The following is a 72089-nucleotide window of genomic DNA, read 5'->3' as shown; positions in this document are numbered from 1 at the left end:
ATTAGCCAAAGCAGTGTAAAACTTAGCCCTTCTTAAATGGGGAGCCCAGCACCCTCTACCTAACTTTGGTTCCATAGGACCCTTTTGCTCTTCTCTCCACAAATGGTGACACTTGCTTGGCTCATGAGTCGTTCTCTTCAGTTACTTGAGTCCTCCCATCTCCTGGGCCCTGCATCGCTCTTGCACACAGACATGCTGCTGAATTCACTCTACCCATAGGCCCCTGGGAGCCGGCTGACAGTGGTGACTCAGGGTGGCACTGCCTATTTCCCCAGAGCATCTTCTTAGAAAGGGATGGCCCTGCCCTACCCGGGTAGCTTTCTGCACCACTCTCTGCCCAGCTTCTAACACCTGTCTCTGGGTTGCTTCCTGGCGTTTTCAGTGGGGCTTCTGGCAATTGCAGCTCGCCTGAGCTTGCAGCGTAGCAGGAGTAAGGGTGTTTGTGGGGGGCACCAGAGGACCATGGCATCCCTGGCCTGTGTCCCTCTCCAGGGAACCTCAGAATGATGGCACAAAGGGACTTAGGCACAGAGCTGTGTCTTTCTAGTGAGACAGTCACAGCATCTGCCTCATCCAGTGTCCCTCCCGCGGCCCCACTGGGAGGTGGCAGTGGTTGGCTGAGCTCAGGGGTGGAAACTGAAAGAACTAGGGTGGCACTGAGCCAGGACTGTGCATCCATAGGTTGGTCAGTCACCTACGATGCGGCAAAGAACTCTGACCTGTCGGGGTGGTGTTAGCTAAACTGATCAGATTTGGACTAGATTAGAGAAAGCAGAAGGACTGAGCAGCTGGGAGCAAAAGGAGACCAGAGTTGCCCTCAGAGAGATCCCAGGGCTGAAGCTGCTGCTATGCACGTGACACCTGGGCAGCTCGGGACCTGGAGTCCTAGTGGGTCACAACTGTGCTTCCCTCCATCCCTGCCTCTGCCCTGCCCTGTGGCTGCCACCTTGGCCACTGTCTGGCCAAATATATCTGTGTTCAGTGTTTATCTGGAAGTTTTATGCTTTTGCATTGAGAGCTGACTTTTGTATATAAGATTTAGGTAGAGGTTTTATTTTTAACAATTTATTTATCAATGCTGCTGCCTGGGCTTTCTCCAGTTGTGGTGAGCAGGGGCTACTCTTTGTTGCTGTGTGAGAGCTTCTCATTGTGGTGGTTTCTCTTGTTGCAGAGCACAGGTTCTAGGTGCACAGCTTCAGCAGTTGCAGCGTGTGGGCTCAGTAGTTATAGTCACGGGCTTAGCTGTTCTGAGACATGCTGGATCTTCCCAGACCAGGGCTGGAACCCATGTCTTCAGCATTGGCAGGTAGATTCTTAACCACTGGACCACCAGGGAAGTCCAGAGATTTTATTTTTTGGCTTATGGATTTTCTGTGTTGCATCATAAATTATCACAAATTTAGAGGCTAAAAGGCTTAAAACAAAACACATTTATTATCTCACAGTTTCTGTGGGTCAGGAGTCTGAGCACAGCTTAGTTGGGTCATTGTAGGGGCTCGTTGGGCTATGTTTTCATCTGGAGGCTTGACTGGAAAGAGTATGCTTCCAAGCTCATCCAAATTGTTGGGGGAATTCCTCTTGCTGGTGACTTTCAGCTCCTACAGGCCACCTAGTTCCTAGAAGTCTCTCTCTTGCAGTTCCTTGCTTTGCGGGCTTTCCAAACACAGCTGCCTACTCCAACAAGTCATCAGGGAGAGTCTCTGGAGCAAGTGGCCAGCAAGATGGAGCCTCATACAACATGAGGTAGCCATGGGAATGACATCCCATCACTTTGCCGTATTCCATTGGTTAGAAGCAAGTCACAGGTCCCACCTACCCTCAAGAGGATGGGTTTACACAAAGGTGTGAACACGAGAAGGCAGGAGTCGTGACGGGCCACCTAAGAGTCCATCTGTCACACTGTCATATCATTTAATGAAAAGATGATCCTTTCTTCATTGAATCCCTTTTGCACTTTTGTCAAAAATCAGTTGATCATATTTGTGTGAGTCTATTTCCGGACACTCTTCTATCCCATTGATCTACATGTCTGTCCTTTGGCCAGAAACATAATGTCCTGAGACGGTAGATTTCTACTAAATCCGGAAATCAGGTAGTGAGATTCTTCCAACTTTGTTGTTCTTTTCCAAGATTGTTTTTGGATATTCTAGGTTCTTTTGCTTTTCAACATGTTTTAAAATCAGTTTGCATGTTTTTACTAAAAAAATCCTGCTGGAAGTTTGATTGGAGCTGCTCTGAAGTGATTTAAAGTAGTGATAAATCTATAAAAGTGATTTTAAAATGTGACAAGAGTTGAAAACGGATTTGTGTTTACATTGAAGAAACTCCAGATTTCTAGATTTTCTTGAAAAACAAAAACAGGAAGATGGGGCCACACCAGGCCTGTAACAATTGTCGCATGGCAATGGTCGCTGCTGCTTTGTCCCATGCTCTGCTCCAGCAGTGCTGCTGCCCACCTGGCCCCTTCGGCTCTGGGGTCTGTGGTTCCTGCATTAGGCTCTGGCTTTGGGGAAAGATGCCCTCTTCGGTACTCTGCATCTGGTTAATATCTTGCAGTCGTTCAGAACTCAGCTCTAAAGTCAGGGTTTCTGGGTGACTCTTCTGGACCTGAACAGGGGCAGGACTCCAGGCTGGTAATCTGGGAGCTCCCTGTGCTTTCTCAGTCCTTGGTCCAGGGGTGAGGGGCTTGTCGGTGTGATTCACGCGGTTCAAGGTCTCTCTCTCACAGAGCTCCCTGAGGGCAGGGACCATGTCTTCTGGTCACTGCTGTATCTTCAGTGCCCGCCATGGTGTCTACACGGGGGAGAGCTCAGTGAACGTCCAGTTTAAGGACAGATGAGCCCTTCTCCTGGGCTGTAGCCAATGAAACTTTAAGCTGGTCCTCATGTCCCTGCTTCCTCTGCACCCCCACCCTCTTGGTCTCACTTGATGACGTTGTGTCTGTGAAAATGGCCCACCAGGATCCTCGTGTCTCCGGCCTGCAAACTGTTAACTTCTAACAGACAAACTGCACTCCCAGCCTGCAGCCTCCTGGCCTGACCAAAAGGTTTTAGCTGCTTTTCCTTCTTTACCTGTTTTAATTAATTTTTAAATTAAGGCAATATTTATGTACATTAAAACATAAAAATATAATTTAGTCAGTGTTTTGACAGTAGTTTTGACCCATATACCCAGCACTCAAAACAAGATATAAAGCAGTTCCAGGGGACTTTCCTGGTGGTCCAGTGGCTTCGACTCTGAGCTCCCAACACAGGAGGCCCAGGTTCCATCCCTGGCCAGATCTGCACGCCACAACTCAGATCTGCAGCCAAATAAATATTAATATTAAAAAATAAAAGAGTTCCATTGCCCCAGAAAGTTCCCTCAGGGCTTCCCTTCACTACTACTTTCTCATTGCTATTCCCATAGAGTAGTTTCACCTGTTCTAGAACTTTCTATATGTAATTAATGCAGCATGTACGCTTCATCTGGCTTTTCTCCCTCAGTGTAACGACTGTGGGATTCATACATCCTGTTGCATCACCTGTACAGCCAGAATGGTACTGTCTGAATATCTGCTGAGTAATAGTCCATCATCTGGATGTTCCACAATTGGTTTGTCATGTCACTTCTTGGATGCTTGAACTGCTTCCTGTTTGGGTGATTAGGAATAAAGCTGCTATAGATGTTCTTGTACAAGTCTTTTTGTGGACATATGTGTTCATTCTCTTCAGTAAATACCTAGGAGTGGAATATGCTGGGCCATAGATATTCATCTAACTTTTAAGAAACTTCTGCTTGCTTTCTAAGGAAGTCTCAGTTTATTCTTCCTGCTCTTGGCCTCCTGTTCTCTGGATGAGAAAAACAGATTCCAAGAATCAGCAAAGATCAGAGCTGGACGAGTTTTCAGAGGCCCACTCTTCACCCTGAAGTGGGGGAGGGGTGGAGTCTGTCCAAGGAAGCCTGGTGAGACCTGGAAGAGCCAGAACTGGACTGGTGCCTGCATGCTAAGTCGCTTCAGTCGTGTCCAACTCTGTGAAGCTATGTGTGAAGCTCTGTGTAGCCCTCCAGGCTCCTCTGTCCATGGGATTCTCCAGGCAAGAATACTAGCATGGGTTGCCATGCCCTCCAGAGGATCTTCTGGACCCAGGGGTTGAACCCAGGTCTCCTTAATCTCCTGCATTGGTATGTGGGTTCTTTACCACTAGCACCACCAGGGACTGGTGGCTCCTGAAAAATTTGCTCCTATTTTCAGCCAGGTTGAGCGCATCTGTTCTTGGAACCAGGTTTCTTGAGAGAAATATATGAAAAGAATTGCAAGCTCAAGCCCCGGCCTACTACTCACATAACACTCACCCCGAAGGAGTAATGGGAGATGCCAGCCAGGTAAGTGACCCACGCTACAGCACCAGTAGGACAGACGCCACACCGCCTCGTGCACAGGTGTCCACTCCCTGCAGCACATGTAGGACCTGCTGAATACACAGGACTAGCTGCCAGACGCTGATGTGCTGAGGGACAGGGGCCTTGCTGGGGGACTTCCTGGAAGAGTGGGCATGGAGCTGATGCCTGGAGAACTATCCCTCCCAAAGCTTGCAGCAATTTTACTTCCATGGGTCCGTCTCACAGAAGGCCAGTCCAGCAGCAGGGTGGGGGCTCACTTGTTTTACATCTGGGGATATTGATACTCCAAGAGGGAAAGGGACAAGCCCGAGGGAGTTCACAGAAGAGCTGGAACCAGAATTGGTGGTGGTGGTGGTGGGGGCGTTCCTTGACCTGAGAGGAGACGGGCTTGGGGGTGGCAGGGGACTTCCGCCTTCACAGTCACCCAGAGAGCAGCCTGCATGGACCTGGAAGTGTGAATTTCCGCTCTGGACAGCTGGTTGCAATTACCAAGGGCAAGACAACAGGCAGGCGAGGGGCGCCCTGCCTTTAGAGAAGGGTGAGGGAAGGCAGGGTGCTGAAAAAATGCCCTGGAATGCAAGCCAGCTGGACGGCTCTTCCTTGAATGTTCCAGCTTTCTAAAAAATGAAACTTTGCTACTTTTCTCTGGTCCACACCAATTGTGCATGTGATTCTGAAGACCTCATACAATTGTTAAAAACAAGAAAAGAGTGCTCTTTTTCTTGGAAAGCAATGGACAAGTGTTTTTCAGTAGATTCACTTGCCAGAGGGGACTCCTGGGTACTCCTGAGCACAGCTGGCTGGAAAAGCCCCCGAGTTCTTGGGGCCCCAACCAGCTCCAGGGCACGAGAGTGCACAGGAATCCTGGAAGCCGCCTTGCTGCTCTTTCTCTCGCCTTCTTTTTAAGGGTCCTGGTCCACCCTGTACAGAAGGAAGAGGGTGATGCCTTCTTAAAGCCCATTGGAAGTCAAGGTCGTGGTTACCTTGGTGAGGTGGGGAGGGCGCTGGGGGCTCCTGGGAGCTCACGTGTTCTGTTTTTTGTCTGGATGCTGGTGGTATGGTATGATGGGTTTGGGAACACTCAGAGAACTGCCTATTTATGACTTGTGTGCTTATCTATATGTCAACCACACTTCAAACAGTTAAAAAAAGAAAAAAGAAAAAACAAGGCCTGAGTTAAATCAATAAATGTTAGCTTCATTTAAAAGAATAAAGTTTCGACATGAAAAAAAAAATCAGATTTCAAATATTTTATTAACAAAAGCTTATCCGAAATCACTTGGTTTGCAAATTTTGCAATGAAACTGCTTTATGAATTAGAGTGATCTCTTTCTTGAGCTTTTTCTCTCATGAATTATACTGAATTTAGCAAAACATGCTGCTTGGCACATAATAAAAACCCAATAACTTAATAAACAAATGAATTTGGCTAAAACAAAGAAGTTTAAAAAAAGGACAAAGGAATTAAGTCTGTTTGAGTAATATAAGGCAGACAACAGGCATTATCTTGTGAAATGGGGATGACCAAAACTGAGGCATGCAGGAGTTAGGGAGGTTATACACTGTTGTGATTAGGAACGAATCTTCACCCCTAGAAAAGCCAACTTGCCCTTTTCCCAGAGAGGAGCCAAAGTGCCTTTCTTATACCAGGGAAGGCCCTGCAACTCTGTGGTCACAGGCGACTGGACAGAACACCCCTCGATCCCGGCTCTTCAGGGAAGCGACAAACGGAGGGCCCGAGGTGTTGCTGCCGGCCGTCTTGGGGGAAGATCTAGGCGTGACCATCTGGTGAAAGGCCACCACGTGCTGCTCTCAGGTGGGGCTCCCAGGGTGTCTCCTGGGAGCCCAGCGGGGATGCCTTGGGTGGAGCCCATCCCCAGTCACCTCCTCTACCCACCGCAGGAGCAGGGCTGGCTTAGCCAGAAACTTAGGCCAACTTTCTGTTCTGAGAGCCAGGAAGGGCTAGAGCAAGGGCTGTCTGCAAGGTGTGGGAACAGGCTTGGGAAAGGTTTTTCCAAAGAGAGGACCAGGTACCCCAGCTGGCCCCCAATTCAGAGAAATAAGAAGGCAGAACACATCCCTTAGGATGAATCCAGCCCTCTTCCCTGATGTCTCCAGCCTCCCCTATGGCCTTCCTCTCCAGCTGCTGATCCTCTGCCCTGAGTGCTCTCCATCCCCAGCCCCACCCCCTCCACCAGGCTGACCCCCATCCACCACACTCACACCTCTGTCTCTGGTCTCCTCCTATCATTGCCCATCCCAGCAGAAAAGTACTCAGAAGGGACTAGAGACTGACATCAGTGAGTGGATGTATGGACACCCTGCTGTGGCTTCCGGAGTCATTCACTGGACAGTTACTCACAGGCGTATGGACACAAGGGTTCGAGTCTCGGCCCTGCAGGTCTCGTCTCAGAACAGCCCTGCCTCCGTTTTCACATCTGTAGGATAGGGGAATCATTCTTGCCTGCCCCACTGGGCAGCTGTAGAGACCCACCCAAGCAGGAAGATGGTGAATAGCTGTGGGTGGGATTGTGAAGGACACCTTGAAAGATTAGACAAATGGGGTCTGGGTTCAGTCTGGATGGGGCCGTAGGGAAGGGATAGGGTCGAGGTTCATGTCGTCAAGTCACTTCCTGTTGGGAGGGCTCTCAACCCCAGGCCTCAGACTTTCCTGGGAGTCACCTTGATAGTGATGGCGGATATGGAGGCCCCAAAGGTGGGTGAAGCTGGGACAGTAATTCTGACAGTAATTCTCAGGTGGCAGCAGCAGATGGCTTCGAGCTGGATGCTGAGACTTCTGAGGCAGGAAGCCCTCTAATGCCACCCGCGCTGTGGCGGACGAGGGCCTCTTCCCACCAGCTGGCTTGTGCCATCAGCCGGTCACCTTCCACTGTCCTCACACAGCACGACTTCCATCTGCTGGTGATGCTCAGGCTGATGCTCAATGCTCATGTTCAGGGCCTGGGCCAAGAAAGCTGGAACTGTCAGACGACTAGAAACACTCTGAAGGAAGACACCGCCTCTCCCAGTGGGGCAGCAGATGAGATCTGGACAAGGGCTTGCCTCACCTAATGGCTGGGGGCTGCCGGAGCCCAAGCCCACTGACCTCTGCCTGTTGAAATAGGAGGTCTTCATGTGGCAGACTCCTCCTGTCTTCAAGGCACGCACTGACCCCGCTGGGCTCTCAGGCCCTGTCAGCATGTGTGGAGCAGTGACAGGGGTCTACAGGGTGGGTAATGGGTGGCAGGAAGGCCCTTGCTTGGTAGAACAGAGGCCAATGTGCTAGGAGGTCACCAGGAGCTCCACTCTGTCTTTGTTCAAAACCGTCCCCAGGTTTAAGTAGAGCCAGGAAGTGAGGACACACAGCTGGGCTGGTGGTGGGAGAAATGACCAAGCCAGCTGCAGCCACGTCACAGGAGAGAGGGCCCCATGCCTCTGCTCCCTCTGCTCTCCTCCTGCTCTGAGTCTTGCCTCTGCGGGGCCAAGGATTTGTAAAATACCGGAAGTTGGATGAGACATCGAGGACAAGCCCTTACTAGAGCCGCACGTGGGACGGAAGGTGGGTGTCAGGAAAGGAAAGGACTGTCAGGGGCCAGGGCCTTGTCTTGGGATTTCATCCCAGTGGGACCAACTCTTCACGGGATGTTGGTTCTCAGTCGGGCTCGCTGGGATGCCTGGGCTTCCGTTCACTTGTTGTGAGCCAGTGTCCACAGCTTCTCCCGGCCAGTCCGGGGTGAGGCCTGGGCGCCAGTGTATTTACAGCCCTTCCTCCAGGTGGCTCTGATGCACATCAGGATTGAAAACCACCCATTATGAGGGTGGCGGCCTCACTTTCATTCAGAGATGAGGGGACTGGCCTCATCTGAGAGGGTAACTTCCTCTGATTACACAGCAAGAAGGGCCAAGGCAGGGCCCACACACCATCACTGCTAGGGCTGGGGGAGCACGGGGCACTTTGGAAAGGGCCCTTCTGGCCTTCTCGCCTCCCCCAGCACCGTCCAAGGCATGGAGCGGCTGCTCGGGACAGCTGGGGGACGGGGTAGAGGGGCCGGCAAGTAGAGCACAGAGGATTTGGTGCTGGGCCTCCAGCCCTACCCCCACCACTTACCACTGGGCCTCAGGTTCCTTAGCTTTAAAGTGGGAGTAAGCGCCAGGGCCCTGACACCTCAGTGGGAAGGGGCTGCAAGGCGGGGGTGGGACCTGCTGTTGCCGTCGAGGGACCCTCCGGTCTGGGAGGTTGTGAGCCAGTGTCCACAGCTTCTCCCGGCCAGCTGCAGGAGGCCCTCTCCTTCCTGCGGCCTTTTTTGGTGTCTGAAACCCTAGACTGATCCCGGAGCCAGACAGGCGGGCAGACAAGCACATTCTTTTCAGGGGAGGCCCCCTCCTCCTCTCTCTGAGAGCCGCGAGGGGAGAGGGCAGGGCCTGCCCAGGCTTGACCCCAGACTGGGTTTCAGGCTGTGAGGCCAACTCGGGCTCCCTGAGGACCTGTGGAGGGAGTGGGAAGGAAAGCCCCAAAGGCCACCGTCTGCGGCGTGGAGTCTTATGGGAGGAGGTGGCAGGGGGTTGATTCCAGAAGCCCCAAGGCGCAGGCGCTGCAGCTCCAGGGCGCTGATGACCAGTTTCTGGGCAAACCCCTGCCTGCCCAGGCTCCGTTTCCCCGATGACTGTCATCAGCCCTGGAACCACATATGACAGGAGACTGGAACCCGAGCTGCAAAAAGGCTGCTTTCAGTTTCAAAAGCCATTAAAGTCCATTCGACTGCTCTGAGTCCCCGTAAAAGAGTAGAAAGGAGGGCATGACGCACACAGAGGTGTACTCCAGACGGCGCTTCTACAGTGCTGGTCAAGTTAAAACAAACAAACAAGAAACAACAATGTGCTCCCAGCACCTCCCACAGGAACCGGGCTGGATGTGGGCCCCACTCCTCAGGAACGGGGGAGGCAGCTTCCTTCCACAGCCTCCCTCTGGCCAGCAGGCTGACCACCTTGACCCAGGTCACAAGCCCTCCATTCTGGTCACTGGATGGAGGGAGGCAGTCCATCTCGGGTGCCATTCTGGCTGCCAAGTCACCTTGGCGGAGTCTGCCTCTTGGGGAGGTGAAATGGCCTGTAGGAATTCAAGTCCTGCATCCTGGACACACACACACACAAACACACATGCTTTGAGACACACACACGAGCCTGAAATAGCCTTCAGGAATTCAAGTCTTGCATCCTGGACACACACACACGCTTTGAGACAGACACACGAGTCTGAAATGGCCTGCAGGATTCAAGTCCTGCATCCTGGACACACACACACACGCCTCCAAGATGGAGACTTCAAGGAGCGGTGGGAGGGGCGGATGAGTCAAGATACAGCCTGGAGGGGCTGCGTCAGCCAGGGGATCAGCGCTCCCTCACTCTGTGGCCAAGCAGTGGCTCTGCTGGCATGCCCCCTGGGTCCCTCCCTGCCATGAGCCCCCCAGGCACTCAAGGGCACCGAGCGTGTCAGAGGACTGACGTCCTGCCCAGCGGACAGCAGGACCTCTGTGGCCCTGAGGAGGGTCTAGACCACACTCAGGATGAATTGGCAGGAACAGAGAACATTCAGCATCCGGAAGACAAGGTCTCCGCCTCTGGGATGGCCTACAGGGTGTGAACAGTCTCGTTAAGTGTCTGCTGGGCTGCGGGGCAGAGCCGGTCGTGACCATCACTGAGGGGGTTCTGTCAGGCGCTGCTCTAGGCCCGCTTCTTCCTCGTTGCAGCCCCAGACTAGGAGGGCTGGCCCCATCATGGCTGTCTTACCAGTGACAACATGGCAGAACGTGGAAGGTCTAACTCCCAAGCAGCCGGCCTGGCCTCTGTCCAGGTAGGGGACAGAGTAAGAAAATCCACATGAAGGTGTTTGTGAGACACAACCGCAAGAGGATGAAGATGCCATGGACCAACCAGCCTGTTTGAGGGTGGGGGTGGTCTCCTGAGGTTCCTTGAAACCTGACTAGGGGGACACTCCTGCAGCACTGACACACTGGTCTTGCTGTGTGTGTGGTCAGTCGCTCAGTTGTGTCTGACTCTTTGTGACCCCCATGGACGGTTGCCCGCCAGGTTCCTATGTCCATGCAATTTCCCAGGCAAGAATGTTGGAGTGGGTGGCCATTTCCTCCTCCAGGGTATCTTCCCAACACACGATCAAACCCGGGTCTCCTGCTTGGTAAGTGGATTCCTTACCACTGAGCCACCTGGGGAGCACTGCTCTTTGGGATCTCCCTAAAGATGTGATGAGCCTCCCTTATTTAATCTGCCAAGTGTATGGACAGTGATAAGTATTTCACTTAAAGAGTCTTTGATTTCAAGGGATGTAAACCCAACATAAAGGAAAAGTGAAGCGTGTCAGGGTAACAGGCATCTGGGGAAGAATGTGAGTGCCATCAGGTTTCCATGACAACAGGAATCACACTGTCATGCTTCTGCTTCTCTCCACCCCGCCTCCCACCCAGGGCAGAAAACAGCCTCCATGAGATCTGAGCATGACACGTCTTAGCCCCCACCACCAGAGGGGGCAATCACAAGGCATACTCTGACTGGCCTAGATGGGCCACCTTGCGGGCAGCAGGTCAGAGCACACTGCTTGGCTCAGCCGGGGGCAGGTGCCCATTCCTGGACCTGGTGGTGTTAGAGACTCGACAAGAAGGAAAAATGGAGAGCAGTGGGTTCCAGGGAGCAGCTGCCGAGAATCTGATGCTTGAAGGCCGTGCTGGCTGCTAGATGCCGCCGTCAAGAAGGCACCATCCTCCAGGTCAATTGAGCAGACTTTATTGAGCACCTATTAAGTGCAAGGCACTGTGCTAGGTGCTGAGGGAAATACAGAGAGTGAACACAGAAAGCCCTGCCCACGAGGAGCTCACAGTCTAGAAAAAGAGGTAAGACAGGGTACACAATCAGCCGCAGTGACACCAACCAGAGAGGCGAGTGCCGAAAGCAAGACACAAGTGCTGCAGGGTCATGGAACACCAAGAGGCTGCTTCTGGTCAGCAGCTTTAGGCAAGGGCAGAGAGGACACAGGGCTGGGCCTTTGAGGGGGAAGCCATCTGGGAGAAAGGGCATTTTTAGCAGAGAAGAGATTCACTCGGAGTGGGAGCCCACAGGTGAATGAGGAAATTGTGCGGCTGCAGTGAGTGGGCCATCATGTACGACTGGGAGGTAGACTGCCAAGGACACTAAGCTCAGGAGGGTCTAAACTTGATACTCTGGTCAAGAGAGCCAATGGTCACCGACCAAGAAGAGGGGTGTGCAGAAGCGTATCTTCAGAGGATGAATCTAGCAGCTTGCAGTCTCAGGGGGGTAGTTAGAGGGGGAGAGCTGTGATGTGGGCTGACAGGTCAGAGGCTGATGCCCACAGGGAGGCCATGAGCACAAGATGCAGCGGGGGGGCGCAATGGCCAAAAAAGGGACAATGGAGGATGAGGGGACCTTGTGGCAGGGTGGGTGGGAAAAGACAAGAGAACAGATGCAGGCAGAAGGCCTGGGGGGCAGTGGGTCTGGGGATGTCTCAGGGCTTCTAGGTAGAGCTAAAGATGCACTCATAAGGGGCAGGGCTGGAGCTGAGAGTCACTTCAGCAAAAAAGGGGCGGTTCGAGTCAAGGAAGTGTGCTGATCTCTAAGGGTGAGCAATTCTCAAAATGTGGGCCATGGACCACCTGTGTGGGAACCATCCAGGGAATTTGCTGAAATGGCAGATTTCCACACTTTACACCAGAGCTACTGAATAAACCTCTCTGGGGGTAGTGCCCAGTCATCTGCATTTTTATTAAGAACTGCCCTCCCTATCATGCGTCCCACAGCTGGTCTGAAGTTTGGAAACCACCTGTTGAGCTGGTCTTTCTGCTGAACTGGCCTTTAGGTAAAAGAAGGAAAAGGAATGAAGACTGTTTAGGAGTGAGGGAAATCTCAGCAGGGAAAGTAAGGGTCAACAGTCGCAAAGAGTCGGACATGACTGAGCGACTGAACTGAATTACTCCTTGGAAGGAAACTTATGACCAACCTAGATAGCATATTAAAAAGCAGAGACGTTACTTTGCCAACAAAGGTCAGTCTAGTCAAGGCTATGGTTTTTCCAGTGGTCATGTATGGATGTGAGAGTTGGACTGTGAAGAAAGCTGAGCGCCGAAAAATTGATGCTTTTGAACTGTGGTGTTGGAGAAGACTCTTTAGAGTCCCTTGGACTGCAAGGAGGTCCAACCAGTCCATCCTAAAGGAGATCAGTCCTGGGTGTTCACTGGAGGGACTGATGTTGAAGTTGAAACTCCAACTTTGGCCACCTCATGCGAAGAGTTGACTCATTGGAAAAGACCCTGATGCTGGGAGGGACTGGGGGCAGGAGAAGGGGATGACAGAGGATGAGATGGCTGGAAGGCATCACCGACTCGACGGACATGAGTTTGAATGAACTCCAGGAGTTGGTGATGGACAGGGAAGCCTAGCGTGCTGCAATTCATGGGGTCGCAAAGAGTTGGACATGACTGAGCGAATGAACTGAACTGAATTGAAAGGTCAACAATGTCATGCTATAGTTACTGAATGTGGACATGGAAATTCAGGACTGGGAAAACGTTTCCTAATTTGGAAACTGACTGGTCTCCAATGACTTCCCTCGATTAATCCCACGTGATGGGGTGGAGGCCAAGTTTGCAGACACAGAAGTGAAAAGTGGGAGGGGGAAGGAAGGAGCAATGAACAGAGATCCTTAGGGAAATCAGGTTGTTTTACTCTCAGGATCTGAAATATGCAGGGAAAAATGAGAGAGGTAGATAAGAAATGGAGTGAGCAGCTGGGAGATGAGAGGAGATGGGCTGAGGGGCCCAGGATAAAGGGGCAGGTGGGGACGTAGAAGGGTGCTGGGGAGGTAGAGGTGGGGGGGAATTCCTTAAGGAAGGCCACGTCTCAGGGGTGTATGGGAGGCAGGCTGGGCCTGAGGTGGGAGTGATGCCAAGGCCCAACTCCAGGGGGCCCAGGGCCATTTCCCATGGTGGGGGGAAGGGCATGAGACTCAGTGGGGGTGGAGGTTCAGAGCATCACGGATTCTATTTGCGGATCGTATTCCACAAATGCCACAATAAGCCTAAGCGATAAAGGAAGATTATCCCTCCTCTCACTGACACCAAAAGCTACAACAGGTCAACGGAGTCCCTGGTGGCAGTCACGCCCTGCTAAGCCTGCCAGAACAACGCTGACCCTTCATCCAGGACGGCTGAGCCTTCTGTTTTTCTAGCCACTGGACTATAGGGTCTCAAACACTGACTACTTGACAGAAAGACCAAACCAGTCTTTCTTCTCCCAGGTGGCAGTCTGGGGCATGGGGAAGAATGTAAGCCCAGAGATCATTCAGCATCACTGCCTACTTATTCTTTAACTCCAGACAACTTCTCTGAGTCTACCGAACGAGGGTGGCGCCCTCTGCCCTGCCACCTGCTTCAGAGGAATGCCATGGAATACAGGATGCTGAGTCACCTGGAGGAGTTACAACACTGCTGCAGACACTCCCCAAGGTGGCTCAGAAAACCTACCAGGGGAGGTAGACTGAGAGTATGAACACTGAGCCTGGTATTAAGAGGAGTCTGAGAACAGGTAATGACTTCTTAAAATAATGGTTTGAGAATTGAGCTTTAAAATATTAAATTTAACTACACTTGATAAGATTTCAGAAAGAACTGTGGATTCTGTTTCATGTTATAATTTACCAAGGTAAGTAAGTAATGCTTTTCTGAAACTCCTCCCACTTACCTTTTGCACTCTTCCTTCCTGTACCCAAGAAAGAGGAAAGGGGCTGGTGGAGCTCTCAGAGACAATACCAAGATCACAGAGGCTTATATAATTCAAAGGTCAGGTCACTTCTAGAGCCTAGAAAACTCCTGACCTCTAGGCCTAGCCAGCTCTACCTAGCATCAGTGGGGCCTCAGCCCCACTTCCAGGAAGACCAGTGGCTAAGTCCTGACAGTCAAGGCGTGCCCCTCGGGTCCTTCTCTGAACAGGAGCAGTGCTGGATTGGCAAGGCCACTTGACCTGGAAGGTAAAGTCACTGTGAGAGGGACCCAGCCCTCACACCTCTGCTGTTGTTTTTAAAAACCATCATTTGTGAAGCTGAGGCACAGGGGCTGTGACTGAAGTTGCCTTCTGGCCTCCACCTGCACAGCTGGATGACTTGGGTATCCTACCCCCAGCTGACAACCAGCTCCACACCAGAATGCATCTTAAAGGCATCCAAGAGAAAACATGACTGAAGTCTGAATTTGGCCACCCGAGGACTCTGGACTCACCCCTGGAGGGAGCACTGTGGGGAGCCAGCCAGGTCTGCTCATGGCCAACTAAGTCCCTTCACCATGAAGAACGAATCTGCATTGAGTCCTCTGGAACTGTTTCTGGGGGCCACAAGAGATGTGATCTACAAGGCAGATGTGAAACTGATCGTGAGCAGCCTGGGGAAAGCACAAGTATAAAATACAAAGCCCTTTGAAGGTCCAGAGAACAAGAATGATGTTAACAGTTAATTATCCAGAAAAAGAATTTTCACTGACAAAGAATTTAGGCAACACTGAAAACACAATACTAAGATATCAATTCTGAGAAAGACCCATAGGAAGGGCAGCTTAGGAGAACACTAAAGCGATTAATACAGGAAAAATAAATATGGGGCTCTGGGCCCCCACAGAAGCTACTAATGCTATTTATTGGCTTGGGTCATTCTTGAGAATAGAAAACCAGTTTTTTGGCAAAGCTGCACAAACTTCACATGGGGCGTCTCCCAAGGTTGTGGACACCAAACTACTGTAATAATGACGCTATTCACCAAACTTCCTCACATCCCACTAGTATCTTCAGAGCTAAGATGTGACTTCTAGAGTCAGTCAGGGACCGAGTGTGAGTGTCCCAGCCATGCATGAGGGATCCAGTCCACAGCTGTGGACTTGGGCCCATCCAGACAGAGGGCACTTGGAGCCTCAGTCCCCTCTTCTGCAGGGTGGGAAGGGAGGAAGGGCTGGACTACGTGGACTCTCAAGTTTCTCCCAGCCGGATACTCCGTGCGCCTAACTCTGCCCTGGTCATTAACAACGGCTAGGCACAAGGTGCCATCTAGTGGCACCACTTGTCCACTCTCACAAATGGCTCCAATGAAAGACCCCAGAGGAGCAAAATTAACTCCTACGGACTCTAATTCCAGGGGTGAGGGTAGAGGAGACTAGGAGGGTGAGCACACTTCATGTCAGTGGACGTGACATAGTCATCTCAAGAAAATATACTTTAAGAGTTCTTGCTTTCCCTAAGAAAGCAACTTTTTTTTTTTTAAGAAAGGCTAACCATATCCATTTGTCAATATTTTCAGCATTAAGGAAAATAGTTTAAAAAACATAAAAATGTAAGTGCACTCAAGAGTAACTGCTATTAAACAGTTCTGAACAGGCAGAAAATGTAGACTTTCCTTTTACAGAAAATGTTAAATCTGTAATAGCAGCATAATGTATATATATAAAAAAGCTGGTTTTGAAAACCCAGATTTTTTTTATACACAAAACATCTGTGTTTTTTTTTCTCCTATACACTACAACAGCATTTCCACTGGGAAATCGGTTTCTTCACATTATGTCACTTCCTGCTGCCACATGCAGATACTAGCTTGAGTGTATGTGTCTTCAGCCCAGAGCCCCAGCTCCCAACAGCCTTCAGTCCAATACCATGGCGGAGAGCGCGTTCAGGTCTTTCATGTATGGATGAGCTGCCAAGATCTGGTCGATTTTCAGTTTTTGCTCCGAGTCAGGGAAGATCTTCAGAAGGGCTTCCCTCAGCTCGTTGGTTTCTGCAGGAGATCTCTGTGCTGGCATGGGCAGATTCTGCTGGATGTTGGGAAGGTTAGGCAAAAGTGGGAAGCGGGGTTGCTGAGGAAGCCAGTGGCTGGGTGGGGTGCCCTGAATCCGGGTCGGAGGCTGGTGGCTGGTGCTGGCTGCCTGGGCGCCAGGGACTCTGAAGCTGGGGTCAAACATGCCCACATTTGGCAAGGCGTTGAGTAGGGGCTGCATATCTCTGTGAATGGAAGCAAGCCCTGGTGAGCTAGGTTAGGAGACAAACAAGAAATCTGTCTAAAAATATCTGCCACTGACTCCAAAACTCAAGGAGCTGCTCTCTGGCCTCTGAAGCCAAGAGAAGACTGCAGCCACGGCATGGAGGGCAACCACCCAGAGACAGGCCGGTGGGGATGCGCTAACACCAGTTCCAGCCCAGTCGTGACCGGGAATGCTGGCTCTTCATGAGCCACTCCACTTCCTGGCCTGCTGCTGTGAGGACTGACCCCACCCCGCTGCTTGGCTCTGAACCAGGGTGTACCAGGAAGCTGTCAAAAGATCTGGACACAGGACCATACCCTCTTGCAGATTCAGATTCTCTGTGGGGCCAGGCTGATGGGGATCTTTGGGCAGAGAGGCTGCCTGCCCAGCCCCTCAAGTCTGAGTGAGATGTTGGTGTCTACAACTTGAACACACATGAGTGTGTCTAGGGCATCTCTACCATTAAAAAGCCCCCACTTGCTCTGCTTGCAGCAAAGAAATGAGGCTGACTGAACACTTTTCCCAATTTCAAAAGCTCAGTCCCTCCGTGGGGGCAGGGTGTATGTGTGTGCAATGACTAACTTCGTATTCAATGGCTCTTACGTGAGCAGGCAGGACTGACCCTGATGCCAGGCTGCTGAGGCTGGAGAAGGAGATAGAACTCTCCTTCTGTTAAGTTTGACCCACAGACCCTGATGCTTGCACACAGGCCTCAGGTCTTAAAGCCTAGCAGAGAATTTCCAAGTTAAGACTTTGGAAGAAAAATAAGATGTATGGCCATTCAGCAGGAGCTTTAATGGCTACCATTCTCTTGGTGGAGGCAGGTGGAGAAGCAGGACCTTTGGGAACGGAGCCCTCATCTGTGTAATCAAACACAAAGGCTCGAAAGAGAAATGATTCACAAGACCTGGGAGTGGAGATCATGCTGGTCTTGTGTGCTGAAGACAGTTCTGTGCGAGCCACCTGCCCGTTCCAATCCAAACCCAGAATCCCCCAAAGGCCCTGTCATAAACGGAGAGGATCAGCTCTAAACTCTCACTGTCTTGAAATGCTGGGGGAGCTGTCTCTCATTCTTTTCAGCTTACACCCCTTTCAGCTGAGAAATACACAGAAATGTAGCTTATTTCACTTTTTAAAAAGAGAAAAGGCCTATCACCGGGGAATACAATCTGCCACTTAGGTGCACAGGACTAACAATGTCCATTCTTGAGAGCTCTGAAGATGGAAACGCGTCTTTAAACACAAACAAACCCCAATCTACAAGAAAGAGAACCTAAGCTATAAAATTCATTTCCGACAAATATAGAATACTTGTCTACTCGGTGAGGTAGACAGTAACAGTTTCCCAGGTAGTGATTCCTGAATAGTAAGTAAATTCATATAAGCATAAAATATTCAAAGTAAATGACTTGGCGAAATGAACTTAAAAAGACACACACACACAGAGCCTGGTCAGCACGCACTAGTGCGCGGCCACCAGCACCACCTGCCCTGTCTTCTCTGACCACAGAAAGTCTGGCCCCCCACCTTCTCTTCCGGGACTAACACCAAATGAGCCACCGATGAAGATTCGGTCTCTGGGAGACATGCCACCTACATTTCACCAGCACTAACTCTAAGGCTGTTTTTGGAAATGAAATGCCATTCATAACATTCAGGGGGAGAGTGCACTTGCACTTGAAGCACAGACAACTGGAACAAGTCTGTAAACACAAGACAGCCCGGGAAAGGAAATAAATACCTAAGGAAGACTTCCTTCCGAAGAAATTCTTCTAATCGAGGTCCACTTCTTCCCAGAGGGTCATCAGGAACCATAAATATGTCCCCCACAAAGGTATACTGGAGCAATCTACAACAGGGAGAATAATTATAGTGTGGGAGAAAAAAGGAAATTAAAAGACTGCTTAACCGAACCCACCTGCAATGCAAGAGACCCCAGTTCAATTCCTGGGTCGGGAAGATCCACCAGAGAAGGGATAGGCTACCCATCCCTTCTTGGGGTATTCTTCTATCAGTATTCCCTTCTATCAGTATTCTTGGGCTTCCCTTGTGGCTCAGCTGGTGAAGCATCTGCCTGCAACAACGCAAACCTGGCTTTGATCCCTGGGTTGGGAAGATCCCCTGGAGGAGGGAAAGGCTACCCACTCCAGTATTCGGGCCTGGAGCATTCCATGGACTGTATATGTATAGTCCATGGGGTCACAAAGAGCTGGACGTGACTGAGAGACTTTCACTTAACAGCTAAAGCAAAGAAAACCAAACACACCCCAGTGAAACCACTTTCTCTTTTGTATACAAATACAATGGAGTAAGAAACTTTTACCTACTGGCTCTCATATTTCTTATCAAGACTTTCATATTTTTATCTGGGCTTGGGAAGCAGCTTCCTCCTTTCTTAATATAACGTTCAATATAACTTTGAAAAACAAGATGGAAAGACTGTCACCGTGGGATACAATGGGTGCTCAACAAAGGTTTAATTTTTGAATAAATGAGCTCATAAGCAAACCTACTGATGTTCTTTTAAAAAAGGGAATTAGTATATGAAGAAATACTGAAGGTCAGTTGAATATGATTTATCAAGTCTAGAAAAATGTTTTTAAAAATCCAAATGCCTGATTTGCTGCCTAGATCTTGGTTTCTGCCTGGCTTTATGACTTCTGAAGGCAATGGGTTGGTGTGTGAGTGAGTCTTCACTTAAACCTTCTATGCACACAGAGATGAGTGTCCGATAAACACTGACAATGAGCTCAGGGCACAAATCCAACAGAAACATGTGCTAGAAGATTAATGGCTTGTTAACTGTGCCCAGAAGGTCAAAGACCAATTCTCACTTCAGCTATCAACAACAGTTTCTTAACAGCATATGGGTCAAACGCATATAGTAACTAACTTTCACCTGGATATCATTTTCTAAAACCCTCTAATGTTCAAAAAACATAAATATCAGACAAGAGGCAACCATGAAACCCCCTAGACAGGTAAGTATGTAGTTACACTAGTTATATGCCAGTTATACCAGGTATACACAACCTCAAGATATGTTTTTAGGTTTCCAGCACTTACGACTCATCCTTGGCACTACCGTGAGACTACTGGTTTTTGGTAAGTCCTTGTCAGATGATGCTTGTTTACAGAAAGTCCTGGAAGCCTGTGTTCACTGATCTTAATGCAGCTGAACACACTCAGGGTGTCATCACAAACAGAAAACTTACTTTGTTATTTTGGATATTCAATGTGCTTTCAATACAGATGACTAAACTTTGATGGTAAAATGCTCAAGAAAAGTAGCCAATATTAAAAAGTAGAAGTATTCTTTCCTTTCCTCAAAGTGAAAACCCAGTCAGCATACTGATTTTGGTACTATCCTCTTGCTGCAATCACAGCTGTTATCAAACCTAGCCTTCATATTTCACTGTTCAGTAAAGCCCGGGGGAGGCCCAACGACTTGCTCAAGTGTCCCTCGGCATCAGGCCACGGTCAAGCTAGGTGGTCATTTCTGCTCCATCACACAGTTAACTGGGCCACAAAGATACTCCTCTTGCTAGGGGACACTGGTCTACAGAAGGCGCCTGTGGGCACCAGAGTGCCTTCACACATCGCCTGCTGGTGCTGCTGTGCTCAGTCCTCCCACTCACTGACAGGGGCCAGCGACCCTGCGGATTGGAAGCACAGTCTTATGGTACCTGTGGTCTCCTAAACTGCTTCCGAGGTGGATAAAACACAAACAGTAAACAACAAAAAACATCTCAGACCAAAGACAAAGAAAAATGTATTACCTTTTTGTAATTATTTCTCTCCAGGAGACTGACTCAGTAACAAATTCTCTGAAGTTATCATTTGTTACAATTATGCCACCAGTTTTGTCTGCTAAGTGCAGTAGAAACCTATGGTAATAGAAGAGTGGTTAGAACAGGCAAGCAGGCATCCCTCACTCAGAGTAGCTTTACTATAAAAAACAAAAGGATTTCCTCCTCACAGGAAAATCAAAGAATTTAACCAAGGCTGGGATGCAGAAAAGTTAAGCCCCTGTCAACTGAACATAAACTTGAAATACTAAACACCTGAAATTACTAGAATGATTAGAAATGAAGGTCTGGTTTTCATAAAATCTTTTTAAAAAATAATCTTAACCATAATTTACACATTTTTCTAGACAAGTTGTATTATCAATAGAGTGGGTAACATGATAATGCGTAAGGACTAGAGAAGGAATGAATCAGAATTGATGCCTGTGAAATCACTATTCAGTTTTCAGTTGCTAAGCTACGGTACTTTGGTTCTAAGATTAGCCTTGCCACAGTCAGCCTTGCATTTTTTTTTTTTTAGCCTAAATTCACATTTTCTGCTCTGACTTAAGAAGAGATGTCCAGAACTGGCATTAGGTTTAGTCCAAGTTATAGATACACTCAAATGCAAATTATGAGAAGATATATGGTGATCATATGGGCCTCCCTGGTGGCTCAGAGGTTAAAGCGTCTGCCTGCAATGCCTGGGTTTGATCTCTGGGTCGGGAAGATCCCCTGGAGAAGGAAATGGCAACCCACTCCAGTATTCCTGCCTGGACAAGTCCATGGATGGAGGAGCTTGGTGGGCTACAGTTCACAGGGTCGCAAAGAGTCGGACACGACTGAGTGACTTCACTTTCACTTTTCACTTTCATATGGTGACCAAAAAGTGTAACAAGTAAACATTACAGAGAATTCTATTTCATCATTCGAGATTATTCATGTTCAAACCCTCTTAATGAGAGATTTCTGAGGATAATATGAGTTTCATCCCCTAGTCAGGATGACCACATTTGTCTGAGGCAATGCAAACAAAGATAATGAAACAATAAAATAAGTGAAATCACTGGAATTAAAGGCACAAAACAACTGCTTTTATTATCAGTAGGGGGTACTTAAAAGGAGATCAAAAAACAAGCCTCATTAGTTTCAGAAATCTTAGGAAAACTTGATAAGTAAATATGATTTAGCATGAGTATCTTAAATTATTTCTAATTGGCATGAACAGTAAGTAGTAATGTTTGTCTCCAAGTATTAATGAAAATAGGCAGTAAAGCTTCTGGGCATGTACTGTGAATCGGGACACATGTTTACATCTGCTAAAAACCCAGAGAGCCATATAAATTAAGTGAAAACCTAGTTTACATACTTGCGTATACATTCAAATCCTGTAGGTGTGAGAAGGAAGCTGCTGTGTTAACAGCATCTGAAGGCTCTTCATAAGCCTGGCAGTCCAAACCGCCTTTTCATGTGAGCTCTCCAGGGTCCCTACCCAGTATCTCTGGAGCAAGGGTAATCCCTCCATCCCAATCCTTTCTCACCTACGCCCCTACCCCCAGGTGCTTCCTCCTGCATTCTTTCGTGCCATCTTGGATTCTCCCCAGATCTGGTCTCTCATACCAGCCTGGTGAAGGGCAAGAGGTTGTCAGTGGAGGCCCTTTGGACCTTCTGCTGAATGTCTGCTATCACTCCAAGTTATCTTCCCCTGCCAAGCTCCTCTTTTCATCTCTCACCCATCTGACCATCATTCACTACCTTGGGTTACAAGCTAAGCACTGTCTTCCACGTGAGGGAGCACTATGGTAGAACAATGAGGCAAAACCACCAGGGTGCTGTAAGTGCCAGAGGTCAGAGTGAAAGAGGGTGAGGGCAGGATAGCAGAGAACAGGAGGCCAGCACTTCAGTTCCTAGACACTCGTCTCAGCACCTGCTCCCTGAGCAATGTACCAACCTAAGAAAGGCAGCTTATTCCTTTAACACGAGGGTCAGCTGAGACCACCGTCTATTATATGGAAGAAATGCTGAGGGCTCAGGCATCACAGTGACAGACCGTCACCAGCCAGACAGAACCAGGAGGAGACAGAGGAAGTGTGAAAAGCACTCTTGAGGCTGCCACACCAAGACAAGACAAACATTACTTCTAGGAAGTATTTAAAAAGACTACAACTCAATATGGGCTTTTACTTATAGATTCTCAGCCATGTTTTATTAAAAAAGTTTTTTAACTCAATAGCTTCCTTGGTAATGTCCCTGAATGTATAACCTTAAAGACTATGAATGTTAAAATTCTCAAACTCGGGTCAAGCATGTCCTTTTAAGATGTGGATTCAGGTGCCAGATGAACTGTCTGGTGGAGCAGGTGGCTGGCTCCTCACCACCCCACACCCACTTTAGAAAGGAAAACAGCCTTTCATACCTGTCATCATGAGAAGCGATTCTTTCTCCAAAGACCATCCGTGCAGGAGTTAAAGATAATATTCCAAGCTCCTGGAGCTGGGTTAAGAAGTGCTGTTCTGTTTATGGAATAAGTTGAATACACATTCAGAAAAAGGCTATCTACCCAGATGTTTGAATAAATGAAAGCACCCCCAAATGTTTCACTTGAAGAGTTGTGGGTAACTTTTTTTCTATTGACTCACAAAGATTGCATTTCATGAACTTACTGGGAAGGGGGAAAAAATCAAGGAAGACATATTCCAAAACAAATGTAAAAATTGACTTTAGCTATTTTTTAAACTTAAAAATGTTCAACTTATTTGTTTCTTAAGAATAAACCATAAACCTATACATAAAGGATCTTACTATTAAGAACTTTTTCTCAGCTATATTACAAGCAATAGAGGACAAAGAGAGTGAGGGCCAAAATCCCTGAGAGAGGGCAGGGGATGGAATAGAAGAGGGATGCCAGAAAGGCAGACAGACTGTTCTGTCCTGATCCCGAAAAGGACTTCTTGGTCCCTATTCCAAGAGTCTGTCAAATCTCCCTCTGATTGCTACCCTAGCTAATCTCTTCTCTGTTATCGGTACAAATATTTACTGATTTTCATGGGAGTGGGTCATGACAGAGAATAAAAGAGGGCCAAAACCACAAATGAGTAATAGGCAAAATAGCAGCTACAGGCTCAGGGTCTGAGAGTCCCGCTACTGCATCCCTGCAATGGCACTCACCACTGCCTTAGGCTGAAATGTCCACACACAGTGCTTTATGGCTCTAGAAACGCACAGCACGTAAGACTTACAAGACTCTTTCAGGGAGCCTACTGCAAAAATGACTGAAATGAGTAGTTCTGCCTTATTCTCAAGTGCCCTTTGCTAGGACAAATACACTTCCCCTGAGGGAGGGAAGCTGGGATATCTGGGAAATGTACTTTTACCATTTCTACCTCAACGGCGACTAAGTTTTATAACTTCCTGGTGAATGTGCCGCGTGGGTCCTGTTCTCACTCTTCCTCCTCCCAGTCTACCTTTTATTTCCAGGTAGTCTGATGCATCGGAGAAGGCAATGGCACCCCACTCCTGTACTCTTGCCTGGAAAATCCCATGGATGGAGGAGCCTGGTAGGCTGCAGTCCATGGGGTCGCTAAGAGTCGGACACGACTGAACGACTTCTTTCACTTTTCACTTCCATGCACTGGAGAAGGAAATGGCAACCCACTCCAGTATTCTTGCCTGGAGAATCCCAGGGATGGGGGAGCCTGGTGGGCTGCCGCCTATGGGGTCGCACAGAGTCAGACACGACTGAAGCGACTTAGCAGCCGCAGCAGCAGTCCGATGCATCAAGCTGCTTGGCACAGCCCTTTCACCAATCTTCCTATTAAGACCCAAGAAAAGAAAAACCTTAACTTTCTCTGGATATTTCAGGATCCATAATTTAAAATCTTCTGAGTGGGGCCTGCAGGTCAGCCATGCAGTACTACACAGTGAACATAAATGACTTATATTAAGCTATTAAACAAACTGTTAAAAAGACATCTTATGTGAAGGTTCCAAACTTAGCAAACGATCATTTTCAGAAATACTATTTAAAGAGGAAGAAACCTAGCATAGTAGAAAGACATAATCAACTTTTTAGAAAGTCAAAGAAAATTTTTGTGATATATAATGAAGACTAACAGAACTTTTTATAAACATCTATTAAACTTTCCATCCTTCCCCCAAGTATGTCTTATGCTATAACACTCTCTTCAACTGATTTTTTTTTTAAACTGGGTCCAACAAATTTAGTTTTGTTTTTAAAGCTTTAAAGCTGCTGCCTATGGCACATGGCACTATTCTAAGTAGTGTGTGTTGCAATTAAGAGCCAACTGATTACCTAATTATTAGTAACCTGGAAAAATCAGTTTGTCTCACCTGTGACATTAGGATCACGCCTTGTTCTCCACTGTGGAACAAATACAGTGATGTTTCTGTTGCCGAGCTTCCAAAAATATTCAACCGCAATTGCAATTCCACGACAAGAAAAGAACTTTTTCAGACCATGGCTATATGAAAATAAGTAAAATTTATTTCAGTTGAAAGCATGTTTCAAGCATGTTAAGTTTTACCAGAATAAAGTGAAAAAGTAAAATCCACAAACAACAAAAACAATTAGGACAATATTTCCTTTAATGGTTTGCTGCTTTGCAAAGCCAAGAGAAACCATGATAGGAGAGGTGACTCAATAGTTTCATGATTTCTGTTTTATTCAGTTGCTTTGAGTGTGCTTCTGTGGTAGAGGGCAGTTTGAGCTTTGGGGCTATACATGTTTACGAAACCTTTTATGTTTGGTTTTAGATAAAGAGCCCATTCTCGAGAATCCTAGTCCACTGGCCTCCAAAAATCTCTGATGAATGTTAGAAGGAATTTGTGGCCGCAGCAGAAGCAGCTATGATCAGAATGATCCCATGACATGTTCTCACCACCACAGCTTCCAGGGGTTTCAAATGCATCTGCCTCCATCCAGGAGGGCTGCATCCCCTCTCTGGACAACTGGGAAACCAACTCAGTTTACAGCTTCCAGGAAACAAGCTGATGGCAAGGCTCACATGCAACTACCTGGGGGCCCTGGCATTTGAGTCTCGTGAAGGAAGCAGAAAGCAAGGGGAAAGTAATTAAACAAGGGACGGTACTGAACACGAGTGAGCACCAGACACTGCCGCACCACAGAACTGTCAACTCTAAGAGAGGGGCTGGAGCTAAGTTCCACGTTTCCCAGAACAGGTGGTGGCTAGATAGGGCCCTTACTTTGTAACTCATGGTACGGAGGATTAAAAACTGTTTCCCCACCCCAAAACCAATTTCAAAAGAAATGGAGAACAATATTTAAAAATTATTCTCCAGCAGTTAAGGAAAAGCAGAGGTTTTAACCCTTTCAACTATCACCAGTGGTACTGTCCCCAACTAAATCTACATTTTCATGGAGCAAGAATGGGCTGGACCTGTAACAAGCATCTAACATCCAGAAGAGTGGCTCAGAAATGCCTCCTTTTAGAGGCTAAAACCCACTTTTTTTTTTTTTAACCCACTCTTCTCAGTGAATCATAAATCAGAGATTGCACAGACATCAGCTCTACACCAGGAAATGTACACAAGCAAACAAACCCATTCTTGATGAAATAACTTAGCAGTGGCTTGTTTATCTAAAAGCATTTAAATGAGGCAGGAATGTAGCAATATGGCATTTGTTACTGGAAAATCAGCTTGAGGGGGTAGTTTTTGTACAGAGGGTCTTAGTCTTGAGAGACATGCACTAAAATAGCTTATTAAGTGCCTTCTTAGCTAATTCATCAGACACAAATGTATATGAACTCTTTTTCCTCTTTTCCTTAAATGTTTCTGTTGACAGCAACAGCAGAAACTAAGTGGAAATAAAGTCTCAGTTCATTCCTTTGGGTCCTGGTGGTTCAGATGGTAAAGAATCTACCTGCAATGCAGGAGACCTGGGTTCAATCCCTGGGTCAGGAAGATCCCTGGAGAAGGGATGGCTACCACTCCAGTATTCTTGCATGGAGAATTTCATGGACAGAGGAGTCTGGTGGGCTAAAATCCACAGGGTCATGAAGAGTTAGACACAATCAAGCGACTAATGCTTTTCAAGGAAAAGGAGGGAAATGACAGTAGATAAAATTCTACTGCCCTGGAACCTCTCTCAAGCTTAGAGGGGGAAAGTGGAGTTTCTAGAAACATTAGCATGAAAACAAAATTCCAGGGGCTTCCCTGGTGGCTCAGTGGTAAAGAATCCACCTACTGACGCAGAAGACACGGGTTTGATCACTGGTCTGGGAAGATCCCACAAGCCTAGGGGCAACTAGGCTTTTGACCCTGTGCTCTAGAGCCTGGAAGCCCCAACTACTGAGCCCATGTGCCCAACTGCTGGAGCCTGTGTGCTCGAGAGCCTGTGCCCTGCGCAACAGGAAAAGCTACCACAATGAGAAGCCTGCATACTGCAGCTAGAGAGCAGCCCCTGCTGTCCACAACTAGAGAAAAGCCTGAGCAGCAATGAAGAACCAGCACAGATTAAAAAAAAAAAACAAACAACAATTCAAAGGGTTAGTTATCCTCAGTGATAAGAGCAAAACATTTTTAATACCTTGAAAAATTTCTAGAGCTGATTCAGGAATAAATTGCAGTTCAAACTTCTGGTAAAGAACATATGGACTAATCCAGAAGACAAATAAAATCAAGTAGAACCAAATTATTGAGTTTAAAATAAGATCCTACTTTTATTTTCATATCATAACCAAACAAAAAATGTGCTGTCTCCTAGCCTCTCTGTAATCACAAAAAAACAACTTGCTGACAGGTAAACACAGATCAACTGTCTTTTCTGACTCAGAGACGAAGGGTACACATACAGTAATACCTCTCTACCCTGGTGCAGGCCAAAGCTCTGGGGCTCCCAGATGCAAATGGAGAATCAACAGATATTAGGCCTGAGAAGCCAGATGTGCAGGCTCTCAAGGGAGATTGTTTCCATATACTTGGAGACAAGTTACACCATTGTGTTGTTTTCCTCTTCTGTACTGTAGCAGTCAACTAAAAAGAAGAGGATTCAAAGCAGAGAGGAGATGGGTGATAAATACCTGATAAAAACAATGAAAATGCAGGGCCATCACAGAACCAGGCAGGGCAGTGTGGGGAAAGAGAGGAAAACCCTTTCTGAGTTACCCAGGAAAGAGTAATTCTTTTCTATAGCCTCCATGTAATAACAAGAGCCATGGAACCCTGATATACAAGACTACCATGAAAAAATAGTTAAAATATATAGGCAAGTGAAGGGACAAACCTCATCTACATGGAAAATTATCTATTCAGATAAGTCAGGTGCTCTTTGCTGAAGTTTCAGACTGACAGAGACCAAATGTTATCTGGTCACTGCAGTGATGTCTAGCCATACACCACATACAATTTCCATTTACTCATCGTTTGACTCATTCACGGTGACAAAGGGGAAAAACCAAGTAGAGATATGCATAATCAGCAGCATTAAGTAGGGTATTTCGGAATTTCTCACGGTGTGTTAGAAACTGCAGACTTCACACTGGCCTGGCAAATAAATAAGGCTTTACAGAAACTCAGGGATGAGTGGGCTTGAGTGGCTTTAAGGAAGGGTTCAAACCTATTGCTCAAATACTCAAGTTTCCTTTTTAACTACTTCCCCAACTAGCTAGGTCAAGCTAGTGAAGTTTACTCAGCAGTGCTTAAGCAACTCAGGAGTAATGTATCCAATGGTGCTAAGGCCTAAAAATTCAATCTCAACTTCTGTGGGAAGAGGTGGGGTGCACGATGGCTCTGGAGAACTGTATCATGGGTCAAAATTTTGTAGCTGCATAATCTTGGACAAGATTTTCAAGCCATTTCATGTTATGTATATTACAGATAATTTTTATCTCACAAAACTGGTGTAAAGGTTATATTTTAAAAGATAAAGTCAGTACCTGACATGTAACAAGTGTTTCAGTTTTAAGATTCCAAGTATTTGTTGAAATGTAATCCAAATTGATTTACTACAGCAACTGGAAGACCAAGCTATAAATAGGCAGTGAAAAGTCATTTAAACAATCCTAATCTTCATTAAGTCTTTAATTCATTCATTCATTCAACACATTGTCACCAAGTGGTTACTATGTGCCAGGCACCGCTGACCTGGGGGATAGTTCAGTGAGCCGAACACATATGAATCACTTCCTTTATGGAATTTATAGTCTATAATTCCCATTTAAACTGAAGCAGCTGATTTAGAATATTTTTTTTTCTTACTCAAAAAAATTGAGGTGAAATTCACACAATGTAAAATAATCATTTTAAAGTGAATTTAGTATATTCACAATGTTGTGCAACCACCATTTGTATCTTGTTCCAAAACATTTCCATCACTCCCCCCCCAAAAAACCCTGTACCCGTTAAACAGCTTCTTCCAAGAATAAAAGTTAATTTTAATTACTGACATTTTGAGATCAATCTCCATTAAATTAAGTATAAGTCTGTCTGCCTAGGATAATATATCCTTTGTAAAAGAGTTGCTTTTAATTGAGACATCTATGAATTCAAAGAAAATTAAAATCCTCTCAATCAGCCTGTGGTTTCCCTTAGTGCACTAATTCAGTGGTTTTCAAAAGAAATGGCACTGTATTGAAGGAGGTTAGGAATTATGTAACAGTGTTTTGGGGTGTCACAATGGCCTGGGGGCATTATGGGCAAAGTAGGAGGGACCAGATATGCAAAAACATCCTGTTCTGTACAGCCAGTGTGACTCCCAACAGTAACTCCTCTGAGAAATACACTAGTTACTACAAAAAGGCTTTTTAAAAGTATCATTATCACCGTTCATTCCATCTTAATTTGCATTTCTTAGTCTTTGAACACCCAAATCTCTCCACATACAGAAAAATGAAAAAGGATTAATATTACTCATAATCGTGACCTAAATTTTATATCATCATTAGGCTCAAGAAATTGTAACACTGAGGAACTGCGGTGGGGCTTGGGCTGTGAGTAATTAAAATTGCACTTTACATTTTTACTTAGATAATGCCATACAGTTGTGGGCCATTTGCTGGGTTTCCCCCAAAAGAACTGCCAAAAAACAAAGTGAAATGACAATAAACAGCATTATTTGGAAATGAAGACAACCAGATTATATATTTTTACTGCCTATAGTCACTTTTACATGTGAAGTGCTGGCATTTTCTTATTTTTGACAGCAAAGAACAGCACCATTCAAAAAAAAATCAGAAGAATCTTTAAAAAATAGATACTAAAATATTAAAATATTTATAGATGGAAATGAGATATCTGAAAATTCCTTCAAAATCGGTGAAAGGCAGCGGGTGGGGCACAGAAGAAACAAAGTGAAAGGATGAAACAAGACAAGCCATGAGTTGATAATTACTGAAGTTAGCTGATGGGTACATGTGAATCTCAAATGAATGGCATCTCAAATGAATGTGAATCCCAACATGGATGGAATTCATCATATTATCTTCTTGTGAATTTCTCTGAAAATTGTAACAAAAAATAACAAGTATGTAATAAATGCATAATTTAATAATAGTTTTCAATTCATTTTTCAATTTTATCAAGTATTCCTAAAAAATCAGGGGATTAATTGATGTTTTAGAACTCCTAGGAAAGAGGTCATATTAGCATCCAGCAATTCAGGAAAGTACGTATAACCCTTAAACAACACAAGTTTGAACACGGGGTCCACTTAAACATGGACCTTTTCTCAACAGTAAATACTACAGTACTATAAGATACAGAACAGCTTTATGGAGGGCTGACAATAAAGTTAATTCTGACCATGCAGAGGATCGACGGCCCCCAACCCCACAACATTAGAGGACCAACTGTATTTCAACTTCTCCTTCATTCCATGTCCAGATGCCCTTTTTCTTGAATTACAACTACTTAAAATGCTAATCCCTTGGACTGCAAGGAGATCTAACCAGTCCATCCTAAAGGAGATCAGTCCTGGGTGTTCACTGGAAGGACTGATGTTGAAGCTGAAACTCCAATACTTTGGCCACCTGATGTGAAGAGCTGACTCATTTGAAAAGACCCTGATGCTGGGAGAGATTGAAGGCAGGAGGAGAAGGGGACGACAGAGGTTGAGATGGCTGGATGGCATCATCAACTCAATGGACATGAGCTTGAGTAAACTCCGGGAGTTGGTGATGGACAGGGAGGCCTGGTGTGCTGCGGTTCGTGGGGTCACAAAGAGTCGGACACAACTGAGCGACTGAACTGAACTAAGGACATCTTCAAAATCAGTAGAGTGACTGGTTTTGAAAACCAGAGAGAGATATTACCTAGCAGTTGTTGAAATAGCATGATAAAGATGTCCTTTAGCTCAGGGCAAAAGGTTGTATCAAGTGAAACCAAGCAGGCTGAAACCCGTCTGAGGTCAAACAGCTGGTTCCCAGTGGGCGGAGACTCCGACTCTGACCCCTACACTCTCCTTATATCAAACTGCCCCTTAAAGAGTTCTGCTGCTGCTAAGTCACTTCAGTCGTGTCCAACTCTATGCGACCTCATAGACGGCAGCCTACCAGGCTCCGCCATCCCTGGGATTCTCCAGGCAAGAACACTGGAGTGGGTTGCCATTTCCCTCTCCAATGCATGACAGTGAAAAGTGAAAGTGAAGTCGCTCAGACAGGTTAAATAGAAACGATCATTTAACTTCTTTTACTATACAAACATTCAGTAAGAGCAGAGGCCCATAAAGAAACTCAAACTGAAGAATTCCTTTGAAAGGAAACTGCTGTCACTCTTATCAACAAAAGTATAACAGAAATACATCACGTCTATTATCACTGCACATTCTTGGGTAAAGACCTGGCATGTTGTAGAGAAATAGAAAAAGAAATCTCGTTTTTGTTTTAAGCTTCATCCTTGTATTCAGAACCCAGTGGTGTTAAGCCAGCATTAAGAACTCGAGGATTTAGGTCTCTACACTGCTTATCACTGGGAAATGCAATGTGAAAAGCCAAATTTTCTATCATTCCCTGTCCTCAGAAATATAGGTTTAGCAGAGCGAAAGAAGAGTCTACAATGCCAGAGAATGGGGTCAACTACACACAGGATAGTTCCTATAAACACTGCAATTCTGAGACATGGCTAAGAGCCCTATTGAAAGCTATAATTTGAAGAGAGTGGACTTACGTGATCGCAACATTGCTTCCATCTATAACAATGTGCTTCAAATCCGTCCTCCCTGGTTCATTTTTTAATTCCAGCTTGTAGGGCACTTTCAGAGTATCTCGAAATCTTTGAACCCCCGTAACCGAGCAATCAATATGCTCAGAAGGTCCCGCCAACCTAGCATCAGTAACTGAAGGTAACAGCTGGGAGAGTGGCATCGGTGGAGAAAGGGGTGGACAGCCGGGCTTAGACTGAGGAGAGCTACAACACCTCGAGCGGTTTTCACAGGCAGACTTCACACTATTTGGAAGCAAAGGTTCCGCTTGCTGCTGCAAACCATTTTCAGGAAAAACCGGAATTCTGGGCTGGTGACTCGAAGCTCCTCTTGAAACAAAACTGACAACTTCTTTGGGACTTGAAGGGACAACAGAGGGTAAAAGGCCATCGGTCTCAAGGTCTATGTTACAAATGTAGTTCTGATTTGAACTCCAGATTTCTTGTTTCGGTTCTGTTGGCACTGTTCTGAAAGTATCAGGTTTGCAATTTGAGGTACATGGTTTTGATTCAACTCTGGATGGTAACTGAGAAACATTTCCCACCATATTTTGCTGTGTGTGAGTCTGTGTGCTCTTTGGAGTGGAGTCTGCTGTGAGCTCATTTATGCTGCTACAAACACCTTTATTTTTGGTTCTGTTGGTCTCTGGATACACAGTACCAGGTGAAAATTCTCTGTCTCCTTGGAATCTCTTATTTTCTTTTTCAATTTCCTCCAAGAGTAATAATGGTTCAGTAGATGGCCCATACTCCCTAATGACCTTTTCAACAATTTCTTGGGAATAGCCCATGGTTTTAAAAAAGTTCACAAGAATGTTGTACTCCATTTCCTCAGTAGTGTCTTTTACGTCTGGACTTAAATTTTCGGCCTCAGTAGAAGAATCAGAGATATCAGTGATTACACTTCCTGCTAATGTCTTACCATCATGTAGAAGCTCTCCCTCTTCAACATTTTCCAAAGAAAACTGTTTCTTGGTATGCCTTTCTTCAGAATCAGAAAACCTCCTCTTGTGACAAACTCTGTCTTTGGAAAGTGCCTCTTCATCTGGGGTTACACCATTTATTGGAACAAAAAGTACATCTTGTGAACTAGAAAAGACTGTGTCCATTTGTTTTGTAAGCTCAGAAACAGGAGTCCCCGCTTTATTTCTTGCATCTTCCTGCAAAACAATTTCATCTCTGGAAATAGTCAGCCCTGTGGCAGCATTCTGTGTAAACTCTCCTTGTGTAGAATCTCTAATTTCAAGAACATCATCATCTCCTGTTTCAAACAGATTCTCCTCACCCTGGGTGAGTGCCAAGAGTTCTTTTTTCAAGGAAGTGGGTAAAATTAACAAATCCATTGTGTAACTGTCTGCACGAGCTTCAACAAATTGTTTAAATTCCCTTTTAACCTCTGATTCTTTCTGGCTGTTGGGTAGGTTCTCATTATTCTCAAAGAGCTTTACAAACTGCTGAATGTGACTCCGAGCCATGACCACAGCTTCGGCACTTCCTCTGATGCCAAGGAGACCGATGTCGAGAATGCAGAGATCGGCACAGGTGTCCTGAATCAAGCTCTTCAGAAATAGGCTCTGTGCCCCAACAAAAATGCAGTGCATGGCCTTGGGGTAACATTCTCTTTCTTCTAGTTCAGGTTCACAGATTCCTTTAATATATTCCTGTAAAGAAAAGATAAGAAATTAGATCAATTTATAAAAGCACTTTATAGCACATATTATGTTACATACGAAATACAAATACCAAAACTTACAAAAGTCAAAAGCCTGCTAATATCTTTGAAAAAAATACCATGTTTTTAAAACAAAAGATATAAGCTGTTTTAATTGTTTTCAGAGTAACTGAAAACTCTGCATCTAAGCATAAAAGCCAGGTATTTGTAACATTTTCAATAGTGTATCTTACAATGCAATCTTTAGGAGTTTGCCCAGCTGCACAGGTGATAATGACCAAGACTGGATTTATTTATGCCTATAAAGAATAAATATCTTTGCTTGCTACTAGTTGTCATTTATTACTACTATGACATAAATCAGAGAGGCGTTAAATCAAAGGATTTACTCTAAAACAAACCTTGGCTTTTTCTTTGTGACTATTGTTTCCAGATGAAACAGACTGATTTTTGAAGACATTTAAAACAAGATCAGTTTAACAACAAAAATTTGTCTAGCTGGCTGGAACAATGTATATACCCTATGTAATTTTATGTTTGTTTTCTAAGAATGACCAGACTACTGAAATGTAGGTCTAAATATAAAGAACCAGAGAATGCTGAATAGTACCACCATTCTCAGATATAAAGCTATAGTTTCTAGTGAAATCTGGTACTGAAAGAGGCCTGTACCAGGTAAGAAAGGGAACTAGGTTCTTGAGCAATTTGGTTGCCACTGGAGAGAGAAGTGTAAATCAAGTAAACATGTGAGCCCTCAGACCCACAGTGGAACATAGTTCTTAGTAACTTGGGCACTGGAGTCAGTTCCCAGGCTCAAATTGCAGCCGTACAAGTGGCGACCTTGCTCAAGTTACGAGAGGGAGAGGGAGAGGGAGGAGGGGAGAGAGAGAGAGAGAGAGAGGCTAGTGCCATTTCAGAGGTGCTGTGAAGAAATTCAACTAAATAATGAATGTAAAGTTCTAACAACAGGGTGTGTCATAAGTGCTTTCCAAATAATAGAAACACTGTTACTTTAAATTATCAGTGAAAGATTTCTGGACAGACAGCCTGGGGATACCCAATCTAAACTTTAAACTAAAATTGGAATGGTGTTATCCAAAATGATGCTATTTAAAAGTTCAACCTATGTAGTTATGAGGCTTTACAAACCTGCACCTACTGTGTAGTATACGTATTACAATGGCCACATAACTTCTACTATAATTTATATACAAATGTATACATAGTCCATGTTTACACAATTAGAATACAAAATTCCTGATGAGGAGATGAAACATAAGGAATTCAAGGAAAACAACAAGGGGAAAAGCTCGACCCAAGTAGTATAATGTTCAGTCATGAGTTCTTTACTTCCTTAGGCTCCTTTGGATAAACCTGGAATATTTGTGGGCTTGTTAGTAAAGAATAAAAATAACTGATGCTGGACAGAGGAGCCTTAAAAGAAAAAAAAGAACAATTTATTAGAGCTACTTTTGTGAGAGCTGGACTATAAAGAAAGCTGAGTGCTGAAGAATTGATGCTTTTGAACTGTGGTGTTGGAGAAGATTCTTCAAGAGTCCCTTGGACTGCAAGGAGATCCAACCAGTCCATCCTAAAGGAGATCAGTCCTGGGTGTTCATTGGAAGGACTGATGCTGAAGCTGAAGCTCCAATACTTTGGCTACCTGATGTGAAGAGCTGACTCCTTGGAAAAGACCCTGATACTGGGAAAGACTGAAGGTGGGAGGAGAAGGGGACGACAGAAGATGAAATGGTTGGATGGCATCACCAACTCAATGGACATGAGTTTGCGTAAACTCTGCAAGTTGGCCATGGACAGGGAGGCCTGGCGTCCTGCAGTTCATGGGGTCACAAAGAGTCGGACACAACTGAGTGAAATGAACCGACTTTTGTACCATGATAATTGTGTTAGACACAAAATACAGTTATCAACTGTCCTTTTTCCCTAGATGTGCAAGCAGCGTTAAATACTAATGTGAGCGTCTTTTTAAGATTTCCAAATGGGCAACATTTTACTATCACTTGTTTGAACTTATGCCGCATGTAGACTGTGGTCTGAAGTTTTTTATTTTGAAATTGCAAAGGAAGTTGTAAAGATAGTACATAAAAGTTCTGTGTACTCTTTACCCAATTTCCTCCAATCATTACATAATACATATTAATAATTGCAGTACAAAATCAAAACCAGGACATTTACATTTATACAGTGAGGGCATACAGTTCTATGCCATTTTATCACAAGTACTGCTGTTCAGTCACTCAGTCATGTCTGACTCTTTGCGACCCCACAGACTGCAGCATGCCAGGCTTCCCTGTCCTTCACTATCTCCAAGAGTTTGCTCAAACTCATGTCTATTGAGTCAGTGATGCCATTTAACAATCTCATCCCGTCGTCACCTTTTCCTCCTGCCTTCAATCTTTCCCAGCATCAGGGTTTTTTCCCCTATTGAGTCAGCTCTTCACATCAGGTGGCCAAAGTATTGGAGCTTCAGCTTCAGCATCAGTCCTTCCAATGAATATTTGAGATTGATTTCCTTTAGGATTGACTGGTTTGATCTCTTTGCAGTCCAAGGGACACTCAAGAGTCTTCTCCAACACCACAGTTTGAAAGCATCAATTCTTTGGCACTCAGCCTTCTTTATGGTCCAATTCTCATATCCGTACATGACTAGCAGAAAAACCATAGCTTTGACTATACGGACCTTTGTCAGCAAAGTACCGTCTCTGCTTTTTCATACACTGTCTAGGTTTGTCACAGCTTTTCCTCCAAGGAGCAAGCGTCTTTTAATTCACAAGTATAGATTTCAGGAAAACACCACTTCAATCAAGATACAGAATTATCACTACAAAGATTTCCTTCATGTTATCCTTTTATAATCACACTTTACTGCACTTTCATCTACTATCCCTACCCTTGGCAACCACTAATCTGTGATTCTGAGAATGTTATATAAACAGACTATACCACACGTGAGTTTTGAGACTGGCTTTTTTCACTCAATGTAACTCTTTAAAATCTATCCAAGTTGGTGCATGTACCACCAGTTCATTTCTTGTTACCACTGAGTACTACTCTACAACATGGATTATTTATTTGGTTGCGTCGGGCCTCAGCTGTACGACACGGGATCATCGTGTCATGCAGGATCTTTTGCTTCAGGTGGCACACGGACTCTCTAGTTGCCGTATGCAGGGCTTAGCTGCTCTGTGGACCTCCCCTGCATCGCAAGGCGGATTCTTACCTAACGGACCACCAGGGAAGTCCTCTTAACTAGTTTTCTAATCATCTGTCTATTGAGGGACATTTCGGTTGCTCCTGTTTGGGGCTATTCCAAATAAAGATGCTCTGAACAATCACGTACAGGTTTTAATGTGGACCTACATCTTCATTTCTCTGAATAAGTGCCCAGGAGTGCAACTGTTGGGTGCTATGGTAAGTACATGTTTAGTTTTACAAGGAACTGCCAAAGTATGTTCCAGAACAACTAAACCGTTTTATGTTCCTATTAGCAATGTATAAAAGATCCACTTTCTCTGCATCCTTCCCAGAATTTGGTATTGCCACTAGCTTTTATTTTAGAAATTCTAGTAAGAGTTTTTCCCACGTACTTCAGTTAGTAAAGAATATGCCTGCAATGCAGAGACCCGGGTTCAATCCCTGGATCGGGAAGATCCCCTTGAGGAGAGCATGGCGACCCACTCCAGTATTCTCACCTGGAGAATCCCGTGGACAGAGGAGCCTGGCAGTCTACAGTCCATGGGGTCCCAAAGAGCTGGACACAACTTAGCAACTAGACCAAACCAGCAAGAGTGCAGTGTATCTCATCATGGTCTTTGCCATTTCCCTAACAGCAAGTAATGTTGAACATTCTGCATATTCTGTTTACCATCTATAGTCCCTCTTGGGTGAACTGTTTGCTCATTTCTTTTAGTTCACTTTCTAAAAATGGACTGTGTAGACTTTACTATTGAACTTTGAAAGTTCATGTATTCTAGACATGAATACTTTGTGAAGTAAGAGGCTGGCATTTTTTCCTCCTATAGCTTGTTTCATCCTCTTAACAGGATCTTTCGTGACAGGAAACATTTTTCATATTAATGAAGTCCGTTTATTGGTTTTTTCCTTTACCAAGCCTTAGGTCCCAAAGACTTCTTGTGTGTTAGCATCTGAAACTTTTATGTTTAAATCTACAATCCATTTGGAGTTAATTTTAGTATCAAATGCAAGGTTTAAGCCAAGGTTCATGTTTTTGGTTGTGGTTATCTAGCTGCTCTAGCATCATTTCCTGAGAAGACTATCTTTTAAGTTGCTTTTGTGTGTTTGTCAAATATCAGCTGGCCATACTTGTGTGGGGCTATTTCCGGGTTCCCGATTCTGTTCCATCAACTTATGAATTTATCCCTTCACCAAAACCACACCAATACCACACAGTATCAACTACTGTAATTATATAATGTCTTGAAACTGGGTAGTGACTGCTCCCACATTTTTCTTCTTTTAAAAATTATTTTCAGCTATTCTTCTTCCTTTGCCTTTCCGTATCAAATTTTAACTTAATCTTATTTAGCAATTATGTTAAATTTGCACTTTGATTTGAGGATAAATTACGTCTGTAGACTCTTGCATGAACATGCTGGCTCTTCATTTCTCTAGATCTTTGCTTTCTTTCATCACTGTTTCATAGTTTGGAGCATACAAGTCCTATACATGTTTCGTGAGGTTTACACCCAAGTTTTTCCTGTTTTTGAGTAACTGAACAGGCACTGCATTTTAATTTTGGTTCCTATGTGTTCACTGCTAATAAACAGAAATACAGCTGACTCTTGTATGTTGACCATATATCCGGTGACCCTGCTGACCCAATTTCTAATTCCACGAGTTTTCTATATTCCCTGGGGTATTCCAGTTAGATAGTCACATCATTTAGATTTTTTTCCTCATCTATATGCCTTTTACTTTCCTACCTTACTGTCCCAGCTATACTTTCAGCACTGTGCCAAAGAGCAGTCATGAGAGGTGGCATGCTTCTTTTGATCACAATCTATAAAGAAAACATGCAGTCTTTCACCACTAAATTAGATTTTGTATATATTCTTTATCACATTAAGGACTGTTGTTCAGTTGCTAAGTTGTGTCTGACATTCTTTGATCCCATGGACTGCAGCATACCAGGCTTCCCTGTCCTTCACTATCTTCCAGTTTGCATAAATTCATGTCCATTGAGCTGGTGATGCCATTTAACCATTTCATTCTCTGCCGTCCTCCTCTCCTTTTGCCTTCAATCTTTCCTATAATCAGGGTCTTTTCCAACGTCAGCTCTTTGAAGCAGGTGGCCAAAATACTGGAGCTTCAGCATCAGACCTTCCAGTGAGAATTCAAGGTTGATTTCCTTTAGGATTGACTCGTTTGATCTCCTTGCAGTCCAAGAGGCTCTAAAGAGTCTTCTCCAGCACCACAATTCAAAAGCATCAATTCTTCGGTACTCAGCCTTCTTTATGGTGCTCCATACACGACTACTGGAAAAACCACAGCTTTGACTAGAGGGACCTGTGTTGGCAAAGTGATGTCCCTGCTTTTTAAAACACTGTCTACATTTGTCATAGCTTTCCTTCCAACGAGCAAATGCCCTTTAATTCCATGGCTGTAGTCACCATCCACAGTGATTCTGGAGCCTAAGAAAGTAAAATCTGTCACTATTTGCACTTTTCACCCCATCTATTTGCCATGAAGTGATGGGACCAGATGGTACCATCTTATTTTTCTGAATGTTGAGTTTTAAGCCAGTTTTTTCACTCTCCTCTTTTGCCCTCACCAGGAGGCACTTTAGTTTCTCTTCACTTTCTGCCATTAGAGTAGTACCATCTGCATACGCGAGGTTGCTGATATTTCTCCCAGCAACAGTGATTCCACCTTGTGGTTCATCCAGCCCAGCATGTCATGTGATATACTCTGCATAGAAATTAAATAAGCAGGGTAATAATTACAGCCTGTTGTACATCCTTCCCAATTTGGAACCAGTCAGTTGTTCCATGTAGGGTTCTAACTGTTGCTTCTTGACCTGCATCAAGTTTCTAAGGAGGCAGGTAAGGTGATCTGGTATTCCATCTCTTTCAGAATTTCCCACAATTTGTTGTGATCCACAGAGTCAAAAACTTTAGTGGAGTCAATGAAGCAGAAGTAGATGTTTCTCTGCAATTCCCTTGCTTTCTCTATGATCCAGCGAATGTTGGCAATTTTGATCTCTGATTCCTCTGCCTTTTATAAATCTAGCCTGTACATCTTGGAGTTCCTGGTTCCTGTATTGTTGAAGCCTAACTTGAAGGATTTTGAGCATAACCTTACTAGCATGTGGAGTGAGCGCAACTCTACAATAGTTAGAACATTCTTTGGCATTGCCCTTCTTTGGGATTAGAATGAAAACTGACCTTTTCCAGTCCTGTGGCCACTGCTGAGTTTTCCAAATTTGCTGGCATGTTGAGTGCAGCAATTTAACAGAATCATCTTTTCGGATTAGAAATAGCTCATCTGGAATTCCATTATCTCCACTAGCTTTGTTTGTAATTATGCTTCCTAAGGCCCTCTTGACTTAACACTCCAGAAGGTCTGGCTCTATCTGACTGACCACACCACTGTGGTTATCCCAGTCATTAAGACCTTTCTTGTATAGTTTTTCTGTGTATTCTTGCCACCTCTTCTTTTTCTTGGGGACAGTTTTAGTCATCACCTCCTGTATAATGCTACGAACCTCTGTCCATAGTTCTCAGGCACTCTGTTTACCAGACCTAATCCCTTGAATCTATTCATCACCTCCACTGTATAATCTGGAGTGCCATCTGCTCTGGGCAGCAGATTGGTCCTAAAGCAGTGGGTGGCAGTGAAGAGGAGAGGTGCCCTCTGCTCCTGGGGAGCAGAATGGCCCGAGGCGGCCAGCAGCAGTTGTGGGGCCGGGGAGCCCTCTGCTCCTGGGCGTCCTCCAACATCAGCTCCAGCCTTCTCCAGATCCCTTCCCGGTGACTCCAGCAGGGCCTCTGCCTCGGCCCCTAGGTGGTATGCTGACCAACACTGAACAGCCAGTGAAGGTTTATACACTCAATAAGGCAGTGGGACAACCAGTGTGCCAGGCATGCCATCTAGCTACGTGGAGTAGCTAAAAGGCACGTCCCTGCTGATAAAACGTGGTCGACTGGAGAAGAGAATGGCAACCACTTCAGTATTCTTGCCTTAAAACCCTATGAACACTATGAAAAGTCAAAAAGATACGACACTGAAAGATGAACTCCCCAGGTTGGTAGGTGTCCAATATGCTACTGGATGAAGCTGCTGGGGAAGAGTGAAGAAACAGCTCCAAAAACAATTAAGAGGCTGAGCCAAAGCGATGACAATGCCCAGTTGTGGATGTGTTTGGTGGTGAAAGTAAAAGTTTGATGTTGTAAAAAAAAAAATACTGCATAGGAACCTGGAATGTTAGGTCCATGAATCAAGGTAAACTGGAAGTGGTCAAACAGAATATGGCAAGAGTGAACATCAACATTTTATCAATCAGTGAACTAAAATGGATGGGAATGAGCAAATTTAATTCAGATAACTATTATATCTACTACTGTGCACAAGAATCACTTAGAAGAAATGGACTAGCCATTATAGTCAACAAAAAAGAGTCCAAAATGCAGTTCCTGGATGCAATCTCAAAAACAACCGAATGATCTCAGTTCATTTCCAATGCAAACCATTCAACACCACAGTAATCCTAGTCTATCCCCCAACCAGTAATGGCAAAGAAGCTGAAGTTGAACAATTCCCTGAGATCTACAAGACCTCCTAGATCTAACACCAAAAAAAAAAAAATAATAAAAAAAAGATGTCCTTTTCATCATGGAGGACTGGAATACAAAAGTAGGAAGTCAAGAGATACCTGGAATAACAGGCAAATTTGGCCTTGGAGTTACAAAATGAAGCAGGGCCAAGGCTAACAGTTTTGCCAACAGAACGCACTGGTCATAGCAAACACCCTCTTCCAATAACACAAGAGATGACTCTACATATGTACATCACCAGATGATCAATACTAAAATCAGACTGATTATATTCTTTGCAGCCAAAGATGAAGAAGCTCTATACAGTCAGCAAAAACAAGACCTGGAGTTGACTGTGGCTCAGATTATCAGCTCCCTATTGCAAAATTTAGGCTCAAATTGAAGAAGTAGGGAAAACCACTAGGCCATTCAGGTATGGCCTAAATCAAATCCCTTATGATTATTCGGTGGAGGTAACAAATAGATTCAAGGGACTAGATCTGGTAGACAGAGTGCTGAAGAATTATGGATGGAGGTTTGTACCACTGTACAGGAGGTGGTGACTAAAAGCATCCCCAAGGAAAAGAAATGCAAGAAGGTCAAGTGGTTTTCTAAGGAGGCCTTACAAATAGTTGAGGAAAGAAGAAAAGTAAAAGGCAAAGGATAAAAGGAAAGATATACCCAATTGAATGCAGAGTTCCAGAGAATAGCAAAGAGATAAAAAAGACTTTCATGAACAAAGCAAAGCAATAGAGGGAAACAACAGAATGGGAAAGACTAGAGATCTCTTCAAGAAAACTGGAGATACCCAGGAAACAGTTCATGCAAAGATCAGCACAATAAAGGACAGAAATACAGCAAGGACCTGAGAGAAGCAAAAGACATTAAGAAAAAGGTGGCAAGAATACACAGAAGAAACTGTACAAAAAAGGTCTTAAAGAACCAGATAACCACAATGGTGTGATCACTCACCTAGAGCCAGACATCATGGAATGTGAAGTCAAGTGGGCCTTAGGAAGCCTCACTATAAGCAAAGCTCATGGAGATGATGGGATTTCAGCTGAGCTATTTCCAATCCTAATAGATGATGCTGTTAATGTGCTGCACTCAACATATCAAAAAATTTGGGAAACTCCACAGTGGCCACAGGACTGGGAAAGGTCAGCTTTCACTCAAATCCCAAAGAAGGGCAATGCCAAAGATTGTTCAAACTACCGCACAACTGTGCTCATTTCACATGCTAGAAAGGTAATGCTCAAAATCCCTCAAGCCAGGCTTCAACGATACATGAACCAAGAACTTCCAGATGTACAAGTTGGATTTAGAAAAGGCAGGGTAAACAGATCAAACTCCCAATATCCACTGGATCATAGAAAAAGCAAGGAAATTCAAAACAAAATCTACTTTCGCTTCACTGACTATGCTACAGAGTCTGTGACTCTGTGGATTGCAACAAACTGGAAAATTCTGAAAGAGATGGGAATACCAAACCACCTTACTTGCCTCCTGAGAAACCTGTATGAGGTCAAAAAGCAACAGTTAGAACTGGACATGGAACAATGAATTCATTCAAAATCGAGAGGAGTACATCAAGACTGTGTATTGTCACCCTCCTTACTTAACTTCTATGTAGATACATCATGAGAAATGCAGTACTGAATGAAGCACAAACTGGAATCAAGATTGCTGGGACAAAGATCAACAACCTCAGATACAGAGATACCACATTAATGGCAGAAAGTGAGGAGGAACTAAAGAGCCTCTTGATGAAGGTAAAAGATGAGTGTGCAAAAGCTGGCTTAAAACCCAACATTCAAAAAACTAGGTCATGTCATCTAGTCCCATCACCTCATGGCAAACAGATTGGGGAAAAGAGAAAACAGTGACAGCTTTCATTTTCTTGGGCTCCAAAATCACTGCAGACAGTGACTGTGGCCACAAAATTAAAAGACGCTTGTTCCTTGGAAGAAAAGCTATGACAAACCTAGTGGCTTCCCTGGTGGCTCAGTGGAAGCATCTGCCTGCCATGTGGGAGACCCAGGTTCAATCCCCAGGTTGAGAAGTTCCCCTGGAGAAGGAAATGGCAAGCCACTCCACTACTCTTGCCTGGAAAATTCCATGGGTGGAGGAGCCTGGTAAATTACAGTCCATGGGATTGCAAACAGTCGAACACGACTGACCAACTTCTCTTGACAAACTTAGATAGTGTATTAGAAAGCAGAGACATCACTCTGCCAACAAAGATCTGTGTAGTCAAAGCTATGGTTTTTCCAGTAGTCATGTACAGATTTGAGAGCTGGACTGTAACGAAGGTTGAAAGCCAAAGAACTGATGCTTTTGAATTGTGGTGCTGGAGAATACTCTTGACAGTCCCTTGGACAGCAAGGAGACCAAATCAGTCAATCCCAAAGAAAATCAACCCTGAATATTCACAGGAAAGACTGATGCTGAAGCCCCAACACTTTGGACACTTGATGCGAAGAGATGACTCACTGGAAAAGACCCTGATTCTGGGAAAGACTGAGTGCAAGAGGAGAAGGGAGTGACAGAAGATGAAATGGTTGGATGGCATCACCAACTCAATGGATATGAGTTTGAGCAAACTCAGGGAGACAGTGAAGGACAGGGAAGCCTGGTGTGCTGCAGTTCATGGGGTTGCAAAAAGTCAGACACCAGTTAGCAACTGAACAACAACTACTGTATAATCATAAAGGATTTGTTTTAGGCTGAATGGCCTAGTAGCTTTCTCCACTTCCTTCAATCTAAGCCTGAATTTTGCAGTAAGGAGCTGATGAGCTGAGCCACAGTCAGCTCCATGTCTTGTTTTAGCTGACTGTATAGAACTTTTTCATTTTCAGCTACAAAGAACATAATCAATCTGATTTCAATACTGACTACTTGGTGATGGTAAAGTCATCTCTAAAGGGATCTCCTGTGTTGCTGGGAAAGGGTTTTTGCTACAACCAATGTGTTCTCTTGACAAAACTCTGTTAGCTTTTGCCCTGCTGCATTTTGTACTCCAAGGCCTGGTATCTCTTGACGTCCTATTTTTGCATTCCAATTCCCTATGATATGAAAAGGACATCTTTTTTTAGTGTTAGTTCTAGGAGGTCTTATAGGTATTTATAGAACTAGTCAACTTCAGCTTCCTCGGCATTAGTGCTTGGGGAATAGACTTGGATTACTGTGATGAATGGTTTGCCTTGGAAATGAGCCGAGATTATTCTGTCACTTTTGAGATTTGCACCCAAGTATTGCATTTTGGACTCTCTTGTTGACTATGTGGGCGACTCCATTTCTCCTAAGGGATTCTTGCCCACGGTAGTAAATATAACGGTATCCTATATTCCTACTTGGCTATGAGTATGAACATGAAACTCAAGTGTTGAAACTTGTTAAATGCTTTACTAAATGCACCGATGTAATCATGTCCTGATTTACCTTTTCAGCCTGTTAGCATGATAGACTGCATTGACTGATTTTTCAATATTGAACCAGCCTTGCATTGTGGGATAATCACCACTGGGTCACTGATGTATAATTCTTTTGTAGATTGATGGATTCTACTTGCTATTATTTTGTACCACCTTTGTCTGGTTTGGGCATTGAGAAAACACAGATTGCAAATGAATATAGGAGCCTTCACTCCCCTTGTATTTTCTGCACGAGATTGCATAGAGTTGATGTTAACTCTTAAAAACACCTTGCAGATTTCTCTGCCACAACTTGAGACCAGTAATTTCTTTTATGAGAATTTTTATATTATTAATTCAATTTCCCTAATAACTTTAAGTCTATTCAAATGATCTATTTCATATTGGGTAAGTTATGGTCATGTATGGATGGATGTGAGAGTTAAGACTGTGAAGAAGGCTGAGCGCCGAAGAATTGACGCTTTTGAACTGTGGTGTTGGAGAAGACTCTTGAAAGTCCCTTGGACTGCAAGGAGATCCAACCAATCCATTCTGAAGGAGATCAGCCCTGAGTGTTTTTTGGAAGGAATGATGCTAAAGCTGAAAATCCAGTACTTTGGCCACCTCATGCAAAGAGTTGACTCACTGCGAAGGACCCTGATGCTGGGAGGGATTGGGGGCAGGAGGAGAAGGGGAGAACAGAGGATGAGATGGCTGGATGGCATCACTGACTCGATGGACGTGAGTCTGAGTGAACTCCGGGAGTTGGTGATGGACAGGGAGGTCTGGCGTGCTGCGATTCATGGGGTCGCAAAGAGTCGGACACGACTGAGCAACTGAACTGAACTGAAATTATGGTAGTTTACACTTTTTTAGGAATTGGCTGATTTCATCTAAGTTGTCAAATTTATGTGTGTAAAGTTATAGGATTTCCTTATCTCTGATGTTTGCAGGGACTGTAGCTGATATTCTGGTATTAGTAATTTATATCTTCTTCAGTATTACTGAAGTCTGTCAGTTTCATTGATTTTTTTCCCCAAGAACAAGCTTGTTAATCAAGTTTATCTATTATTTTCAACTTCATTGACCTCCACTCTTTATTTCATTCCGTTTGCTTACTTTGGGTTTATTCTACTCATCTTTTTCCAGTGAAAAAGATAGGTGAAAGTTAAGATTATGGATTTGAGACTGTTGTTCTTTTCTAATTATGTATTATATTTCTTTCATCACTGCTTCAGCTACACAGACCTTGTTTCCATAGTGTAGTGGTTATCACGTTTGCCTCACATGAAAGGTCCCCGGTTTGAAACTGGGTGGAAACAGACTTTTCCTTTGGGCTTCCCTGGTGGCTCAGAAGGTACAGAATCTGCCTGCAATGCAGGAGACCTGGGTTCAATCCCTGGGTTGGGAAGATCCTCTGGAGAAGGGAACGGCTACCCACTCTAGTAATCTGGACTGGAGAATTCCATGGACAGAGGAACCTGGCAGGCTACAATCCATGGGGTCACAAAGCGTGGGACATGACTGACCAACTTTCACTTTAGCTACATCTCACAAATTCTGATATATATTATTTTCATTTTCTCTTCAGCTCTATGTATTTTAAAATTTCTCTTCAAATTATCCAATATTTACAGGTCTGTTATTGAGTTTCTAAGTATCTGGATATTTTATTATCTTTCTGTTATTCTAGTTTGATTCCTTTGTGATCAGAGAACATATTCCATATGATTTGGTTCTTTCAAATTTGTTAGTTGTTTTATGCCCAGGTTAGGTCTATCTTGATATACATTCTACAGGCCTTGAAAAAACCGTGTACTGTGCTATTGCTGGGCAGGTTCTATAAACACTGATTAGAACCTTGTTGGTTAATGGTGTTGAGTTCTCCTATATTCTTGCTGACTTTCTGTCTAATGGTTTTATCATTTGTTAAGAGAAACATGTTGAAACATCCAACTGTAACTGTGAATATGTCCATTTCTCCTTTCAGTTCTACCAGTTTTTCATCTTTATTTTACAGTTATATTATTAGGAATATACACATTTAGCACTGCTATGTATTCTCAGTGAACTGACTCTTCACTTTGAAGGGTATTTTGCCTGAATATTTTATCTGCGTATTGCCACTCCAGCTTTCTTTTGACTAATGTTTACACAGTATATTTTCCCTTCCTTTTAATTTTAACTCACCTATATTAATGAAACAAGTTTCTTCAACACACCACATAATTTGGTTGTTTTAAAAATCCATTCTGATAATCTCTTTTTAAATTGGTGTGTTTAGACTATTTAATTTTAATGAAATTATTGGTAAGTTTGGATTTAAGCCTACCATTAGTTTGTTTTCAGCTTGTTCTCTATTTTTAATTCCTTTTCCCCTCTATGGACTTCTTGTGCCTTACACAAACATTTTTTAGTACTACAATTTAATTTATTGCATTCTTTTTACTGTATCTCTTTATTTAGTTTTTATAATAGTCATGTCAACTACAATATACACTTAATTTTCACAGTCCACTTAAAATCAGTATTCTACCATTTCAAGAAGAATGTATAAGCCTTACCACCCATACTATTTTGTTTTTTATTTCCTTTATCTTTATATGTTTTGACATCTTGGGAGGCCTTTCAGACATGGGGAGAGATTCCCCCACCTCCAGCCAGGGTTAGTTGATTCCTTGGAGTTGTGGTCAGCCTGCTTAGAGCTTCCCTTTCACATACACAGGCCCATTTTCCTTATCCAATTCACATACCAAGCCTTGTAACAATCCAAGGCCAGGTACCGAACAACTAAAGACAGCCCCTATGCCCCAAAGCTAACGGGAGTTATCCAGACTAGCCAACCCTAAACTGCTGCACCCTGCCCTGCTGTGTCTTTCCCTTACTCCTGCTTCTGCCTGTGTGCTCAGCTGCGCAGCTGTACCTGACTCTGCGGCTCCATGAGCTGCAGCCTGCCAGGTTCCTCTGTCCATGGGACTTCCCAGGCAAGAATACAGAAGTGGGTTGCCATTTTCTTCTCCAGAGGATCTTTTTGACCCAGGGATCAAACCTGCATCTCCTACATTAGCAGGCAGGTTTTTTACCGCTGTGGCACCTGGGATTCTGTCTCCTGTATATTGTCACCCCGCTTATTTAACTTATATGCAGAGTACGTCATGTGAGATGCTGGGCTGGACTGCTCACAAGCTGGAATCAAGATTGTCAGGAGAAATATCAACAACCTCAGATATAAATGATACCACTCTAAAGGCAGAAAGTGAAGAGGAACTAAAGAGCCTCTTATGAGGGTGGAAAAAGATGGCTTAAAACTCAACATTCAAATAAAAACAAAGATCATGGCATACGGTCCCATCATTTCATGGCAAATAGATGGATGGGGAAAAAGTGGAAAAAGTGATGGATTTTATTTTCCTAGGCTCCAAAATCACTGAGAATGGTGACTGCAGGAATGAAATTAAAAGATACTTGTTCCTTGGAAGAAAAGCTATGACAAACCTAGACACTGTATTAAAAAGCAGAGACATCACTTTGTTGACTAAGGTCCATATAGCCAAAGCTTCGGTTTTTCCACTAGCCATGTATGAGAGTTGGACCATAAAAGCTGAGTGCCAACAAACTGATGCTTTTGAACTGTGGTGTTGGAGAAGACTCTTGAGAGTCCCTTGGAGTGCAAGGAGATCAAACCAGTCAATCCTAAAGGATCCATCAATCCATCAATCCCAAATATTCATTGGAAGGACTAATGCTGAAGCTTAAGCTCCAACACTTTGGCCACCTGATGTGAAGAGCTTACTCAATAGGGGGAAAAAACCCTGATGCTGGGAAAGACTGAAGGCAAGAGAAGGTGACGACAGAGGATGAGATGGTTTAATGGCATCACCAACTCAATGGATATGAGTTTGAGCAAAGTTCACGAGATAGTGAAGGACAGGGAAGCTTGGTGTGCTGGAGTTGCATGGAGTTGCAAAGAGTCAGACACGGCTTAGCGACTGAACAACAGCAGCAACCAGAAACGCCTGGCAAGGGGGAGGCATGCTCTCTTTTCTTGGAAAATGTAAGTAATCAAAATCTTCTTTTAACAGCACTGACTTCTCCATTCCATCACTCTGTCACCTCCATAACTTAAACTCCTGTAGGAACTTATCACATGAGTTCCTTTACCCTTGGTCTACCCTCCTTGTTCTCTTGTAAGTTATAGCTATCTCATAAATTACATAAGTATAAAGTTGAAATCCTATCAGACAATGTCATAAATTTCACTTTCAACCACTAACTCAAAGAACTCAAGAGGAGACAGTAATCTATTATATTTACCAGATACAGTGTTATCATTTCTGTCTGAAAAGCTTCCTTTAGCAATTCTTTTGTAGCAGGCTACTGGCAATGATTTCTCTTTAGTTTTTTCCTCAGCCAAGAGTACTTTATCATGCTTTATTTTACTTTCATTCTCAAAGAATAATTTCACTGAACAGAGAATTCTTGGTCCTTTTCTTTCACCACTTAAATAATAATGTGCTATTTCTCTGGCCTCCATGGTTTCTGATCATTTACTTACTATAGTTGGTCCCTGAACTTTTTTGTCTCGATGCTTTTATGATTTTTAGTATGTCTTAGTTTTCAGCAGTGTGGTCATGACATGTCTCGGTGTGGAATTCTTTGAGTTTATTATGCTTGCATTCACAACTTCTTGAATCATCATGTTTACATCTTCTGCCAAATTTGGGAAGTGTTCAGCTATTATTTCTCCAAATATTTTTTTTAGAACCACACTTTGTCCTCTAACTCATCTTGTTCAGATTACAAAGTTCACTGAACTCCTCTGTCATCTCCACTTAAAAAATCTAAGTTCATCCAGAGAGGTGCTATTTAGGTTATTGTAGCTTTCAGTTCTAACCTTTTCATTTGGTTCTTCTTTATGTCTTCTACTTCTTTGCTGAAACTATTTTTCTAATAGCTTTAAGAGTACTTGTGATTAGCCTATTGAAGCATTTTTATAATACATGTTTTAAATTATTTGTTAGATAATTTCAACACCTGTGTTGTCTTGGCACTGATGTCCTCTGTCTTTTCTCACGCTGCTGCTGCTGCTAAGTCACTTCAGTCGTGTCCAACTCTGTGTGACCCCACAGACGGCATCCCACCAGGCTCCCTTGTCCCTGGGATTCTCCAGGCAAGAACACTGGAGTGGGTTGCCATTTCCTTCTCCAATGCATGAAAGTGAAAAGTGAAAGTCAAGTCAGTCATCTCCAACTCTTTGAGACCCCGTGGACTGCAGCCTTCCAGGCTCCTCCGTCCATGGGATTTTCCAGGCAAGAGTACTGAAGTGGGTTGCCACTGACTGCCTTCTCCGCTTTTCTCATGAGAGCCGACATTTTCGTAGTTCTTCATATACCAAATAATTTTGTATTGTATCCATTTTCAATACTGAGTTCTAGCTCATTCAAATAAGTCTGTGATGAAAGTCAGCACTTCTGTTCTAGCAGGTATTCAGTCTAGTTAGATCCAGGCTGCAAGAGGTAGCCAGTCTTCTGTGAGCTGTGGTTCCAATATCAGTCCATTTTTTAAAGCCTTTGCAGTGCTATGTGGATCTGTCCCACAGGTGTGGTACCCAGTGGCCAATCTGGGACGTGGCTGGTGGTTTTCCTATTAGTTCAGTATTCGGAAGTCTTTGCTGTGCTGTGCTGACAAGGAGTAGATCCATGCATGTGTGCAGCTTGGGGATGAGCCTGGGAGATCATAAACAACTATTAGGTAGTCCTTTTTCTGAGCTCCTCCCTCTCTGCCATCTTTCTAGTGCTTTCTGGTTCCTTGGGCTCCTCTTTTCAATCTTCCAGTCAGAAAGCTAGGGCTTTGGTTATCCCATTTTGTTGCACTTCTGCAACCATGCCTGGGTCCAGCCAAAGGACAGAGAGGGAGAGAAAGCAACAAGACTGGCCCTATCCTCTCAGGATGACAGCCCTACCAATCAGAGGGGAAGGTTCTCCTCCCTCAGAATTTTGGCTTCTGCAGGCTACTGGCACCATCATGGGTGTTCAGAACCTGGTATCCAATGGAATGAAGAAAAACAAAAAGAGACCTTCACATTCTATCACAGATACTCCATTCTCTGTCCCTTTGAGTTAAAACTGGAGGGCTTCTCCTGGTGCTCTTTTTGTGCCCTAGTGCCCATTTCCACTTCCAGGTTAGGCTGTACTGAGTCCAGGCTGAGGAATAACAGAGGGGTAAAATGTAAACTCACCACTGGTTTGGTTGTACTGTGAACCATGGTCTTCTTTCCCGCTCTGTCTGCTGTTTACTTTTCAGAGTTCTCAAGTAGCTGCTCAGTGCTTTTTGTCCAAGTTTTATCACTGTATCAGTATGAGTGGCCGGGTGAAGTCTTACTCAGAACTGGAGTTGCTCCCTGCTGCCTGATAATATGTAAATAATGCTGCCTATTTAGCATAAGTAAGGTTGAATTCACAGGAGTCAAATATGCGGAGACTACTATGCAGCTACTGGATAAGAAAAAGTTGGTTACATCCACTCAGCAACAGTGAATCAACCTGGAGAGAAGTTTCTTCTCCAGATAACAGACTTCTAAAACAAATACCCTCTTAAACAAGGGCTGATTCTCTACTTGATCTAAAATAAAGGCCACCTATCAACAGATCCTGCCCAGGCACAAAGCTTCCAATTGGCTTTTCAGATTTAATATGAAAAAAAAAAACTGTCAGAAGAAAGTTTGCAAATATGAAGACAGAAACCAATAAAATAGAACACAAAATAGAGGGAAAGTAGGTAATTCAGGGGAGAAAGGAAAATTTCAACAAATTTTTAATTAGTGCTTTCAAACAGATGTAAGATGATAATGAATTCATAAAACAGGAATCAAATTTTTTTTAATAAAGAAAAATAATCAGAATAAAAGCATTAGCAAATTAAGAATATGATGGCCAGGGACTTTCCTGGTGGTCTAGTGGATAAGAATCCACCTTGTAAAGATCCCTGGTTGGGAAACTAAGACCCCACATGCTGAGGGGCAACTAAACCTGTGTCACAACTGGAGAGCCCAAATGCTGTAACTATTAAGCCTGTGCACTCTAGAGCTTGGGTGCCACAAAGAAGACCCGGTGCAGTCCAATTAAACAGTGAACATTTTTTAAAAAGAGTATTAACAGAGTCAATAGAAGAACTGAAAGGCAAAGTGGAAGAGAACCCTCCAAAAGTATCAGAAAAAAAGACAGAAAAGAAACTTTAAAGGTCTATCGAGGATATCCTAAATCTGAATAACTGGCATTTCAAAAAGACAGGGTGATGCTTAATAAAGAAATAACACAAATCATTTCCTTGAACTAAAATATACAAGACCCCAGGCATAATTAGTCAAAAAATTACATTAAGTCTTGTTTGGAAGCCAATGCACCCAAATCCCACTTTGAAAGGGTCCACAGAATATCCAAACATGATGAGTTTTTAAAGGTTCACTAGAGAAAAATCCTGGGTGCAGGGTGGGAACAGGACACACATAAGAGAATGACCATCAGAATGTCAAATTCTCAATAGCAATTCTGGAAAATTAGGGGGAAAAGGTTAACAATGCATTCAAAATTCTAAGGAAAAATGATTTTCAGTCTATAATGTCCACATTACATACCAAATATAAAGCAGAATAAAAACATTTCTAGCATGCTACAGGCTGAAAAAATTACTCCCACAGATTCTTTTCTTGAGAAACTATTTTAAGATGAAGGCCACTAAAAATATGGGAGATGAAGTAATTAATAAATTCCATCCAAGAGTAGAATAGAAGTCCACAGATTACAGCCATGCAGCAGATAAGATGAGCAACCAGCTGACTGGAGGAGGGAAGAGGGCTCTAGGGGTGTTCTCCTGGAAAAAGAGATTCAAAGAATAGTTGATATAAAGGGATATTTATGAACTATTAGAGATGCACTTAAAGCAAATTTCCTAAGTAGATGAGAAAGGGAGAGATAAAAATCCTAGAAAAAAGGCTAAATCAGAAAGAGAACATAATGTAATATATATAGAACTTGTCATTGCAATGAGTAGTATTCATATATTGTAATTATATAAGCTTGCTTTAAATGGAAAAAAAAAAAAAGTTGGTGTCTTAGTCTGTTTGAGCTGCTGTATCGAATACCACAGATTGGGTGGCTTATGAACAACGGAAAGCTATTTCTCTCAGTTCTGGAGGAGGCTGGAAGTCCAAAATCAGGGTGCCACCAAGGTCGAGTGAGGGCCCTCTTTCAGACTGTGGACTTCATGTCCTCATGTGGCGAAGGGCAGTGGAGCTCTCTCAGGCCTACTGTCTAAGGGTATTAATCTCATCCATGGGGGTTCTGTCCTCATGACCCAATCACCCGCCAAAAGCCCACTCTCCTAATACCATCACAGTGGGCATTAGAATTTCAACACTCATTAATTTTGAGGAGACACAAATATTCAGACCATAGCAACTGAGCAAATGGATCTGGTTTTTGCCTCATCCTTTTTCTTAAAGAAAGCGAATAATGTCCAATATTGATAAGAATTAGCAGTATATTATTCATAACTATTTAGGTAAACATCAGAACAAATAGCTAAAAACAGTAGATGCCTTTAGGAAGTTGGGGGTGGGGAAGAAACCAAAGGGCTGCTATTCTTCACCATAAAAGCTTTCAGTAATATCTGATTTATTTTACCCATGTGCAAATATTATTTTATTACCCTCCCTCCTTCCTAATTTTATTTAAAAATTTTAAAGTCGATCTGTAACATGCTCTGATGCTGTATGACAAGATTACAGAGGGCCTCAGGAGAACTTCTGTTGTGTAAGCGCTAGGAAGACTGGCAGAGACATGCCCAATACAAGTAGAGCTGTCTGACATTATCCCCCAGATAACCAAAACTATTAATGCAAGACTAACTGCATAGGCTTGAGGAAGAGCTATGCTAGGAGCTAATGTTATAGCTTCACCTACCCCAAACGCCTTTCTGTTTGAGTATTTCCCAAGAGGAATGAGTAATTATCCCTTGAGATTCAGATTTAATTTTTTTCATAATTTACTCTTGGGAAATTACTAAGTAGCAACAATTGATTTTTATACTCCAGGAGTGAGAAATAATGTATACAGGCATACAGTGTTATTACATTCTAGATGTTTGGCCATCAGCTGTATTGATAAGAAAGATTCTGTGGATCCAAGCAGTCATCATTTCCATTTGACTGTATTTGGCATCTGAACATTTCAATATTAGTCAAAAACTGTTTTCTTCCATCCTGTAATGTTAATACTGTTTTACTTTACTCAGGCTTTTAAGGAAAAAAGTCGGCGGGGGCGGGGAGGAGAATATATAATATATACAACAGTAACTTCCCTTGCATATGGCAAAATGGATTTCTATTATTCTACTTTCTACAAGTTCAGTTCTTCTTAACTCGATCATAACAATTCATGTATCGGAGAAGCTCCTGGCAACCCCTGCTACTCACAACAGCTAAAAACAGAAAGGATCAAAGTGGCTGTTCCGGAGTATGTGTGCCCTGGGGAAAGGGTTCTTGGCACCACTGTTCACCAGCTACCATCTCTTATTACGGGCACACACTTGAAGGACTTTATCAGCTTGTCTCCCAAATCACATATGGTTTGAGGCAGCTGAATAAAAGTGTAAAAGGAGCAGCAGAGGGTGCTACCTGTAGAGTATGCAACAGCAAATAACTGACAGCACAGGTGCAAAAATAAGGAAGACACAGTTGAAAAGCATAGCAACATGGGATCATTTATCATGGCTGCAGAGCTGACACACTCTGGCAGGTGCCAGGGGCGCAACTGCGCCCTGGCACAACATAACAGAAGATACACAAGTCAACCACACATCAGAGGGGAAGGAGAAACTACGCAGGCAAGGAAGCTTCAATATACTACAGGCAGAGCTCTAAAATCGTTCCGATCAGTAGTTCTCTACTTTGGCTGTACACTTAAGGATTCTGAAGATTTCTTCTAACTCAGGATGCTCTTGCATAAATGGTATGTTATCTCTAAGAGAAAAAAAGGAGGAGAATATTTTTAGACATTGACACATGAGTCCTACAGAATGTATGTAAATTAGAAGCATTACAATGCCTTGCAGAAAACAAACATTTAATATAAATACCTACAAATCTGTAATGGGTCATGATGGAGAGTTCTGACAAAACGTGGTCCACTGGAGAAAGGAATGGCAAACTATTTCAGCATTCTGGCCTGGAAAATACCATGGACTATACAGTCCATGGGGTCACAAAGAGTTGGACACGACTGAGTGACTTCCACTTTCTTCCAACAACACAAGAGATGACTCTACACATGGACACCACCAGATGGTCAGTATCAAAATCAGACTGATTATACTCTTTGCAGTCGAAGATGGAGAAGCCCTATACAGTCAGCAAACACAAGACCAGGAGCTGATTGTGGCTCAGATCACAAACTCCTTATTGCAAAATTCAGACTTAAACTGAAGAAAGCAGGGAAAACCACTAGACCATTCAGGTATGACCTAAATCAAATCCCATATAATTATACAGTGGAAGTGACAAATAGATTCAAGGGATTAGATCTGATAGAGTGCCTGAAGAATTGTGGACAGAGGTTCGTGACACTCTAAGGAGGCAGTGATCAAGACCCCAAGAAAAAGAAATGCAAAGAGGCAAAATGGTTGTCTGAGGAGGCCTTAAAAATAGCTGAGAAAAGAAGAGAAGCTAAAGGCAAAGGAGAAAAGAAAAGCTATACCCATCTGAATACAAAGTTCCAAAAAGCAAGGAGAGATAAGAAAGCCTTGCTGAGTGATCAATGCATAGAAATAGAGGAAAACAATAGAATGGGAAAGACTAGAGATCTCTTCAAGAAAAGCAGATACCAAGGGAACATTTCATGCAAGATGGGCACAATAAAGGACAGAAATTGTATGGACCTAACAGAAGCAGAAAATATTAAGAAAAGGTGGCAAGAAGACACAGAAGAACTGTACAAAACAAATCTTAATGACCCAGATAACCAAGACGGTGTGATCACTCATCTAGAGCCAGAAATCCTGGAGTCTGAAGTCAAGTGGGCCTTAGGCAGCATCATTACTAACAAGGCTAGATGATTTCTAGCTGAGCTATTTCAAGTCCTAAAAGATGATGCTGTTAAAGTGCTGCACTCAGCATGCCAGCAAATTTGGAAAACTCAGCAGTGGCCACAGGACTGGAAAAGTTCAGTTTTCATTCCAATCCCAAAGAAAGTCAATGCCAAAGAATGTTCAAACTACCACACAACTACACTCATCTCACACGCTAGCAAAGTAATGCTCACAATTCTCCAAGCGAGTCTTCAACAGTATGTTAACCGAGAACTTCCAGATGTTCAAGCTGGATTTAGAAAAGGGAGAAGAACCAGAGATCAAATTGCCAGAGATCAAACTGACCTGCTGGATCATGGAAAAAGCAAGAGAGTTCCAGGAAAACATCTACTTCTGCTTTATTGACTACGCCAAAGCTTCTGACTGCATGACAAACTGTGGAAAATTCTTAAAGAGATAGGAATACCAGACTACTTTACCTACCTCCTGAGAAATCTGCACGCAGGTCCAGAAACAAACAGTTAGAACTGGACATGGAACAATGGACTAGTTCAAAACTGGGAAAGATGTATGTCAAGGCTGTATACTGTCACCCTGCTTATTCAACTTACATGCAGAGTACATCACGCAAAATGACAGGCTGGATGAAGCACAAGCTGGAATCAAGATTGCCGGGAGAAACGTCAATAACCTCAGATATGCAGATGACACTACCCTTATGGGAGAAAGCGAAGAGGAACTGAAGAGCTTCTTGATGAAAGTTAAAGAGGAGTGAAAAACTCGCCTTAAAACTCAACTCAAAAAACTAGGATCATGGCATCCAGTCCCATCACTTTATGGCAAATAATTGGGGAAATAATGGAAACAGTGGCAGACTTTATTTTCTTGGGTTCCAAAATCATTGCAGATGGTGACTGCAGCCATAAAATTAAAAGACGCTTGCTCCTTGAAAGAAAAGCTATGACAAACCTAGACAGCATAGTCCATCTAGTCAAAACTATGGTTTTTCCAATAGTCATGTATGGATGTGAGAGTTGGACCATAAAGAAAGCTTAGCACTGAAGAACTGATGCTTTTGAACTGTGGTATTGGAGAAGACTCAAGAGTCCCTCGGACTGCAAGGAGATCAAACCACTCAATCCTAAAGGAAATCAATCCTGAATATTCACCGGAAGGACTGATGCTGAAGCTGAGGCTCCAATACTCTGGCCACCTGATGTGAAGAGCTGACTCACTGGAAAAGACCCCAATGCTGGGAAAGATTGAAGGCAGGAGAAGGGGATGACAGAGGATGAGATGGTTGGATGGCATCACTGACTCGATGGACATGAGTTTAATCAAGCTCTGCGAACTGGTGATGCACAGGGAAGCCTGGTGTGCTACAATCCATGGGGTTGCAGAGTCAGACATGACTGAACAACTGAACTGACTGACAAATCTGTAACAGGTTAAGATAACATTTTAACCTGTTAAGATAACATGTCTCTATCTGACCAGCAACATTAATAATACTGCTAGAGAATTAAAATAACCATTTTAACCATTTTTCCAGTGCATTTCCAACCTTTGCTTTCCGTCCCATCTTTCTTCTCAATTTTTTATTTCTGAAATGCCTACAAGTTCTTCCCCAGGAGCCCCGCAGGGACTTCCCCGCAGGCTCATTCTGTGTGTACTTCTGGGGACAGTACTAGAAGCCACACTTCACCCTAGACTTCACCCCCATTACAACTCGAAGTCTCTCAAATCCTACAGCTTCCCAAACTTTCAGTTCTCCTGAGCAACTTAATCTTCACTCTTCACCAAGTAAGCTCTTTGGGTCTCCAATGTCATTTCTGTCACTCTTATTCTTAGTAAATGAGCCGGGAATGTATGGATTCCTTTGACTGCCTCTCTGCTTTCACCTAAACATTCTACCTTTCATCACCCCTTCTCCTTTTCTCTCCTTCAGAGCCATGCCATCTTCTTAGACCTTGACTCATCACTCCTTCATCCACCCACCCATGTCCCTCTGTCTACAAACCGGCGTGGGTCTCCTTGATCCTAAAAAAAAACTTCCTTCAGCCCAACTGCGCATGCATAGAGCCACTCTGTCTTTTCCTCTTCACGCTGTTTGAAAAAGTATCCCAAACCCCACTCCCTGTCAACCCCTTGAAATCTGGATTTGGCCCCCATTTAAACTGAAACCACTTTCCTGAATGACAACTAAAGCCTATCTTTCTGACTATCCCCCAAAATCCTTTGCTGCCTTTCTCTACTGTACCTTAAATGCAGATATTACATAAGGTTCTGTCTTGGGCCTCTCCCTCAATTATACTCTAATAGGCTCTTTTAAGTTCCAAAGATAACTTTTACTTCTCTGGCAGTAACTCCAAATGTCCATCTAGCCTTTAATACTGTTAGGCTGCAGACTATCCCCTGGGCATTTCCACCTACTCAGTTTCACTCATGAATCTACTCTGTAGGAATCTGATTTTACCATCTGATCACATGGCAACCTGTCAGCAGGTAATAGGGAACCACTTTTTCTGGCATGAGAGACTACAGGAATATCTGGTTTTAGCTTTTTCTGTTCTTCTGTTTGTGCAAGAACGTGTTTCAGGCCTACTGACAGAATAGCCCTTATAAACCTGCACCAGTTTTGTGGTTTTGGATTACTTTTCAACCTGTGGCTAAGATCAGGGAACCAAAGCTAAAAGTTTTCTGTGTCTCTAAACGAGAAAAAACATTTATTTCTTCATGGTGTGAATGTGAAATATATTCCTATTTCCAGGGGTTATTAATAAAGTAGATAATAAAGTTTCCTAAAGAACTTCTGTTCAAGTTGGTTTATAGAGAACAAGCTTTCACATAAATCTATATTACTCCTAGAATATAAAAAAACTAAACATCTGAACTTATAATGAGTTAACTTCTCAACAACAAAAACAACCTAAAATGCACAGAAGCTGAAACTCCAAAGGCAGTTGTTTTTAGAATATAAATTCATGCTTAACAAAAACAAACCCTGGTGGTCCAGTGATTAGGACTCGGCGCTTTCACTGCCATGGCCTGGGTTCAGTCCCTGGAAGAAAACTAAGATAATCCAGGTCATATGGCATGGCTAAAAAAAATATCCTTACACAAATCTATCTGATTTGATCATTTTAATGCTAACTTAAAAACAGATGTCCTTTCTCTGATTTTACCAGTGCAGAGTTCAATGCATGCGTAAGATATTTTTTTTTCACTTTAAGGTTTTCCTTTCATGAAAAGACTGATTATGCAGAAGAAAAATGTACACATTCAACTACACTGAATTATAACTTTTTTATATATATCAGAAGTTATATGTTGCTCAGCACTTGTCAGTTTAAGCATAATTTCCAATATCTTAACTTTAAGACCCTGGTTGGACTAACAGTAAATGGTTCCCTAACGGACATTCTTTGGATACATGGCTAATTTCCAAGTGAGAGACGCCAAGCATAGTTTAAACACACACACTACATGTTTTCTTTTTAATATAAGCACAATGTCATTATTGTACCCAACAAAATGAACAGTAATTCCTTAGTATCATCTAATACCCAGTCTGTATTTAATGTCTTTTCCCAGTTGTTCTGCTCTGATTAGTCTGATTTTTTCCCCCACCATAATCACACAATTAAGTCTTACCTTGCCTAGTACGTCACACATATACAATTAGTATGCAGTGTTTTGTGTAAGACTGTTCTCACTTGGCATAATATTTCTGAGATTCATCCATGTTACTGAATGTCTGAATCATTTGTTCTTTTCTATTACTTTGTAGTATACCACTCTGAAAGTCTTCTACACCTAAACTATCTTTGATGTTTTGCAAAGGTCACCAGGCAATCAATCACAAAGATTTCTCTTTCACCTCATAAGGATGCTAAAACTATTCCTTTCTTTGGGGGCACTCGGCATTTCTCAAATTGCGAACGTTTATTAACTGTGTCAAATCAAAAGGGAAACTTGGTTCACTTTTACTGAGTCTCCTCACCTTTCATGGCAAAGTCTGAAAATTTATTATCTGGCTCTTTATGGAAAAAGTTTGCCCATGTATGTATGTTCTAGGAGTATGTGCTTTTCTGACATACTATTTTATATTGAAAAAAAGTAAGAACACATTAACTTGCAGATTTTTGTCCAGTAAAAAGACAGATGATTTCTGAGATAACCTCCAAAATCATAGTTTCGTTATCCTGTAGGACATGAACGAGTTTTGTATCCAGTCTAGCAGTCTTATTCCAACATTGTTTTTTCAGTACCTCTGGTCATATCTTGTTTCTTGAGCCAGTTTTCCTATGCAGCTAGTTACCCCACAGATGAGTTAAATAAATGTTTGATGTGTGCTCACTTTATCTTTAGAAATTACATTTTTTAAAAAAATGAAACTAAAGTGCTCATTTAAAAAAATCCTATTCATGAAAACAAAACTAAAAAAAACAACCAGTGGAGATTCAGGGCCTATTTAAGAAGTAGATGACATGGTGCAGCGGTCCTTCCTATTGTCTACCAACACCCATGTTCTGCCTCTTTAACAACAGAATCCAGATTGTGTTCAGGGCAGTAATGTACCTAGTTAAACCTGAGCATTGCCTAGCTCCTTTTCCATACTGGCCATATGACATCATCCTGGTCAACAAGACATAAGGAAAAGTCTGCTGGGATGTTGCTGAAAGCTCCTGTGTCTTCTTTCTTCCTCCTTGAAACAGAGATGTGGTGCCTGGAGCTGCATCAGTTACTCTGTGACCATAACGGAAAGGCCAAAGGAACTGCAGAGACCTTGACCCTGATAGCTCCTGACTACTACTCAGCTTTGAGCTGTTGTTTAAGACTTCTTGTTGAGTGAAAGAAAACGAAACCATTTTGTATTGTATAGATTTCTGTCACTTCAGCCAAATCTTGATCTATCCTATCAGCCTATTAGAGATAATATCATCAGCATTAACCTAAACTAATGGCCTAAAAATAGGGTTACTAATGAAACACATTGTGAACTAAACATGCAGGTTCAAGAATGGATATAGATCCCAGGTAGACAGTTTCAAAGAAAAGGTGCCATAATCACAACTGACTTTTACACAGAAAATTCAGATGTGAATCCACACAGCTCTTACTCATCGATTAATGTAGCTAATTCTGTCAGCACTAAAACTGAACAAAATTTTCTCTAAGTTGAAAGGAAACTCTTAAATTAACAATTAAAAGAAATTATTCTGGACTTCCCTGGTGGTGCAGTGGATAGGAATCTTCTCCAAGGCAGAGGACACAGGTTTGATCCTTGGTCTGGGAATATTCCACATGCCGAGAAGCAACTAAGCCTGTGCACCACTAATCCCGTGAGTCACAAATACTGCAGCCCGAGCACCTAGAGTCTGTGTTCCACAAGAGGAGCCACTGCAGTGAGAAGCCAGCTCTCCACAGCGACAATGAAGAGAAGCCACCACTCCCTGCAACTGGAGAAAGCCTACACAAAGGAACAAAGACCCAGCGCAGCCAAAAAGAAAGAAAAAGAATTTGGGGGACTTCCCTGGTGGTGCCCTGGTTAAGACTGTGCCTTCCAATGCAGGGGCTGCAAGTTCAATCCCTGATGGGGGTACCAAGATCCCACATCGCTCAAAAACCAAAACAAAAAACAGAAGCAATATTGTAACAAATTCAATAAACAACTTAAAAAAAGAAAAAATAATTTGGTTTCTTTAAACAAAAGGATTTTCCTATGTTGTTTCCATAAGACATAATTGATTTTTTAAAAAGCAGATCTTTAATTACTGTAAGGATCTTCCCCCTATTAACTGTTTTTGAAATGCAAGATTTCTAACTTCATACAATTATATTTAGTAGAAAGTCAACACCGAACAAAATATCCCTGATTTAATTGAAACCGTACAATACTAGCTGGTAAACAAATCAGGAAGGGGAAACTACAGTCATAAGCAATCACTTTGACCCTAGTATGAGCTGTGAGAGTATCCCTTATTTCAACATTCTGGTATAACCCCACAATATTAACCATTAAAAAGAGACTGAACAAATCACTTTTTCTTAAGAAGATGATTTTCACAACCATAGTCAGTTAAAAATTATCATTCCAGGAAATGCAAAGAAGCCTCCAACCTCTTTTCTGGTAAAATCAAAACAAAAACGGTCACTACCCACTATTACATCTATGGATTATTTCCTCCATGAACAAATCTACTGTTCAAGAATCTGTTCATGAAACCAGATACCAAATTCTTCTAACAAAAAAGGAAATTAAACAACACAGGGTGCATTTTAATCCTCTGAAGTAATATACACCAGTTCTACCGGAATTGCATTTTCTTTACCCTTATCTTTCTCCACAAATATGTAAGCAAAAACTCAGGTAAAGACAATCACCACCTCTTCATAAGACCCTCTCTTTTTTCCTCCCAAATTAACAGCAAACGGTTGGGTGTTAAGTTTACTTGACCACAGCTTCTCAGGTGTATTGAGTAATAATTTCAGTGTTTAAGATTGATAAGTCCTCCAAATCACCCTCCTTATAAGCCCTCCAGATTGATGGTTTTGGTAGGTCACTGGCTATGCTTCAGGGTGGCTATTCATTGCCATGAAGTAATGCCTGAAACAGCACCAACTGACGGGCAGCTGTAGCAAATTCAGGACCATGAAGGCTCATGGAGAAGTCATACAACAAGCAGCCATGTTGTTTACTTCCACTCACTCCTCGTTTGTTAACCTCCAGGACAGGCTCCTAGCTCATGGACTAACTCTAGCACCCAACTCCCTGCTATGGACCTCAGCACTACATTATCTTCTAGATGTCACACTCTATCATCCTTTAGCCTTTCATTTCTTTCTCTAAGTTAAAAAGAATGCTTTCGCTTTACCCGTGACCACTGAGGCACCACCCCTTGGTCCTCAGAAATCTTCCATATCCAAGATTCTGATCTCTAAACTGCCTAACGACCACCTCTAGAATTCTTCAACACTGAACTTGTCCTCTGCCTGCAGGATCCCCTGAGTCTAGGAGGGGACACAGTTGAAGGTCCTGTCCCTTCCTTGATTCTTACAGTTCTTTATATTCTTTCTGCCTTCACCTCCCTCCTCTCTGGTCTGAATCTCTCAAGCTATTAGTTCACTGACAGTAGAAGGCAAGTCTTACATATTCTTGGACTGTCCTAGATGACCATTCAGAAGCGTTTCTTGGGCCCCATTCTGCCTTCCTCAATTGCACCTTAGATTTCTGCAGTCTTTATGTGCTGGCCTCATCAACATTCTGAGTGCCGGAAATCATCACTTACTTGAGAACTTCTAGAGCAAGCGATACAATAAATTCAAACCATCTAATCTTCCCTGTCCTTACTTCAATTCCAGTACTTTTTTTGTTCCTTTCCAATGCACTTCCAACAGTTCCACTGCATCTATGCTGACTTACTGCACTGTCTTCAAGTTCTTAGCCTCCCTCTTTGGGTGTAAACTGGCATCCTATTTTACTAAGACAGTACTGCTGCTGCTGCTGCTAAGTCGCTTCAGTCGTGTCCGACTCTGTGCGACCCCACAGACGGCAGCACACCAGACTCCCCTGTCCCTGAATCCGGATTCTCCAGGCAAGAACACTGGAGTGGGTTGCCATTTCCTTCTCCAGTGCATGAAAATGAAAAGTGAAAGTGAAGTCTAGGCCTTCAAATGCCCTCTTTCCCAAATGGAAAAAAAAAAAAAGTATATCTTTATTCATCTTGTCTCATACTATCTAAAGCAGTGGTCCTAAAAATGTAATCCAAAAGCTGAACCTGGTCCACTGACATGTTCTGTTTAGTATCCATGATTGATTTTGATTTTGATTTTTCAAAATATGTACTTGAAAAATATAGTGGTGTAGAACTTTTATTGAGCTGTAATTCACAGCATGCATGTTTTTCAAAACATAAATTAGTTGTCTCTTAAAACAGACTTCCCATTATGAAATGCAGACGTCCGGGTTCGTTTGGGTGAGAAGCTCAGACATCACCAGGCCCACACTGTGCAGGAGCACCCTGGTCACCAGTTCCTTCCTACCAACCAGCCACTTCCCCATGCAGTCTCCTCACCTGGTCCCAGGGGCTCTTTGATCTAAAGTAAGGATCTAACCCTTCACACTCTCGGGAGCTGAGATCTCTTCAGCCTCATCTCTCCCCACCAATGCCAGACTCCAAAGATCCCACCCTTGCTTTGCATCTTTGATTTCTTTGTAAATTGGGCAGCTCATATCAGTGCCTCCACTTCCTCTCTGAAAGTCAATCTCCTTTGTTTCCATGATGTCTGCCACCCTGGACTTCAGTCCCCGCCCACTGGTCCCTTATGCACAATGCTCCTTCTGGTTTCCCTCTCACTTTCAGACACTGCTTCTCTAGCCCCTGTAGTAATGTCACATTGCTATAAAAGTTGCAAACACTTATCCCCAATTTCTGTAATCATATCATCACTAACCAGCAAGTAGTACTATGGCAGCATAAGACAAGCGGTAGAAACACTGATGACACAGGCAATGCTTAGAAATGTAAATCTGATGGCCCTTGAGCAGAGCAACCCTTCCTTTCCTCTATTAATGTAACACATTGCACATCAACTCTTTAATAATGTTTCCAACTTTGTCTCTCATATTAGGCTTATTAGGCTCTGGGTTCCTTGAGGTCAAGAGGCAACCTAACATACTTCTAGGCACAGAAGTTTTTTAAGTATGGGAAAGCTGATCCCACCAACCTACAGGTCAAACAATGTATCCACCATCCATCCTTTCTGCAGTGGGGCTTCAAATCTCTCCCTCAGTCCCTACATACACTTAGTTGCCAGTCCTAGTGAAAACCTCCTCACCTTATTCATGTCTAGTTCTAAACTGGAACAATGGTCCCTCTACAGTTGGGTCTTGTGAAGTGAAGTCACTCAGTCATGTCCAACTCTTTGCGACACCATAGACTGCAGCCTGCCAGGCTCCTCTGTCCATGGGATTTTCTAGGCAACAGTACTGGAGTGGATTGCCATTTCCTTCTCCAGGGGATCTTCCCAACCCAGGGCTCGAACCTGGGTCTCCCGCATTGTAAACAGAGGCTTTACCGTCTGAATCTTCAAATACAGAATTTCAAGCAAATCCTTTCCTTAAATCCTCACTGACTTCCTACTGATAAGGCCCAACTGGCCTGCACTTGGGTCCCTGAAGGCTTCACCTCTCACAGGGCACCTTGACACTTCCTACCCAAACACTCCATGTTTTCCTGGCTTCTAGGTCCTTGCATGCAACCATTTCTACCTGGGAATGTCCTGGTTCTTCAAAGACCAGCTCAAGTGTTACTTCCTCCAACAAATTCCCCTTTGACAAAAGTGGTCACTCCTAGAGCATGTGCCCTTATTAAAAAAAAAAAAAAAAACTTCCCAGAACATTATCACTTTCTATCAGAGGCCACACCTCACCTCTCCATGGAGCCCTAACTACACCTCCACATTCTCCTCTACCTGAGCATTTGCTGAAGAGTAGTGAATTAACATTTTTAAAGCAGGAAAACAACATGAACCATCTGATGAGACCCAGAAAGCTGCAATTAATCAGAGACTCTACTTCCCTGGTGGCTCAGTGGTTAAAAAAAAAAAAAAAAAAAAATCCGCTTGCAAATGCAAGGAGATGCAGGAGACATGGGTTCTAATCCCTGCGTCAGGAAAAGCCCCTGGAGAAGCAAATGGCAACCCACTCCAGTATTCTTGCCTGGAGAATCCCATGGACAGAGGAGCCTGGCAGACTACAGTCCATACGGTCGCACAGAGTCAGACACAACTAAGCTAAAAAAGCTTCAAAAAGTCCTTCCCCTGAAACTTCCTTCCCCTAAATCTTTTCTTCCACAGCTTAACTTAAAATATTGTAGATGTTGAAGTTTGTTCTCCTATTCTTAAATTTTTTTTGGCTGCACGGCCTAACATACAGGATCTTAGCTCCTTGGCAAGGAATGAACCCATGCCCCCTGCCTGCCGTGGACACACGGAGTGCTAACCACTGAAACGCCAGGGAAGTCCCTCTGTTCTTAGTTTTCAGAAATCAAGTAAATTTTTTAAAAATCAAATTTTCTCTTCTCAAAAGAAGGTAAAGGAAACTCCAAAATGAATTAACGAGAACAAAGCCTTTGAGTATGGCATTGAACTCTTACCCATAACTCTCAACGGGGGGAAAAAACAGATTTCTTACAAGTGGGAAGGTTGGATTATGGACAACACATATAACCAAGAAAAACGGGCAGGTGACACATACTACCAAGATAAGGTAAGACACACCTTTTCCAATTAGCTTATGCTGAGTTGCACAGCAGGGACAGGCAAGAGGACTGGAGCTGGCAGGGTCTGGCAGGGTTTTTCTGCAGAGCAAAAGCAGCACTTTCCACACTTTGCAGTGAGCCATGAGTGAAGCTGAACTTGGAGCAGGCAGAGTACACAATAAAAGCAGTGTAGTAGTCAAACTACAGCTGAGTTTTAAGCTGAGAGATGCTAAGGCAGAAAACTGCAAAAATAAAGTAGGCTTGGATTAATAAGTGTTTTGTAAATCAGAAAAGTTTAGAGTGAAATGAGCTGGGCAATAGGAGACTTCTTGTGGGAGGATTAGTCTCATGCAAGTTGTAGTGGGGAGAGAGGGAAAGCAATGAAATAGAAAGGGCACATACCAAGAAGGAAGGTCTTAATTGCTGCAAAAGTAATGGAAAAGAAAGGAATGAGTTCACGGAAGAGACTTCAGAAGCCACTATAGGACTTAGTCATGTCAAACTTTTCAGCCCTGCTGAGTGGGAAGAAACTGAGTAGCTGGAGGAGAAAACCAGGAAAGGACTGGGAAGAAGTTAAGACCAGCTGTCTGAAATCAGGAAGGTAATTTAAAAAAAAAAAAAAAATCAAGAACAGCAAAGTAAACTTGATTCAACATCTGCACTGCTTTAAGTTTGGACAAGAATCATACAGTTAAATGTCCTATCTTCTCTAAACACATTAAAAGCAAGCAACCAGTTTTTTTTTTCCTTTAAGCTAAGAAAAGTCAAGAGTTACAGATAATCAGATTCTTCAAGGGCATTGTGAAATTTCTGAAGGAATACACGAACAAAGGATCCCCCCACCCCCAGTGCTCATCATTTCGAAGATGGTATCAAGAACAAGGTCTCTGGAAACAAACTGCCTCTGTCTGTGACTCTCCCACTTACTTGATGGGAAAAGCTGGAGAAACTTGGCTGGTGGGGGTGGGGTGAGGGTGAGGGGAGGATGTACTCTTGCAGTATTTTGGCTTGCGGAGGGGGGGAGTAGATGTCTGAAGTAGGTGTAAGTCTGAAATGCTGATTTAGAGAGAAGGTGAGTCACCTCTCCGAAAGTTTCAGTTTCCCCAGCTGTTACAGACAGGAAGATAATAAAATCTACCTCACTGGACTTTTTTTTTTTAAGGGCTGCAACTGATAATCCTTCTGAAGTACCGCACATAACGTCTGCTGTGCTATAACCATTCGATAAATGTTAGTGGCACACAAAACCAATACGAGAAATCATGCTATTTTTAGCACCACTATTAAACATTCCCTTCTCTTTTTGATGTTCTCTGAGTACTATACTACTACGATGGTTTTGTCAGATTCTCAGAGGGACTGACATCCCTCGAAGGGTCAGAATCCCTGTAGCGGAGGCCTGGGAAGAGAAGAGTGGCTGAGGTGGTGGGCCGGAGGTCGCGCGCCCAGCCAGCAAGGGCCTACGCACCAGCCCGCGGGCTGAACAACAGGCAACGCTCTCGACGCCTTCACTCCGGGCCAGCCTCTGCACATCACCTAGGCGAATCCTCGCCTCAGCCCTCCGAGTCAGGTGCTTTCGTCAACGCCACTTTACACACGGGGAAACTGAGGCGCCGGGGATGAAACCGCTAGCCAAGGTCACATGGTTCGAGAGCCGAAGCTCGGAAAGGCGCTCTCAGCACCGCGCCCGGCTGCGGTCGCGCGGGGAAGAAGGGGGTGGGGCTCCCAGGGACCCCCGATTAACCCAAGGCCGCGCGCGCGGCAGGGGGCCGGGCCGGGGAAGGCCATCTCGCGGGGGCGGCGGCCGGACTCACCTTGGCGCTGTGCACCGCCTCCTGCGCCCCGTGGAGCTGCAGCCAGATGCGCGCGGGCAGCGGTTCCTCAGCTCCGAGCGCGCCTAGCACTGCCAGGCTCACGCCGAACAGGCCCTCGATGCGGCCGCGGCTCCTCTCCAGCAGCGCCGCCTTCTCGGCCGGCGCCGTGAACTCGTCCAGCACAGCCCGGGCCGCCATGGCGGGCGCGGCCTCCCGCGGCGGCGCCGGGGGCCGGCGGCGGCGACGCCCCCTCAGCGTGCTGCCGCTGCACCCGAACCCGTCAGGCGGCGTCGGCCGTTTCGGCCGCCTCGCCCCGGCCCGCGCCCCGCCGCCTGGCCCGAAGGCCAGTTACACCATCCCGCCGCGGCCGCCGCAACTGGGCAACTGAGGGCAGAGAGCCCCTTCGCCGCCGCCACCGCCGCCGCCGCGGGCCGGGCCCCGCCGCCGCGCATGCGCCCCGCCCGCCGCCGTCATTGAGAGTCGCCGCCCCCCGGGCGTGAGGGTGGGCGTGGGGGCGGAGGCGGTAGAAGTGGACGTCACGCTCAGTCGCCATGTTTGTTGTTGGCACGACGATGGCGCTCGAGAGGGCCCCGGGTGGTCTTTGGTGAGGGCACTGAGGCTTTTGAGTGGCCTGGTGGCTGGTGAATTAATGGTTTCACAGATGGGGAAATTGAAGCCCCGAGCCAGTACGCGAGACTGACCCAGTGTCACGCTAGGGATTTGGCTTGCTTTCAGACATTTTGAAGCCCAACCTAGGGCTCTAGCGAATTGAGTTATCCAGCTTCTCATGCGTTGATGGATGGTTCTCTCTTCCTCCCTCCTCTCACTCTCCCGTCTCCTCCTCTCCTACCCCCTCCTCCCCGCTTCCTTTGTTTTCCCTCTTTCCGTTGTTATTTCAGTAAAAATGGTAACAGAAGTGGGAATAACGTATATGGAGAATTGGAAAAGAAGGGAATGATTAAGGAAAAGTCAAAACATGTTTTCTTTTGGGAGGGGAGGAGGAGGATGTGTTATAAGGAGAGGTACAAGACCTGGGGTATTAGGGGCTCCTGTGTGATTTTTTAATGTGGGACGTGGGCAAGTACACTCTAAACCTTCTTGGGGTTTAGATACCTGGGTTGCTCCCAGATATCTCCGAAGTCTTTTCCAGATTTTATGTTCTCTGACTCCATGAAAACAGATTGTAGAAGATAAAGTGGTTTCCTTTCTCTGTCCTAAATGTTGTCATATAATAAGAGACTTCGGGACCATGAGCATATTACTTGTCTAAGCCCACATTTTCTCATCTGTCAATGTGGATAGCAACAGTACTTCCTGCTGTTATGAAAATCAATATAGTACCTAAGTGAGCATGCATTATTAGCTATTATTATTGTTAAATTAGCAATATATTTAGGGCTCTATTTTCACAGAAAAGCTTTGTGTGGATTATCAGCCATACTGAATTAGTGAGCCTGGGGGCCCCCTTGCTCTGTATGGATTACCCCTTGAGGAGAAAGAAGGGGACCTAAAAATGTTGCCGTTGGAAAGGCCAAAGGGGAAAAGGTCTTGGTGAGAGGGATTACCCAAGGTAAAACCTCTCAAGAATCCTGGCTGCTGGGGTTTTCCGTATGCCTCAGAAGTTCAGACAGGTGTGGTCCCCTGGTACCCCACCGAAGGATGACTCAGCACAGGGAAGAGACCCACTAGGCTTAACAGACGCACAACTTCCTGCTCCCCTGGGCTTTTCCCTAGGTGTCCACATAGCCCGCCACCTTCATCCATCAGGTGGATGACCTGAGATTGGCTGAGGCGGGTCAGGTGGAGAGCAGTGGCCTCCCAAATAGACTGCACTCGGAGCTGGAGTCAGCACAGCATGTTACTTCCTGTCTTCCCAGTGCCCTCACCTTAAATGGAGTTGCTATTGTTCAGTAATCCGACAGGGCTTTCCCTGGGTGGTTCCTGTTTGCTCCCAACGACTTCCCTGCTGTTGAGTCCTAATTGCTTGTTAGGACTGAGAGAGACACTGCTTTGAAAAGCATACTACAGCTTCTTCCCCTTTCCCCACCAAAGCTCATCCTGAAACAACTTAAGTAGTGCGTACACACAACCATAAAAGAAAGTTGCGCATTTGGACTCTGTTCAGAAGTCATTGGGTTCGTGTTTCGCCAGAGATACAGCTTTGGGGTTTTTTCCCCTGGTTAGAAGACTTGCCAGTTCCCATCCTGGTCAGCATTTCCCTTTAGGGAACTCTCAAGGTTTCCTGAGTATAGGGAACAAGGAGAGAGAGAAATCCCCTTTTAAGAAACTCCCTTGCTTCCTGCAGTTTCTGAACCACAACTTCCATCTGTTGGTCAGCCTTGACTACCTGGCTGGTTTCTCTCACCCATGACAACTGGCACCAGGGAAGAGACCTTCATGGAATCTCTATTCTACTTACAGATGCTGTAGCAGTTTTTCTCCAGTCCGCATAGCAACCAATGAGAGGGTGTTGAGGAAATCACTTTTCCCCTTGCCACGTTTTCATGGGAGGGGAGGAGGTGTATTCCCCTTGTCTCCAGCAGGGTTGAGCTGTGGAAGAACAGGTGCAGTGCCGCTTGCCCACGCTCCACCAGGGCAGGAGCAGAATTTGTCAGACCCCACCAATTGCCAACTTTCCGAGAAGGATCTCCGCTCCCAGAGAGGGTGTGTCTGCTGTCTGTGGTTGCTTGCTATGTCACTGACTGGGTGAAGTATTGTCACCTCAGCCACATCCTCCAGTCCAGCTTTGTCAGTAATAAAAATGACACTTTGATCTCTACCTGTCTGACACCTGCTTTTATTTCTCAGTTCTGAACACAGGAGGGGCAGAAAGAGTGTTTATTGGTTTCCGAAAACTCCAGCAGTGGTTGCTATTTTTATCATGCTTACTTTAAAGATGAGGAAAGAGAAGCATAGAGAGATTCTGGAATGTTCCACAGAGCTGGTAAGTGAAGTGGTAGGAATAGGCACGTTAATCTAGTCTGACTCTGTACTGAGTGCTGTTATGTGGAATGGGCCCCCTTTTCTGCCTTTATGCAAAAGTAATGAGAAATGAAGTATTTCCTGAACAACGATATCACGGTCTTCAGTGATTGCAGCCACCACTGATGGTGAGCCCTGAGGGAACTCAAGAAGGAAAGAATACCTGCCACCTAGTAGCCATCAGACCTACAGTGAGCCCTGAGGAAATTCAGGATGTGAAAACAAGATACTGACCCCAGATAGGTGAGGTACATGTCAAAGGAATGATTCCAGTGAGCCTCGACTCTTGCATCTTCCTTTAGTTAACAATCTTTTGCTGTTCACATTACCTGCCCTTTGTTGCAGAACTTCTATATAACTTGGTTCCGGCCTTCGCCTCCTCAGAGCAGTTCTCTCAGAGCTACTTGAGATGCTGCCTGTCCTAAATATTCCTGCCAAATGAAACATAACTCTCAACTTTTAGGTTGTAAATATTTTTTACGTTGACAGTAAGCAAGAGAAGACAATATAATCTCCTGTGTGTGTGTGTGCACCATTCAGTCATGTCTGATTCTTTGTGACCCCACTGACTGTAGCCTGCCAGGCTCCCCTGTCCATGGAATTCTCCAAGCAAGAATATTGGAGTGGGATGCCATTCCTTTCTCCAGGGGATCGTCCCAACCCAAGGATTGAACTTGGGTCTCTGCATTGCAGGCAGATTCTCTACCATCTGAGCTACCAGGGAAGCCCACCAACCCCCTAATGTTTCGATTCTCCTTACCTCGGGATGCTGTCAAAACTAGACAGACTTGCACCTGTTATATTGCTTGGTTCACCCACTAATCTGATAAACAGACTCAAGATGACAGGTCTTCCTGGGTTCTTTACTTTGGTGTAATAACACCTAGGACTTAAGAAACGAATACAACTGTGCTTAGCCACACACAAATTTTAATACATTGGCAAATTGTTCAGTGTTTCTGGTTTCCCTTGTCACTAGTCCAAGTCATGTCATCTCTCCCATTGACAGTTGTGGGATCTCCTTCACAATTCTTCCTGGCCTGTCTCTAAATTTCAGGAGCGACGACTGCTATAAGATTGGGAGAAATTATTTACAAGTATTGATGCTGTGTTTAGAATTCTCTTCTCAAATTGCAAATTTTGTCAGTTAATCTCATGCTTAAGACCTTACAAGAGCTTTACAATGTGCTCAGAGTAAAATTCAAATTCTTTACCTTGATTTGCAGCACTGGCAAGATCCATCTGCTTACTCCTCTGCTCCTCTCTCCACTTGGCCTAGCTTACACTGCCTGGCAGTATTTGCACAAGCCATTACTTCCTCCAGCTTTTTTTCCTGCTGAGTTAACTCCTGCCCATCCATCAGATCTCAGTTCTGGAATGATTTGTTCAAGAATTCATTCACTGGTCTCTCTGATGAGTCAAGTCCCCTGGTCCCAGGCTCCTGGGTCGCTGCGGCCCTCTCACAGCAACTAGGACCAGTTTTTACATGTATTTGTGTGATATGATTGGTCCATGCCCATCTCCAGATGTCATCAGACCTTCAGTTTCATGGGGGCAGTGACTTGAGACTGGATTGAGCTGGAAGTATTCCAGGAATGGTGAGTAGCCCTTTACGGCTGGAGTATGCTGCGAGGCAGGGGGCACCCAC

At 44.1% G+C, this 72089-nt stretch overlaps 1 protein-coding gene across 1 annotated transcript; it reads right to left on the bottom strand.

Moving 5' to 3' along the window:
• Window positions 1-13621: 13621 nt before the first annotated feature.
• N4BP1 (NEDD4 binding protein 1) lies at window positions 13622-67867 on the bottom strand. The gene is made up of 7 exons (XM_040253856.1): window positions 67460-67867; window positions 31388-33081; window positions 24596-24726; window positions 22662-22758; window positions 20237-20344; window positions 18199-18306; window positions 13622-16437 (listed from the first exon to the last, which is right to left on the bottom strand). The coding sequence occupies exons 1-7, from the start codon at window positions 67655-67657 to the stop codon at window positions 16080-16082; spliced, it is 2694 nt and encodes an 897-aa protein (XP_040109790.1). The 5' UTR covers window positions 67658-67867; the 3' UTR covers window positions 13622-16079.
• Window positions 67868-72089: the final 4222 nt, after the last annotated feature.

Source organism: Oryx dammah, unplaced genomic scaffold, assembly GCF_014754425.2.
Source record: "Oryx dammah isolate SB20612 unplaced genomic scaffold, SCBI_Odam_1.1 HiC_scaffold_13, whole genome shotgun sequence".
Taxonomy (NCBI): Eukaryota; Metazoa; Chordata; class Mammalia; order Artiodactyla; family Bovidae; genus Oryx; species Oryx dammah.
The sequence above is the reverse complement of the archived record's forward strand: the minus strand, read 5'-3'. Positions and strand labels throughout refer to the sequence as shown.

Bases quoted from the DNA above. Each gene is read 5' to 3' on its own strand.
- N4BP1 (XM_040253856.1), bottom strand. From the start codon at position 67,657: ATGGCGGCCCGGGCTGTGCTGGACGAGTTCACGGCGCCGGCCGAGAAG. The intron at 22,759-24,595 runs GTGAGACAAACT...TTCCATAAACAG, and splicing joins GCGTGATCCTAATGTCACAG to AACAGCACTTCTTAACCCAG. The intron at 18,307-20,236 runs GTAATACATTTT...TCCCTGTTGTAG, and splicing joins AGAGAAATAATTACAAAAAG to ATTGCTCCAGTATACCTTTG.